Raw genomic sequence first — 72,089 nt, 5'->3', positions numbered from 1 at the left:
TTACCGTGGTTACGTTTGATGGCATGGCGGTTGAACACCGAATCCTAGCTGGGAAAGGTATTCCGGAAGAAGTCATCCCTACGCTGATAAAGGCTAGGAAGGAGTTGACGGCGAAACATTATCACCGTATCTGGAGGAAGTATGTATCTTGGTGTGAAGCCAAGAATGCTCCTACGGAAGATTTCCATCTGGGACGTTTTCTCCACTTTCTACAGACAGGAGTGGATATGGGCCTGAAGTTAGGCTCCATTAAGGTACAGATTTCGGTCCTATCTATTTTCTTTCAGAAGGAATTGGCTTCTCTCACAGAAGTCCAGACTTTTGTCAAGGGAGTGCTGCACATCCAGCCTCCTTTTGTGCCCCCAGTGGCACCATGGGACCTTAACGTGGTGTTACGGTTCCTAAACTCTCATTGGTTTGAACCGCTTCAGACGGTTGAATTAAAATTTCTCACTTGGAAGGTGGTCATGTTGTTGGCCTTGGCATCTGCGAGGCGGGTGTCCGAATTGGCAGCCTTGTCTCACAAGAGCCCCTATCTGATTTTCCATATAGATAGAGCGGAGTTGAGGACTCGTCCTCAATTTTTGCCCAAGGTGGTTTCATCATTTCATATGAACCAGCCTATTGTGGTGCCTGTGGCTACGGGTGACTTGGAGGACTCCAAGTCCCTGGATGTAGTCAAGGCCTTAAAAATCTATGTAGCCAGGACGGCTCGGGTTAGGAAAACAGAGGCACTGTTTGTCCTGTATGCAGCCAACAAACTTGGTGCTCCTGCTTCAAAGCAGACTATTGCTCGCTGGATCTATAACACGATTCAGCAGGCGCATTCTACGGCTGGATTGCCGTTACCAAATTCGGTAAAGGCCCATTCCACTCTTCCTTGGGCGGCTGCCCGAGGCGTCTCGGCTTTACAGCTTTGCCGAGCAGCTACCTGGTCGGGTTCAAACACTTTTGCAAAGTTCCATAAGTTTGATACCCTGGCTGATGAGGACCTTGCGTTTGCTCAGTCGGTGCTGCAGAGTCGTCCGCACTCTCCCTCCCGGTCTGGAGCTTTGGTATAAACCCCATGGTCCTTACGGAGTCCCCAGCATCCTCTAGGACGTAAGAGAAAATAAGATTTTAAACCTACCGGTAAATCTTTTTCTCCTAGTCCGTAGAGGATGCTGGGCGCCCATCCCAGTGCGGACTATTTTCTGCAAGGCTTGTATATAGTTATTGCTTACATAAGGGTTATGTTACATTTGAAATCAGTCTTTGCCTGATACTGTTTTGTTCATACTGTTAACTGGTTGCGTATATTCCAGGTTATACGGTGTGGATGGTGTGGGCTGGTATGAATCTTGCCCTTGGATTAACAAAAATCCTTTCCTCGTACTGTCCGTCTCCTCTGGGCACAGTTCTCTAACTGAGGTCTTGAGGAGGGGCATAGAGGGAGGAGCCAGTGCACACCCATTCTAAAGTTTCTTTATAGTGCCCATGTCTCCTGCGGAGCCCGTCTATACCCCACGGTCCTTACGGAGTCCCCAGCATCCTCTACGGACTAGGAGAAAAAGATTTACCGGTAGATTTAAAATCTTATTATAAGGCGGATTGGGCTGTACGAAAAGGCAAGGCGTTGTAACAGTCACTGAAAATATGTAAAAAGCACAAAGCAAAATAAAACACGAAGGAATCATAGATATAAGTGATATTAGGGTTAATATAAAGGAAGAAAAAGTACAATGGTGACAAGAAATTTTGAGTGGGATTAAAGTTTCTGCCAAAGATTAAAACATTTAGAAGAGGTCTGTGGGAGAGCTGAATTACGCACAGCATCGCTGCCTTCCTCGCCGCCAGCAGCTAAGGCAGGAATAGCAACTTGTGAATTGAGAGGAAAGCCCCAAGTGCACGAACACAGCAGATGTTTTTTTCAAGGAACTTTTATTGGGAACATTTTGTTTTCTCCACGCCGCAGGAATAAGCTACATAACGGCAGGCTAATTCAGAGTCTTGTGTCAGTAGCTTTATTGTCTCTTAGAACAGTTATGTAACTTTCATGGCCAAAACGATTTTTTTTTAAATCATTTTGCAGATGAGAAAATGATCACTACGAAGCAAGGGAATGTTGGAAAATAAATGTTCTTTACTTATATATAGAGATGCGTGGATCCCCGTGTTTTGTTTTTGTTTTCCGGATTTGCCAAAATCACCCTCACGTGTTTTGTTTTTGGTTTTGGATCTGTTTTTTTTTTTTATTATTGATAAAAACAGCTAAAATCATGTAATTGTAATTTTGTTCCTACATTATTATTAACTTCAATAATTCTACAATGAGTTATAGACTGTATATGTTAGAGATGAGCGGGTTCGGTTCTCAGAGAACCGAACCCACCTGAACATTGAGATCCGAGCCGGGATCCGAGTACCGCTCGTGACTTCCCGCCTTACTCGGATCCCAAAACGAGGCAGAACATCATCTTCCCGCTGACGGATTCTTGCGGGTTTTGGATTCTATATAAGTCCCTGTGCATCGGTGCCATCTTCACTCCAGCTGTGGAGAGTGTACTGGACAGACGTGTCCGTCTCAGTACTCTGTTGCCTGGTGTGGGGAGGGTGCTATGTCTGCTGTATCTGAAAGGGGTATGCTCTATCTGCTGTATCAGTCCAGGGGTGCCCTGTCTGCTAGATTAGTCCAGGGGTGCCCTGTCTGCTGTATCAGTCCAGGGGTGCTCTGCCTGCTGTATCTGAAAAAGGGATGCTCTGTCTGCTGTATCTGAAAGGTGTGGTCTTTCCATCCATCCAGGGGCTCTGCCCCAGTGTAAAATTACATCAATAAAATCTAAAAACAAAAAGCCTAAAATTTTAATTATAAAAAAATATATATAATTTTTTGTTTGTTTGTGTTGTACCCCAGTGTACCATACAATTTTATTTTATTTTCATAAGTACTTTGACACTGCCAGTCAAACCGCAGTATATTATTTCCTACTCATACACGTATTATGCGACGCTGTTGGTGAAGGTCAACCGCAGTGTTCGACCACCATTTCTAACTCATACACGTATTGTGCGACGCTGTTGGTGAAGCTAAACCGCAGTTTGTAATAATACATATTTCTGACTCATTTGTGCGACACTGTCGATGAAGCTAAACCACAGTGTGTAAAAATATATATTTCTGACTCATATGTGCGACACTGTAACCGCCGGTGTGTGATATAAAAAATAATAATACATATTTCGGACTTCTTTGTGCAACACTGTCGGTGAAGCTAAACTGCAGTGTGTAAAAATATATATTTCTGACTCATTTGTGCGACACTGTTGCTGTACCCCACTTTGTGTTGATAGAAATGGAGGACAAACAATTGTAAGATCAGGAACCATTTACTACTACTAGTGCTGAAACTGCTGACACTAGTCATGACAATGCAAGTCCGTCAACGTCATCTGCTAAGGCCGATGCTCAATGGCGTATAGGGCATGTAAAATCAAAGAAGCAATATTTTTTGTGGTGATAAATAAAATAAAAAGTAAAGTTAGCTAATGAGAAACGTAAAATAGCCCATTTACTACATGAAGTGGCAAGGAAAGGCTAAGGCCTTGGCTTATGTTTATGACTGGTGGTTCTGCATCTCTTAATGATAATGTAAGCCATCCTCCCTGTAAAAGAGATAAAAAAAATTAAACTTTTTAAGGCACAGGAACCAACTGTGTGTTCAGAAATATCCCCAATCCCCAAGGAGAGTTCAAGCGTGTCCGCAGTTGCGATGCATAAGCCCGACCTTTCCAATACTGTACGGGAAGAGGAGGCACCTTCCTCCATTTGCATGCCCTCTGCAAGTGTTGGGAAGAGCAGCGCCAGTCTGTCACTGTAGAAGTACACCAGGATGAGGAGGATATGAGGATGTTGACAATAAGGATTTTGATGATGGGGATGTGGTTTGTTTAAATAAGGCACCAGTGGAGACAGTTGTGGCCCATGGCATGAAAAAGCCCATTGTCATGCCTGGGCAAAAGACCAAAAAATCCACCTTTTCTGTGTGGAATTATTTCTTCACAAACCCGGACAATAACTATCTAGCCATCTGTAGCCTTTGTAAAGCCATTGTAAGTAGAGGTAGGGACTGTAACCATCTAGGAACCTACTCGCTCTTATGCCACTTGCAGCGCATCCATCACAAGTTGTTGACACATTCAGAAACTTCGGCTAAGAATATAACCAGTCCAGCACCACCTAGCTCCCTTTTCTCTGTTGGATCCAAGTACCTGCAAACCCCACCACCGACACCCTAATCGTCAATTTCCTACTCAATCAGGATCGAAAGTACTATAGCCCTGTATCCAATTTCATAGGCAGGAGTGACTCCTTTCCTATCCAGGATTCCTCCGGAGGATACTTGAGTGCTACGCCTACTGCTGCTGCTGTTGCTGCTGGAAGTCGATCTTCATCCCAGAAGGGGACCAGCAAGACTACTTGTAGATTAAAAACAATTGACTGTTTAACAATCCTTTGCAAGGAGGATTAAATATGACAGCAGTCACCCAGTTGCAAAGTGGATTACTGAGGCCATAACAACTATGCTGGTGTTAGACGTGCGTCCAGTTCCGCCATTAATACAGTGGGATTTAGACAGTTGATTGAGGTAGTGTGTCCCCGGTTCCAAATCCCATCTAGATTTCACTTCACTAGACAAGCAATTCCCAGACTGTACAAGGACATTAAAAAAAGTGTTATTAGTGTCCTCAGAAATGCTGTTGTACCCACTGTCCACTTAACCACGGATATGTGGAACAAGGGCAAACTAAAGACTATATGACTGTGGCAGCCCACTGGGTAGATGTATTGCCTTATGCAGCACCAACAGCAGCAGCAGCATCTCACAAACGCCAACTCATTCAGAGGCAGGCTACCAGTAAGAGGCACACCACTGAGGAAAAACTCAGGGAAATCATTGCACAATGACTTGCCCCAGTTGGACTCTCCTCAGGATTTGTGATATCTGACAATGCCACCAATATTGTGAGAGCATTACATCTGGGCAAATTCCAACATGTCACATGTTTTGCTCACACAAATAATTTGGTGGTACAGATTTTTTCTTTTAAATGACAGGGGCATGCAGGAGATGCTGCTGGTGGGCCAAAAAATGTCGGGACATTTTTGACATTCGGCAACTGCATGTCAAAGACTGAAGCACCAGCAAACACTTTTGAATTTGCCCTGCCATCTTCTGTAGCGAGAGGTAGTAACGAGGTGGAATTCTACCCTTTATATGCTTCAGCGGATGAAGGAGCAGCAAAAGGCCATTCAAGCCTACACATCCACCTATGACATAGGGAATTGAGCCGGAATCCACCCGAGTCAAGCGCAGTGGAGAATAATTTCCGTGTTGTGCAAGGTTCTCAAACCCTTTGAAGGTGCCACATGTGAAGTTGGTTTAGACACTTCCAGCTTGAGTCAGGTCATTCCCCTCATCAGGCTTTTGCAAAAGCAGCTGGAGAAAGTGAAGGAGTAGCTGAAACGGAGCGATTCCGCTAAGTATGTCGGACTTGTAGATAAAGCCCTTCATTCACTTTGCCAGGATTCAGGGGATGTCAATCTCTTGAAATCAGATCACTATATTTTGGCAGCCGTACTTGATCCTAGGTTTAAGTCATACGTTGAGTCTTTCTTTCCAACGGGCACAAATCTGCAAAGATGCAAAGAGCTGTTGGTGAGAAAATTGTCAGCTCAAGCTGAACATGACACGGCAACATCTCCTTCAATTTCTCTGACAACTGCTGCTGCGAGGAAATAACCACATTTTCTAAAGATACACGCTGGTCGTGATGGAGATCAATCAGGAACAAGTTTTGAAATCTGGTCCGGAGTGAAGGAGCTGCCTACAATTACTAAAATGTCTACTGTCACTGCGTATGATGCTGTCACCATTGAAAGAATGGTTGATGATTATTTCAGTGATAGCATCCAAATAGACATGTCAGACAGTCCGTTTCAATACTGGCAGGAAAAAGAGGCAATTTGGAGGCCCTTGCACAAACTGGCTTTGTATTACTTAAGTTGCCCCCCCTCCAGTGTGTACTCAGAAAGAGTTTTTAGCGCAGCCAGGAACCTTGTCAGTGATCGGCGTAGGAGTTTACTTACCCAAAATGTGGAAAAGATGATGTTCATCGAAATGAATAACAAATTCCATGAGGAAGACCTTTACCAGCCATTACCTCCAAAAAGTACACAGGGACCTGTGATGGTGGATTCCAGTGGGGAAGAATTAATACTCTGTGAGGATAAGGATGTACACACTGATGGGGGTGAGGAATCAGATGCTGATAACGACATCGTTCCTATTTAAAGTACTAAAGCCAGTTTGTGCATTGCCCATTGCCAGCTTGTGTTGTGGGGGTCCAAACAAACCAATCATTTCAGCAACAAGTGACAGTCCCCGTTGCTGAAATTATTGGTTTGTTGAACTTTGCATGTCCTGTTAATATGGGTGGGTGGGTGGGTGGGTACAAGAACAATTCCATCTTGCATCTCTTTTCTTTGCATTATGTGATCTTTGGAGCATTTTTTGGGCATAGTGTATAAAACTGCCATCCTGTCTGCCACTGCAGTGCCACGCCTAGATGTGCCACATTTGTGCCGCCGACGTCTGTCACTTAGCTTAGTCATCCAACAACCTCGGTACAACCTAAACTGGATGAAAACAATATTGTGAGGTGTTCAGAATAGACTGGAAATGAGTGGAAATGAATGTTATTGAGGTTAATAATACCGTAGGAACAAAAACACCCCCAAATTCTGTGATTTTAGCTGTTTTGATTTTTTTTTTTTTTTTAATCCAGATGCAAAACCAAAACCAAAACCTGCAAGGGTGGTTTTGGCAAAACCAATACAGATACAAAACACTAAGGATATACAGATCCAAAACCAAAACCCGAAAAATGGCCCGGTGCACACCCTAGTATATGTTTGCAGGATTGATTTACACACATTCTTTGCCTTATGCCATCTAGATTGACTAAGCCTTAATAATTCATAATAAGCTTTTCTTTAATTTCTCAGGTTCTTGATTTATTTAAATATTAATACAGTTTTACAACAGACACCCATCACACATTTATGACAATATGCTTTAGAAAAACACTCCCCCGAGTCATTGGAGAGAGATAAAGTACCAACCAATCAGCTACTAACTGCCATGTTAGAGGCTGCGTTTGAAAAATACATAGTAACATAGTATCTAAGGTTGAAAAAAAGACAATTGCCCATCGGGTTCAACCTATTTGTGCTCTCCTATGCATGATTATTTTGTATAAAATTTTGACTGAAGTTGCTGACTGCCGTTCCGATTAACCTCTCTTTTTTATAATAACCGTAGTGCGTGACTATGCCCCGTAACCCTGGATATCCTTATCCATTAGGAATTTATCTAACCCATTCTTAAAGGTGTTGACAGATTCCGCCATTACAACTCCCTCAGGCAGGGAATTCCAAACACGTATCGTCCTTACCGTAAAAAAGCCTTTACGCCGTATTGTGCGGAATCTCCTCTCCTCTAACCTGAGCGAGTGTCCACGAGTTCTCTGTGATGATCTAACCAAAAACAGGTCCTGTGCAAGATCTGTATATTGTCCCCTTATATATTTGTAAATGTTGATCATGTCCCCTCTTAATCTCCTCTTTTCCAGTGTAAACATGCCTAGTCTTGCAAGCCTTTCCTCGTATTCCAGCGTCTCCATACCCTTAATTAGTTTGGTCGCCCGCCTTTGAACCTTTTCTAGCTCCAGGATATCCTTTTTGTAGTAAGGTGCCCAGAATTGTACACAGTATTCAAGGTGTGGCCTCACAAGGGATTTATATAATGGGAGTATAATACTCTCGTCCCTAGCATCAATACCCCGTTTTATGCATGCTAATATCTTATTAGCCTTCTTTGCTGCAGTCCTACTTTGGGAACTACTGCTTAGTTTGCTATCTATGAGGACACCTAAGTCCTTTTCCAGTACAGAATCCCCTAATTTTACCCCATTTAGTAGGTAGGTGTTATTTTTGTTCTTGTTACCACAGTGCATTACCTTACACTTGTCTGTATTGAAGTGCATTCTCCATTTCGCTGCCCAAGCTTCTAATTTAACTAAGTAATTCTGAAGCGACTCAGCATCCCCCTCCGCATTTATAACTTTACACAATTTGGTATCATCTGCAAAAATTGACACCATGCTCTCTAGACGTTGTGTTAGGTCGTTAATGAAAATATTGAACAATAGCGGTCCTAATACTGAGCCTTGCGGCACACCACTTAGCATTTCAGTCCAAGTTGAAAAAGATCCATTAACCACAACGCGCTGCTCCCTATTATCTAACCAGTTTTTGAGCCAAGTGCATATTGTGCTTCCTAGCCCTGATTCTTGTAGCTTGTAGATAAGTCTCATGTGTGGTACAGTGTCGAACGCTTTGGCAAAATCTAAAAAGATTACATCCACCTCTTTACCCTGATCTAGGTTTGCGCTTACTGTTTCATAAAAGCCAAGTAAGTTGGTTTGACAGGATCTGTCCTTCATAAACCCATGTTGATTCCTTTTAATTACCTTATTGACTTCAAGGAACTTCTGAATACTATCTCTTAGAATACCTTCCAATACTTTCCCCACTATAGATGTAAGACTAACTGGTCTATAATTACCTGGTTCAGCTTTACTTCCCTTTTTGAATATAGGCACTACTTCCGCTATACGCCAGTCTTTGGGAACCATACCTGATATTACTGAATCCTTAAAGATCAAAAATAGCGGTTTTGCAAGTTCAGAGTGAAGCTCCATTAGAACCCTTGGGTGAATACCATCGGGACCTGGTGACTTATTAATCTTTAAATGTTTTAATCGGTCACAGACTACTTCCTCGCTTAAATAAGTACCTATCAGTGGGATATTCTCATTATTGAGATTATGTGTTAGTCCCTGAATTGGGTCCTCTCTAGTAAATACTGTTGAAAAAAACTCATTTAGTGTGTCCGCTATGTCATTATCATTTTTGCTTAAGACTCCCAACTTGTCTTTTAAAGGGCCTATACTCTCCTTCTTTAATCTCTTGCTATTAATATATTTAAAGAATTTTTTGGGATTCGCTTTGCTTTCCTTTGCTACTAGTTTTTCAGTTTCTACTTTAGCCGCTCTTATTTCCTTTTTGCATATTTTGTTACATTCTTTATAGTGCTGAAATGACTCTACTTCCCCGTCAGATTTGTATTTTTTAAATGCTCGCCTTTTCTTGCCCATAAGTTCCTTTATCTTTTTGTTAAGCCACATCGGTTTATGATTTTTATTCCTTTTTTCTGCTGCTCGTAGGAATAAATTTGAGTGTATTTTTAGCTAGCAGGAATTTTAGTACCTCCCATTTCTCCGTAGTATTTTTTCCTAAAAACAAACCTTCCCATTCAATATCCCTGAAAAATACCCTCAGCTTTTCAAAATTTGCTTTGCTAAAGTTTAGAGTCCTAGTTGAGCCAGTATAGGGCTGTTTATGGAAACTGATATTGAATGTGACCATATTGTGGTCGCTGTTTCCTATGGGTTCCCCTACTATAATACCTGATACCAAATCCCCATTGTTTGTTAATACCAGGTCTAAGATTTCATTGTACCTAGTTGGTTCCTCAATTAGTTGAACTAAGTAGTTATCATTAAGTGTGTTTAAAAACATATTGCCCCTAGCAGTATCATATGAATCATTTTTCCAGTTTATCTCTGGATAGTTAAAATCTCCCATCACTACTATCTCTGCTACTCCTGCTGCTCTTTCAATTTGCTTTAGTAACAATTCCTCATCAGATACGTTGATACCAGGCGGCCTATAGCATACACCCAATACTAACTTTTTTGTTCCTTTTTCCCAGCATGCAATTTCTACCCATAATGTCTCGACAGTGTCTACAGTCCCCTCCTGAATATCTTCCCGTATATCAGGTTTTAAAAACGGCTTGACGTAAAGACACACCCCTCCACCCTTTTTATTTAGTCTGTCTCTCCTAAACAGTGTATAGCCCTCTAGAGTGACTGTCCAATCATGAGATTCGTCCCACCAAGTTTCAGTAATGCCTATAATATCATACTGTTTGCTTGCTGCAAGTATTTCTAGTTCACCCTTTTTACCAGTAATGCTTCTGGCGTTTACATACATACAACTAAGATAAGTATTTTCCTTTGCGTTAGGGTCATCTTTCACCTTATGTAACAATGATGACCTGTAATCGTCATTGGTTAGTGCTTTGGTAAAATCTCTTTTAGTACCCATGTTAGTAACCTTACCGCCTGCTCTTACCCTCCCCCCAACTTCTCCCCCATTTCGTTTACTACCGCCATCCCCACTATTCTCACTGCATGACCCGTAGTTTATAGCTAAACCCTCCCCCCAGGCTCCTAGTTTAAGATCTCCTCCAACCTTCTAACCATCCTTCCCCCCAGCACCGCTGCCCCTCCTCAGTCAGGTGCAATCCGTCATGACAAAAGAGATGGCGTCTGACTAAGAAGTAGAGATGAGCGGGTTCGGTTCCTCGGAATCCGAACCCGCCCGAACTTCAGCTTTTTTTACACGGATCCGAGCGACTCGGATCTTCCCGCCTTGCTCGGTTAACCCGAGCGCGCCCGAACGTCATCATGATGCTGTCGGATTCTCGCGAGACTCGGATTCTATATAAGGAGCCGCGCGTCGCCGCCATTTTACACGTGCATTGAGATTCATAGGGAGAGGACGTGGCTGGCGTCCTCTCCGTTTAGAGAAGAAATAGATAGGAGAGTGAGAGTGAGACAGTGACACTTCATTTACTGGAGCTTAGGAGGAGTACTCAGACAGAGAGTGCAGAATTTTGCTGATAGTATTAGTTAGTTATACTAGTGACAGAGTGAGACAGTGACACTTCATTTACTGGAGCTTAGGAGGAGTACTCAGACAGAGAGTGCAGAATTTTGCTGATAGTATTAGTTAGTTATACTAGTGACTGACCAGTGACCACCAGTGCAGTTTTATATTATTTAATATAATCCGTTCTCTGCCTGAAAAAACGATACACAGTGACTCAGTCACATACCATATCTGTGCTCAGCCCAGTGTGCTGCTGCATCATCTATGTATAATATCTGACTGTGCTCACACAGCTTAATTGTGGGGGAGACTGGGGAGCAGTTAGGTTATAGCAGGAGCCAGGAGTACATATTAAAATTAAACAGTGCACACTTTTTTTCTGCAGGAGTGCCACTGCCAGTGTGACTGACCAGTGACCTGACCACCAGTATATAGTATACTATATTGTATTGTGAATGTCTGCCTGTAAAAGTTAAACACACGTCGTGTGACTTGTGTGGCGTTTTTTTATTCTATAAAATAAAAAACTCATTCTGCTGACAGACAGTGTCCAGCAGGTCCGTCATTATATAATATATACCTGTCCGGCTGCAGTAGTGATATATATATATTTTTTATATCATTATTTATCATCCAGTCGCAGCAGACACAGTACGGTAGTTCACGGCTGTAGCTACCTCTGTGTCGGCACTCGGCAGTCCATCCATAATTGTATACCACCTACCCGTGGTTTTTTTTTTCTTTCTTCTTTATACATACTACATCTCATTATCATCCAGTCTATATTAGCAGCAGACACAGTACAGTACGGTAGTCCACGGCTGTAGCTACCTCTGTGTCGGCACTCGGCAGTCCGTCCATAATTGTATACCACCTACCCGTGGTTTTTTTTTTCTTCTTTATACATACTACATCTCATTATCAACCAGTCTATATTAGCAGCAGACACAGTACGGTAGTCCACGGCTGTAGCTACCTCTGTGTCGGCACTCGGCAGTCCATCCATAATTGTATACCACCTACCCGTGGTTTTTTTTTCTTTCTTCTTTATACATACTACATCTCATTATCATCCAGTCTATATTAGCAGCAGACACAGTACAGTACGGTAGTCCACGGCTGTAGCTACCTCTGTGTCGGCACTCGGCAGTCCGTCCATAATTGTATACCACCTACCCGTGGTTTTTTTTTTCTTTCTTCTTTATACATACTACATCTCATTATCATCCAGTCTATATTAGCAGCAGACACAGTACGGTAGTCCACGGCTGTAGCTACCTCTGTGTCGGCACTCGGCAGTCCATCCATAATTGTATACCACCTACCCGTGGTTTTTTTTTCTTTCTTCTTTATACATACTACATCTCATTATCATCCAGTCTATATTAGCAGCAGACACAGTACAGTACGGTAGTCCACGGCTGTAGCTACCTCTGTGTCGGCACTCGGCAGTCCATCCATAATTGTATACCACCTACCCGTGGTTTTTTTTTCTTTCTTCTTTATACATACTACATCTCATTATCATCCAGTCTATATTAGCAGCAGACACAGTACAGTACGGTAGTCCACGGCTGTAGCTACCTCTGTGTCGGCACTCGGCAGTCCGTCCATAATTGTATACCACCTACCCGTGGTTTTTTTTTTCTTTCTTCTTTATACATACTACATCTCATTATCATCCAGTCTATATTAGCAGCAGACACAGTACGGTAGTCCACGGCTGTAGCTACCTCTGTGTCGGCACTCGGCAGTCCATCCATAATTGTATACCACCTACCCGTGGTTTTTTCTTTCTTTCTTCTTTATACATACTACATCTCATTATCATCCAGTCTATATTAGCAGCAGACACAGTACAGTACGGTAGTCCACGGCTGTAGCTACCTCTGTGTCGGCACTCGGCAGTCCTTCCATAATTGTATACCACCTACCCGTGGTTTTTTTTTCTTTCTTCTTTATACATACTACATCTCATTATCATCCAGTCTATATTAGCAGCAGACACAGTACGGTAGTCCACGGCTGTAGCTACCTCTGTGTCGACACTCGGCAGTCCATCCATAATTGTATACCACCTACCAGTGGGTTTTTTTCTTTCTTCTTTATACATACTACATCTCATTATCATCCAGTCTATATTAGCAGCAGACACAGTACAGTACGGTAGTCCACGGCTGTAGCTACCTCTGTGTCGGCACTCGGCAGTCCATCCATAATTGTATACCACCTACCCGTGGTTTTTTTTTCTTTCTTCTTTATACATACATACTACATCTCATTATCATCCAGTCTATATTAGCAGCAGACACAGTACAGTACAATAGTCCACGGCTGTAGCTACCTCTGTGTCGGCACTCGGCAGTCCATCCATAATTGTATACTAGTATCCATCCATCTCCATTGTTTACCTGAGGTGCCTTTTAGTTGTGCCTATTAAAATATGGAGAACAAAAATGTTGAGGTTCCAAAATTAGGGAAAGATCAAGATCCACTTCCACCTCGTGCTGAAGCTGCTGCCACTAGTCATGGCCGAGACGATGAAATGCCAGCAACGTTGTCTGCCAAGGCCGATGCCCAATGTCATAGTACAGAGCATGTCAAATCCAAAACACCAAATATCAGTAAAAAAAGGACTCCAAAACCTAAAATAAAATTGTCGGAGGAGAAGCGTAAACTTGCCAATATGCCATTTACCACACGGAGTGGCAAGGAACGGCTGAGGCCCTGGCCTATGTTCATGGCTAGTGGTTCAGCTTCACATGAGGATGGAAGCACTCAGCCTCTCGCTAGAAAACTGAAAAGACTCAAGCTGGCAAAAGCACCGCAAAGAACTGTGCGTTCTTCGAAATCCCAAATCCACAAGGAGAGTCCAATTGTGTCGGTTGCGATGCCTGACCTTCCCAACACTGGACGTGAAGAGCATGCGCCTTCCACCATTTGCACGCCCCCTGCAAGTGCTGGAAGGAGCACCCGCAGTCCAGTTCCTGATAGTCAGATTGAAGATGTCAGTGTTGAAGTACACCAGGATGAGGAGGATATGGGTGTTGCTGGCGCTGGGGAGGAAATTGACCAGGAGGATTCTGATGGTGAGGTGGTTTGTTTAAGTCAGGCACCCGGGGAGACACCTGTTGTCCGTGGGAGGAATATGGCCGTTGACATGCCTGGTGAAAATACCAAAAAAATCAGCTCTTCGGTGTGGAAGTATTTCACCAGAAATGCGGACAACATTTGTCAAGCCGTGTGTTCCCTTTGTCAAGCTGTAATAAGTAGGGGTAAGGACGTTAACCACCTCGGAACATCCTCCCTTATACGTCACCTGCAGCGCATTCATAATAAGTCAGTGACAAGTTCAAAAACTTTGTGCGACAGCGGAAGCAGTCCACTGACCAGTAAATCCCTTCCTCTTGTAACCAAGCTCACGCAAACCACCCCACCAACTCCCTCAGTGTCAATTTCCTCCTTCCCCAGGAATGCCAATAGTCCTGCAGGCCATGTCACTGGCAATTCTGACGAGTCCTCTCCTGCCTGGGATTCCTCCGATGCATCCTTGCGTGTAACGCCTACTGCTGCTGGCGCTGCTGTTGTTGCTGCTGGGAGTCGATGGTCATCCCAGAGGGGAAGTCGTAAGCCCACTTGTACTACTTCCAGTAAGCAATTGACTGTCCAACAGTCCTTTGCGAGGAAGATGAAATATCACAGCAGTCATCCTGCTGCAAAGCGGATAACTGAGGCCTTGACAACTATGTTGGTGTTAGACGTGCGTCCGGTATCCGCCGTTAGTTCACAGGGAACTAGACAATTTATTGAGGCAGTGTGCCCCCGTTACCAAATACCATCTAGGTTCCACTTCTGTAGGCAGGCGATACCGAGAATGTACACGGACGTCAGAAAAAGACTCACCAGTGTCCTAAAAAATGCAGTTGTACCCAATGTCCACTTAACCACGGACATGTGGACAAGTGGAGCAGGGCAGGGTCAGGACTATATGACTGTGACAGCCCACTGGGTAGATGTATGGACTCCCGCCGCAAGAACAGCAGCGGCGGCACCAGTAGCAACATCTCGCAAACGCCAACCTAGTAGCTTTCCTAGGCAGGCTACGCTTTGTATCACCGCTTTCCAGAATACGCACACAGCTAAAAACCTCTTACGGCAACTGAGGAAGATCATCGCAGAATGGCTTACCCCAATTGGACTCTCCTGTGGATTTGTGGCATCGGACAACGCCAGCAATATTGTGTGTGCATTAAATATGGGCAAATTCCAGCACGTCCCATGTTTTGCACATACCTTGAATTTGGTGGTGCAGAATTTTTTTAAAAACGACAGGGGCGTGCAAGAGATGCTGTCGGTGGCCAGAAGAATTGCGGGACACTTTCGGCGTACAGGCACCACGTACAGAAGACTGGAGCACCACCAAAAACTACTGAACCTGCCCTGCCATCATCTGAAGCAAGAAGTGGTAACGAGGTGGAATTCAACCCTCTATATGCTTCAGAGGTTGGAGGAGCAGCAAAAGGCCATTCAAGCCTATACAATTGAGCACGATATAGGAGGTGGAATGCACCTGTCTCAAGTGCAGTGGAGAATGATTTCAACGTTGTGCAAGGTTCTGATGCCCTTTGAACTTGCCACACGTGAAGTCAGTTCAGACACTGCCAGCCTGAGTCAGGTCATTCCCCTCATCAGGCTTTTGCAGAAGAAGCTGGAGGCATTGAAGAAGGAGCTAAAAGGGAGCGATTCCGCTAGGCATGTGGGACTTGTGGATGCAGCCCTTAATTCGCTTAACAAGGATTCACGGGTGGTCAATCTGTTGAAATCAGAGCACTACATTTTGGCCACCGTGCTCGATCCTAGATTTAAAACCTACCTTGGATCTCTCTTTCCGGCAGACACAAGTCTGCTGGGGTGCAAAGACCTGCTGGTGACAAAATTGTCAAGTCAAGCGGAACGCGACCTGTCAACATCTCCTCCTTCACATTCTCCCGCAACTGGGGGTGCGAGGAAAAGGCTCAGAATTCCGAGCCCACCCGCTGGCGGTGATGCAGGGCAGTCTGGAGCGACTGCTGATGCTGACATCTGGTCCGGACTGAAGGACCTGACAACGATTACGGACATGTCGTCTACTGTCACTGCATATGATTCTCTCAACATTGAAAGAATGGTGGAGGATTATATGAGTGACCGCATCCAAGTAGGCACGTCACACAGTCCGTACTTATACTGGCAGGAAAAAGAGGCAATTTGGAGGCCCTTGCACAAACTGGCTTTATTCTACCTAAGTTGCCCTCCCACAAGTGTGTACTCCGAAAGAGTGTTTAGTGCCGCCGCTCACCTTGTCAGCAATCGGCGTACGAGGTTACATCCAGAAAATGTGGAGAAGATGATGTTCATTAAAATGAATTATAATCAATTCCTCCGCGGAGACATTGACCAGCAGCAATTGCCTCCACAAAGTACACAGGGAGCTGAGATGGTGGATTCCAGTGGGGACGAATTGATAATCTGTGAGGAGGGGGACGTACACGGTGATATATCGGAGGATGATGATGAGGTGGACATCTTGCCTCTGTAGAGCCAGTTTGTGCAAGGAGAGATTAATTGCTTCTTTTTTGGGGGGGGTCCAAACCAACCCGTCATATCAGTCACAGTCGTGTGGCAGACCCTGTCACTGAAATGATGGGTTGGTTAAAGTGTGCATGTTCTGTTTATACAACATAAGGGTGGGTGGGAGGGCCCAAGGACAATTCCATCTTGCACCTCTTTTTTCTTTTATTTTTCTTTGCGTCATGTGCTGTTTGGGGAGGGTTTTTTGGAAGGGCCATCCTGCGTGACACTGCAGTGCCACTCCTAGATGGGCCCGGTGTTTGTGTCGGCCACTAGGGTCGCTTATCTTACTCACACAGTCAGCTACCTCATTGCGCCTCTTTTTTTCTTTGCGTCATGTGCTGTTTGGGGAGGGTTTTTTGGAAGGGACATCCTGCGTGACACTGCAGTGCCACTCCTAGATGGGCCCGGTGTTTGTGTCGGCCACTAGGGTCGCTTATCTTACTCACACAGTCAGCTACCTCATTGCGCCTCTTTTTTTCTTTGCGTCATGTGCTGTTTGGGGAGGGTTTTTTGGAAGGGCCATCCTGCGTGACACTGCAGTGCCACTCCTAGATGGGCCCGGTGTTTGTGTCGGCCACTAGGGTCGCTTATCTTACTCACACAGTCAGCTACCTCATTGCGCCTCTTTTTTTCTTTGCGTCATGTGCTGTTTGGGGAGGGTTTTTTGGAAGGGACATCCTGCGTGACACTGCAGTGCCACTCCTAGATGGGCCCGGTGTTTGTGTCGGCCACTAGGGTCGCTTATCTTACTCACACAGCTACCTCATTGCGCCTCTTTTTTTCTTTGCGTCATGTGCTGTTTGGGGAGGGTTTTTTGGAAGGGACATCCTGCGTGACACTGCAGTGCCACTCCTAGATGGGCCCGGTGTTTGTGTCGGCCACTAGGGTCGCTTATCTTACTCACACAGCGACCTCGGTGCAAATTTTAGGACTAAAAATAATATTGTGAGGTGTGAGGTATTCAGAATAGACTGAAAATGAGTGGAAATTATGGTTTTTGAGGTTAATAATACTTTGGGATCAAAATGACCCCCAAATTCTATGATTTAAGCTGTTTTTTAGGGTTTTTTGAAAAAAACACCCGAATCCAAAACACACCCGAATCCAACAAAAAAATTCGGTGAGGTTTTGCCAAAACGCGGTCGAACCCAAAACACGGCCGCGGAACCGAACCCAAAACCAAAACACAAAACCCGAAAAATTTCCGGCGCTCATCTCTACTAAGAAGTCCGCCCAGTGTTGCAGGAACACAAACCCCTCTTTCCTGCACCAATCCCTAAGCCACACATTTACCGCCCTAATCTCCCTCTGCCTCCCTGGACTAGCGCGTGGCACGGGTAATAAATCAGAGAAGATTACCTTAGATGTCCTTGCCTTAAGTTTCTTTCCTAAATCCCTATAGTCTTTCTTAAGGGCATCCCACCTTCCGCTAACTTTGTCATTGGTGCCAACGTACACCAAGACCGCCGGGTCTTTCCCAGCCCCTCCCAACAATCTATCTACCCGGTCCGCGATGTGCCGTACCCGAGCACCCGGGAGACAACAGACTGTACGGCGATCACGGTCCCGGTAGCAAATTGCCCTATCTGCCTTCCTGATGATAGAATCCCCTACCACCACCATCTGACTAGGTACCTCACTATCTTTTATCCCAACCGCGCCAGAGGGACCGCTCCTCTGGATGCTAGAGGGAGCAGTCTCCTCCGGCACCGTCATTTCTTCATTATCATCCTCCGATTCCTCGTCCAGTCGGGCAAATTTGTTCGGGTTTGATAGTTCGGAGATGTCGAGCCTCCCCCTCTTTTTCTTCCTTCTAACTGTGACCCAGCTGGCTACCTGATCATCATCCTCTTCTACCAGTGACCCCTCCCGCAACTCCTCCACCGTTCTGTCTAAACTACGCTCGAGATTGTGAATCTCCCTCAGTCGCGTAACGGTTTGATCTACATCAGTTACCTGGGCTTCCAGGGCAACCGTTCGCACACACCTCGTGCAGATGTAATCACACTGGGCCGGTAGCTCCAGGTGTGCATACATCTTGCACGACATGCACTGAGTGAGGTCCCCAATCACAGCCCCTCCCATATTGTTTGTAAGGTCTAACTCCCTCTCAAAGAAAAAGCAGCAAAAATAAAAAGTAGAAGACAAACAATCTCACTTGTACAATAATTAAGCTGGCTTATACTTATCTATCTTTGTGTGGTTCTTGGTCCTTCACTTTTATGCAGCCGTAGTACTCTCTCCTGCGGCACCTATACTCCACTTAGCAGTTGCAGTTGTTCCAGCTCACTGCACCTCCTTTTCACTCGGCTTCCAGCTCCTGCTTTTGCTGTTACCAACTCACATACACTGACAAATTCAAGCAGCACTTTAAAATACAAGCCCTTACAATGAGCAGTTATTATTATTTATCCTTTATCCTTTATTTATATGGCGCCGACAAGGAATCTGCAGAGCCCAGTTACAGAGTACCTAAACAATTGAGCAAAACAATAATAAAGTGACTAACAGTTCAAGACAATATAGGACAAGTACAGGGTTTCTAAACATACAAGTAGCTGCATCAGTAGACGACACTGAAATAAGAATTAGGGTGGTAAAAAACTTTGGGATCTGGTGCCGTTGAAGGGAGTATTGAGTAGAAGATGGTTTAAGTAAGAGAAGGATAAGCACATGAGGGAAGAGGGCCCTGCTCGTGAGAGCTTACATTCTAAAGGGAAGAGGCAAACAGACAGGGGGTGACATAGATGGGATAGACCGAGTGTGGGACAGAGGGTTAGGATGAGATTTGGCTGGGTTTGGTGAAGAAGTGGGTCTTAAGAGCCCGTTTGAAGTTTTGTAGAGAGGTGCAGAGCCTGAGGGGGAGAGGTAGAGAATTCCAGAGAAAGAGAGCAGCACATGAAAAATCTTGAAGGTAGGAGTGAGAGGAAGTAATCAGTAGACAGGAGAGTCGGCGTGCATTAGCAGAGCAAAGAGGATGAGTGGAAGAGTAAAGGGAGATAAGGTCAGAGATGTAAATGGGAGAGGAGTGGGTGAGGGCTTTGTAATTGAGTGTGAGAAGCTTGAATTGGATTCTAGAAGGGAAGGGGAGCCAGTGAAGGGCTTGTAGGAGAGGGGAGGTGGACGTAGTGTGTTTGGTGAGGAAGATGAAGAGGGCAGCAGCAATGAGGATAGATTGGAGTGGAGAGAGGCATTTGTCGGGGGTGCTAGATAGGGAAGATTATAGTAGTCCAGTCTGGAAATGACCAGTGAGTGGATAAGGGTCTTAGTGGCATCCAGGGTCAGAAAGGGTCTGATCCTGGAAATATTTTTGACATGAAAACAGCAGGACTGTCAGAGGTGCTGAATGTGTGGTTTGAAGAAGAGGGATTACTCCAAGACAGGACACTTGGGGGCTAGAAGAGATAGTAGTGCTATTAATAGATAATGAAATAGTGGAAGTTGATTGGTTGGTTCTGGATATAATCTCTCGATATTTTATCTCTCTCCAAATATTGATACATCTCCTTCTGGAACTCTTTTGAATAGATCTTCTAGGTCAACTGTTGCCTTGGTACTGCAAACAGAGATGGAAGAGGGAAGACCACTCCAGGCTCTGACCACCACTGTTGGGAACATCCTGCTGCTGTGGAACGGAGATCTGACTTAATACCAATAGCTGGTATCATATGGCAGACCGAGGTGAGCTGAGCTGCTTTCAGGCAGAACAGAAGGGAGCTTTTAGAAAACCACAGAGCCATATGTGAGGGGGAGTAGCCCCAGCCTGCAAACACTCCTCTTTTTATAAGGTGTTGCAGGGTTGAGCACCCCTGATCCATCTGAGGTCCTCAATCTGTCTTCGGCTACTGGAGGCCCAGTAATCTGCCATTGGCAAATGCTTTCCTGATAAGTGCCACCCTTACATTCAGCAGAGAGACACCCCCCCCCCATCCCCCCCCGGCTATGGTACTAGTTCGCACTATCAAAGTCAAATTGCATATTTCGACATTTAGAATGCGCTATGGCCTGCGTCGATATGGTAAGGCGCGAATGACCATAACGGCAAGTTACTGTGCGCATTACGGTAGAAGATGCATGTGTTAATAAATATCATACTGTCACAAAATAGCAAATCTCTCTTACACACACTCAAATGTGGTATCTCCAGGAATACAAATACTCATAGGATTTCTTTGTTGGGAAAGCAAATACCTTATGTGTGCCTGACTGTAACCACGAACAATTGAGAGTTGTGTATTGAGTCAATAGATACTGGACTGTCATTGTTACACTAGAGGTCAGAACAAACAAGAACACAATATAACATACACAAACACAAGCCAGAACCTTGTTTGATTAAAACCTTTAATGATCTAAACAAGACCACCAAAAGGTGACATTCAATGTAGTACAGAGTAGACATTGATGTATGATATATCAAATGTATGATATATTATATTCTCCTACACATAGTTTTAAACACATCTAACCCACGGTTTATATATATTTCATAACGTAATTGTAATAGCAGGAAACGATATATATATATATATATATATATATATATATAGGTATTGTTCCATCAAATATCAAGGACTCCGTGGGGTAAATTTACTAAGATGGGAGTTCTATTTAAGATGGGATGTTGCCCATAGCAACCAATCAGATTCCAGGTATTATCTTCTAGAAGATGCTAGATAAATGAGAAGTAGAAGCTGATTGGTTGCTATGGGCAACATCCCATCTTAAATAGAACTCCCATCTTAATAAATTTACCCCCAGGTAAGGATACCGTGTGTGGGATCAAATTGTTCAGGGTCACATAAGTAATAATTCGGTGGTTGCGAGGATATTGTCACATATTGCGGCAACAAGTTATTAGCAATACCGGATTCATGTACATTACTGTATGATAATGTGGTGGGTTTGACTGGTCTTGGGGCGGGAACTCAGAGGTAAACAACAGTAATCACATCTCAGGACTTAAGCATCACCCACCGTTTGAGCCGACCAATGATCCCCAGTGTACTAGATATGCCCCACCCCCGGACCAATTGAAGAAGAGCATACATTCCCTATTGTACTACATTTTGAACTATTGTATAAAAGAGCACACTCCTGTCCCAGAGGGAAAACTCACTTTTCTCAGAGGTCATCTTGTAAGACGACTGGAGGCCTGCATCCAGGAGCGCTCGCGATTTAAACGTATGTATTATTGGTTGTAGCTCTTCTCTGTATATTGTTGGACCTTTCACCTGTATATTCTCAAGTAAATACTGTTGATGCATTGGACCACAACATTACATTTAACTACTGGTGTCGTATTCCATTCCTGTTTGGGGTAAAGGCTATTCAGCCACACGCATCGCTATATTGTGCGCATAACGTGTCGGCGTGTATACGCAACTTATATATACAGTACCACAATGTGCATATGTATTGCTTTCTCTTGTGATTTAATCGAACTTAACAGCACATAGGCTAAATTCACTGAGGACGTGGCGACGGGATTGCAGGCTAAGCAGAATTATGCATAATTTCTCCTGTTTACAGACATACATTATTTACAGCAAGGATACGGGTGGTGCCTGTGTGCAGTATATATATAGGGGAATTACAGCCGCAGAGATGCATGCAGTTCTGCATATGAGTGATATACGCAATTAGTTCCATGCACGTAATACGAGTACACTTGCTTTGGCCCCTTAAAGTCAAAGTAAACGTACACACACACACACACACACAAAGTTGCACTAACTTATTATTACATGTCATTTACTTTCATTTACTTTCAAACTTTCTTAAAAAGGTGGCATTGTGCACTGAGCAACTTATTATTAATAACCTCAGTAAACATGAAAACTCTTATATTCAGGGAATGGCAAGTCAGTCTGCTTCACATGCTACACATCAACACATTACTCACAAGTTTGTTTGCTGTTTAATAATCTTGCACCGAGAATATATCCATTTTAATGACTGTTCAAGAAAAGAATAATTTACGGGATGCCGACATCTGTTAATTCCCATAGATCTTAGACCGAAATAATCTTATTGTATAAAGATCATATAATGGCAAGCGCAGGAATGTAGAGGGGAGATTCCGAATACAAAACATGCACTGAAATAAAATCTCTACTATCATTATTACTAGTATTAATAATATTTGAATAGTGCCAATATATAAAGCAGCGCTGTACAATAGGGGGTTGTCAGGGGTAACAGCTCTGCATCATAATCACTAGGAATCTATGGCATCACTAAGAACACAGACTATTCATCACCATGAATAAATGGTGCCACTGAGGATGCCGTTCGGTGTTGGCATATTCAGTATGAGGATGCCGCTGTTGGTCATGTGACCGCCGGCATCCCAACCACCGCTATTACATACCAAATCCTTAATTACGATGTAAATGTAATAATGAACAACACATGCAGGAAAGAAGTGCCCGGCTGTCTGGACACATGCTTCTCATTTGTGTATCTGTGATGTCACCCCGAGTGTAGCACTGTACTTATAATGCGATTGGCTGAACTCACGCCACGGGTGTACCGATAGTTTAAATGTGTTCCCGAGCACATGGAAAATTCCATAAATCTCCTTTGAATTTTAATTGGTTACATCATGTCAGTATTACAATGATCTGAGTCCCCAGCGAGATGTCTCTCATGTACTTTTCCACTTTGCGGCTTAATAAGTCATACCCGGTGACACAGCAAAGGTCTTCTTTGGTTTCTTATATTTATATAGACTTAGACGGTATGAATTGGAAACTTCTGCGCTGCATTTCCATGAGGCTCCCGGATCTAGAAAGCCCCTTTTTCCCTGACATTCTCATCAGCCAAATAAAATGTTCTCAGTCAGAAAGAATGTCTGCAAGGAGCAAAGTTTATTATGCTCAGCCCTATCTGAAGTTATGTTTCCGGAAGAATACTGCAAAGAATACGGCTACTAAGTCAGAAAATGTAAGGTATACAGCACATCAGGCCAGTAACGCACACCAGGCCAATTACGTAAACCTAGACGGTTGCTATGGGGATATAACATTTGTTGCTACAGAACCAGTATTCTGCTCTGATTCCACAAGTTATCGGATCTCCCAGCGTATGTGTTTTAGATTACTGTGAAAGAACACATTTATGGTACATGCATTAATGGCATAAGCACAACATGAGCAGGAAACGGGAGGACAGGTCAGCTATATATATGTCTGATGTGGCGCTGAATGTAACAAGTGATTTATATTTTTAGAGATCAGATTTTGCCGTATCTAAACCCCCCCCCCCCCCCACTACGCCCATCCCCCTGCGCGAACTTCCGGTAAGCAAGTAAATGTAAATACAAGCCCTGGCTCAGGTTTTCCCACCAGGCTCGGATTCCAATTCGTGGTGGAATGTCATTATCCGCCGGTTTTGGATTTTAGATACGGACCCCACGGCAGTGAATCTTCACCATTTGACTCCATTCACGCTGCTGTATGCTGTGCTCTGCTGTATCCATCCACAAGTGCTGTGCTCTGCTGTATCCATCCACAAGTGCTGTGCTCTGCTGTATCCATCCACAAGTGCCTGCTGTGTCCATCAAGCGCCTGCTGTGTCCATCAAGTGGCTGTGCTGTGTCCAGTCCCATTAGTCTAATACTGTCACACAGTGGTGCTGCTATACCCCACTGTGTTCACATATAAGCACTGCAGCAGTGTGACTCTGCAGTGTCAGTTGCAAAAAAAGTTTAAAAGAAAGGTAATAAAAAGTTTTAAAAAATAAATAAATAAATGTCTTTTAAGTTTGTATAACCTGTGTGCACTGTAGCCCAGTGAAACTTTGTTCACAGCTCACGTATATAGAAAAGCCCTTTGAATTCCTGCAGTGTGAACTCAGCTGCAAATGTAAAAATATGTATATTGTTCTACTATAATTTGTACTGTTTTGTGCACTGTACCCCAGTGAGTCTTTATTCACATATAGAGAATAGCCCTTTGAATCCCCTCAGTGTGAGCTGAGCTGCGTATTAATTAAAAAAAAAAAAATACTGTTTGTACTGTTCTGTGGCCCTCATTCCGAGTTGTTCGCTCGGTAAAAATCTTCGCATCGCAGCGATTTTCCGCTTAATGCGCATGCGCAATGTCCGCACTGCGACTGCGCAGAGTAAATTTGCTATGCACTTAGTAATTTTACTCACGGCTTTTTCATCGTTCTGGCGATCGTAATGTGATTGACAGGAAATGGGTGTTACTGGTCGGAAACAGGCCGTTTTATGGGCGTGTGGGGAAAAACGCTACCGTTTCCGGAAAAAACGCAGGAGTGGCCGGAGAAACGGGGGAGTGTCTGGGCGAACGCTGGGTGTGTTTGTGACGTCAAACCAGGAACGACAAGCACTGAAATGATCGCAGATGCCGAGTAAGTCTGGAGCTACTCAGAAACTGCTACGAGGTGTGTAATCGCAATATTGCGAATACATCGTTCGAAATTTTAAGATGCTAAGATTCACTCCCAGTAGGCGGCGGCTTAGCATGAGCAAATCTGCTAAAATCCGCTTGCGAGCGAACAACTCGGAATGACCCCCATAGAAAAGCCCTTTGAATCCACTCAGGTTGAGCTGAGCTGCGAATTTAAAAATGGATAACAATCAGTTTAGAGAAGAGCAGGAGCAGCAAGCAAACACTATCGCTGCAGTTGCTGCCGCCTGCCATGACGATACTATTCCTTCAACGTCATTTACTAAAGCCGATGCTCAAGGGCATCTGAAATAGAAAAGCAATATTTTACAGTGGTGGGAAAAAACAACCTCTATTAAAGGAAAATTTTAGTGCAGAAAAACATAAAATTGCCAATTTGTCTTTCACCACACGCAGTCGCAAGCAAAGGCTCAGGCCTTACCCTTTATTTGTGAGTGGTGGTTCTGCAACTGTTAGTGAGGCATCTTCTTCACCTTAACCTTGACCTTTTCACTCAGAGTCTACAAGAAGTGTCAAAAAGAAGAAACCCACTAAGGCAGTAGAACGCACTGTGGGGTATATTTACTAAAATTCGTATTAGTACCGATTTGGAGTGAGATTCATCACGAATGACATCGAATGTGTAATTGTGCAACTTTTTGAATTTATTACGACTAATTTACTAAGCTGTCGTATTTTTCTTTTTCGCGTTTTCCGATGTTGATGTCATTCGTAGTTTTGTAAGGTAGAATGCGGCCGATTTAGTGGTTTTGTGGCCGTGTTATGTGGTTTTTTTACGACTGCGTCACATTTTGGTTACGGCAGTGTTTGTCCGTTCACGGCCGTGTTTTTTTCTAAGTTTCGTTTTTGTCACTCGTCCGTGATTGGTTTGATTCGTGATGGAGGAGTGTCTGTGCACATTACTATAAAAACGCCCCAAACCGTCAGCACCTCGTGGGTTTAGCTAGTGGAGAGGTGAGAGGAAGGTGTGTTAGGAGTTGGAGAGTTGTTTGGAGTTTGTGGAGGATTTGAGGAGCTTTTTTGCGATTGTTGAGTGCTGTACTGTGTGTGTAAGTAGTCTTGTCATACTTGTTGTGTAGTTATTTAAAAGTTTGTTTACTTTTTTGTCATAGTTTTTTATTTAACGTCTATTGTCATTGTGAGTGAGTGAGTGAGTGAGTGAGTGAGTGAGTGAGTGAGTGAGTGAGTATGTGTGTGTGTTTGGTGTGTGGTGTGTGGTGTGTAGTGGTAGTGGAGGAGTGTGTTTATTGTTTTTTTTCTCAGTGTTATTTGTTGTTTGTCCTGATTATGTCCCAGTCAGAGGTGAGTGAGGTGGAGGAGGTGAGTGAGAGGGAGGAGGTGAGTGAGGTGGAGGAGGTGAGTGAGAGGGAGGAGGTTAGTGAGGTGGAGGAGGTTAGTGAGGTGGAGGAGGTTAGTGAGGAGGAGGGGGTGGCTGCTGCTGCGGCCTCCAGTGATAGTGATGGTGTTGTGGCTCCGCAGCCACGCACCACTACAAAGACTGGCCGCAATGTCAAATTTAGCTATGCTGAAAATATGGCTTTGGTGCGGGAGCTGATGAGGCATCATCGGCAGTTGTTTGGCCATGATGCTGCAAAGGTGTCGTCACGCAGGAAGAGTGTTCTGTGGGGGAAGGTCATTGCGGCTGTGAATAGTGAGGGTGTGGTGAGGCGGACCGAGGACACGTGCCGTAAGCGTTTTTACGACATAAAGCGCCGTGTCAAGGCGAAGATGGCCAAGGAGGCTAAATCGGGCCGCCAAACCGGGGGTGGACCCCCCTTCCATGCATCTTACCGCGATTGGGAGGAGCCTGTGCGTGCACTCATTCCGCAAGAAGTGGTTGGTGCCACTTATGTCCGGGATTCGGATCGGCCAAGGCAGGATGGTGAGTTATTTGTGTTTTTTTTATAAACAATTTAAGCATGTGTGCTTTGTCCTTAGTTGTCTGAAATGTCTTCTAGCTAATTGTGGTTGTCAGTTTGTTCATTCTTCTAATGTGTTGGTGATGTAGTGCAGGCCTGGCCAACCTGTGGCTCTCCAGCTGTTGTGAAACTACAAGTCCCATCATGCCTTGTCACAGTTTTGCTATTAGGGAATGCTAAAACTGTGGCAGGGCATGCTGGGATGTGTAGTTTCACTACATCTGGAGAGCCACAGGTTGGCCAGGCCTGATGTACTGTTTTTTTTATTTATTTTTTTAAATTATTACTGGTTGCCTTTGAGTTTTTCTGGTGTAAGTCAAAAGTAAATGTTTGTAGGTGTGTTTTCATGCTTTTACATTTTTAATTTTTAAACAAAGGTATTTGTAAATCCATTTCATATCATTTATGAATATTGTGTGTTGTTATGGGTTGCCCTTTGTGTGCTTGATGTGTTTAATATTGCATATTTGGTTGTTATGTTTCCAATTTTTCCAAGATATTTTTGACTAGTGTTTTATTATTATTATCCAAAATTGGGACCTTAGCGTGCAATATTGTGGTTGTGTCAAGCTACGACGTTTTGTTTTTAAGTAGTATTATTGTTTGCATTATGCGCCTTTGTGTATTGTATTTTTTGCATAATTTATGCTAATTTAAAGATTACGCACCCAATGACGTCAGGCAGAAATGCATAAGCATCGTTTAGTTTAATTATCATCAGGTACCACATATGTTTACATCACAATAATGAATTTGCATAAACATATCACCAAAATAGTATGTTCATAAGGACATTCTTCATATTTCTACAGTACGCCAGAGAAGCAGCACAGCCAGGCCACAGCCAACACTGCCGAGAGATGCAGATGGTGGCAATGCCGGTAAGATTTAACTGTATACACATATTCTGCAAACACATAGAAACACAAAATTTTAATGATTATCTTATCACACAGGTTCTTCTTCGGCAAATCCACCGACACTAAGGCGCCCATCACAGGCCTCGGTTACTGTGGCAACGAGGCCACCCAAGAGACGCCGTCTTGAGTCTGCTGCTCCAGCACCAGCATCACCACCCCAATGGCGCATCTCCGCAGTGTCGGCCGTGCCACCACTAGCTCTATTGGCCAGCCCCCAAAGTGAGGATCCACAATCCCCTCAGTTGTCTGGTGAGTAAACATAACAATTACGTGTAAATAAGTAAACAAACAGTGTTGTTGATTTATTTACCTGGAGAAGGCATAAGGAAGTGAAAAAACACTGATATGTGCAAGGTGATAAAGGCAGCAGTACAAAATAAACACAACTGTTAATGTACATATTGGATCTGTTTGCCTTGTGCCTTTCTCACCTTGCCCATATCACTGGTTTTTCACTTCCTTATGCCTTCTCCAGGTTTATACATCTGCCCCACTGTTAGTACATCGAAAATTATAATACACTAATGACCAGTCATCCTTGCAATAATCAACAACAACAAGCAGATGGTGTTAAGGTATTTTTAGATGGATAATTGTCAGATGGGATGTAGGCCATATCAACACATTTTTGACACATAATTGTTGAAGTAAAAAAACAACATAAATGTTAAGTCTCATCCAATTGTTTTGCATGGCCAACAACACCACTTGTAAACATAGGGCACCTTAATACTTTTTCATCTATTGTTAATGTGTACATTTTAGGCCACTATATTTGTTTACGTTTTTGCCAGACCACTGACTGCCTTGAACAATTTATTTTATTTATTTATTAGCAGTTTCTTATATAGCGCAGCATAATCCGTTGCGCTTTACAATTAGAACAACAATTATAGAACAAAACTGGGCAAAGACAGACAGACAGACAGAGGTAGGAAGGCCCTGCTCGCAAGCTTACAATCTATAGGGAAATAGGCATTGATACACAAGGATAGATGCTACCTGTCACATAATGGTTCCCCAGGTTGCTAGGTTCTTAATGGGTTGTATATGATATGATCACCCAGCAAGGTTGGACGACAAAATGTGAGTTTATGTGGACTGTACAGAGGGGATGTAACTTGATAGGGAAGCTGTGAAGGTTATGTGTATGGGTCTGAAATTTGGTAGGCTTGTCTGAAGAGATGAGTTTTCAGAGAACGTTTAAAGGTTTGGAGACTAGAGGAGAGTCTTATTGTGCGTGGGAGTGCATTCCACAGAGTGGGTGAAGCCCGGGTAAAGTCCTGTAATTTTGAGTGGGAACAGGTAATACATGTGGATGAGAGATGCAGATCTTGTGCAGAGCGGAGAGGTCTGGGAGATATTTTGAGATGAGTGAGGAGATGTATGATGGTGCAGTTTGGTTAATAGCCTTGTATGTCAGTAAAAGTATTTTATATTTGACACGGTAGAATACTGGTAACCAATGGAGGGACTAACAGAGCGGATCAGCAGATGAAGAACGTCTGGCGAGGAAGATTAGCCTCGCAGCTGCATTTAAAATGGATTGAAGTGGTGATAGCCTATGTTTGGGAAGACCAGTAAGGAGACTATTACAATAATCAATGCGGGAGATGATGAGTGCATGGATTAGAGTTTTTGCAGTGTCTTGTGTAAGATAAGGGCGTATTTTGGATATGTTTTTAAGGTGCATGTAACATGATTTAGAGACAGATTGAATGTGTGGAACAAAGGACAGTTCAGAGTCAAGGGTGACACCTAGGCAATGAGCTTGTGGGGTGGGGTGGATAGTTGCATTGTCAACAGTTATAGAGATATCAGGTTGGTAACTACTCTTAGCTGGTGGGAAAATAATTAATTCGGTTTTGGAAATGTTGAGTTTGAGATGGCGAGATGACATCCAAGATGAAATGGCAGACAGGCATCCAGTGACACGAGCCAATACTGGTGGTGACAAATCTGGGGAGGATAGGTAGATTTGAGTATCATCAGCATACATAGGTAGATTTGAGTATCATCAGCATACAAATGATACTGAAATCCAAAGGAGCTGATTAGTTTACCAAGAGAGGAGGTATAGATTGAGAAAAGCAGAGGACCTAAGACTGAGCCTTGCGGTACTTCAACTGATAGAGGTAGAGAAGAGGAGGTAGAATCAGAGAAGTTAACACTGAAAGAGCGATTAGATAGGTAGGATGAGAACCAAGAAAGGGCTGTGTCCTGAAGACCTAGGGATTGTAGTGTTTACTGTTTGTATGAGAAGAGAGTGGTCAACAGTGTCAAAAGCAGCAGAGAGATCTAGAAGAATAAGTAGTGTGTAATGGCCTTTTGATCTAGCAGTGACTAGATCATTCACTACTTTGGTCAGTGCCGTCTCTGTGGAGTGTTGGGCACGAAAGCCTGACTGAAGTGGATCCAATAAGTTGTGCGAGTTAAGAAAGTGTGTAAGGCGAGTGTAGGCAAGCCTCTCAAGTAGCTTGGAGGGACTGGGTAGCTGAGAAATGGGACGGTAGTTAGAGAGTGTGTTTGGGTCAGAGTTGTGTTTTTTTAGAATGGGAGTAATGACTGCATGTTTAAACAGAGAGGGAAAGCTACCAGTAGAGAGAGAGAGAGAGATTATAGATTTTAGTTAAGGTTGGGATAAGCACAGGAGACAAAGTTTTACTGACCTGTGAGGGTATAGGATCAAGAGGAGAGGTAGTGAAGTAGGAGGATGAAAAGAGTGTTGATACTTCATCTTCACTTGTGGGATCAAATGAAGAGAAAGTGCCAGAGGGTTCAGGTAGGGAATTGAGCAGGTCACTGGCTGAGTTAGAGCATACCATTTCATCTCGGATTTTATCAATCTTATCCTTGAAGTAGGAAGCAAGTTCTTGTGCACGGATAGTAGCTAGTGGGGGAGGTGAGGGAGGGTAAAGAAGTGATTTAAATGTATTAAAAAGTCGCTTGGGGTTGTTGGCATGATAAGAGATGAGAGATTGGAAATATGTTTGTTTGGCAGTGTCCAGGGCCTGACGATAGGAGTGGTAGGTAGTCTTATATGTGAGAAAGTCACTTGGATTCTGAGATTTCCGCCACTGACGTTCTACTTTACGTGACAGTTTTTGTAGGTGTCTTGTTGATTTAGAGTGCCATGGTTGGCATCTAAGCCTACGTGGAGTGTGATGGGTAGCTGGAGCCACTTCATCAAGGGCACTCTCTAGGGTCTGGTGCAGGTGTGATACAGCAGTGTCAGGTGTAGTAAATGTAGAGATTGGTGAGAGCAGTTGTTGCAGAGAAGTGGAAAGTTGTTGAAAATGTATATTGTTAGTATTTCTGCGGGTTAGAGGAGGCTTGCTTGGTTTTAGTGTATTTGAATTTAAAGTAATAGAAGAGATTGTGAAGGTGATCAGGTTGTGATCAGAGAGAGGGAAAGGAGTGTTAGTGAATTCGGAAACTGAGCAGAGCCTGGTGAACACAAGATCAAGGCAGTGGCCCTCATGGTGAGTAGAGGAGTCGGACCATTGGGTTAGGCCAAGAGAGGAGGTTAGAGAGAGGAGTTTGGATGCATGAACAGATTGTGGACTGTCAAGAGCTATATTGAAATCACCCATAATGATGGTGGAGATGTCAGAGGATAAGAAGTGTGGGAGCCAGGCAGAGAAATCTTCTAGAAATTGTTGTTTTGGTTGCCCAGGAGGGCGATAGATAGCTGCAACACGCAGAGAGAAGGGGGTGAAAATCCTGATAGAGTGAACTTCAAATGAGGTGAATGTGAGTGATGGAACCTGAGGTAGAACAGTGTATGTGAAAAACTGTGACAGTAAGATTCCGACCCCACCACCTTTACTATTATTAGGCCTAGATGTGTGTGAGAAGTGGAAACCACCATGTGACAGTGCTGCAGGGGAGGCAGTGTCTGATTGTGTGAGCCATGTTTCTGTTATAGCCAGCAGATTAAAGGTGTGAGATATGAAAAGGTCATGGATGGATGTTAATTTGTTACAAACAGAGCGTGCATTCAATAAGGCACATTTTAGTGATTTTGAGGGGGATGGGAGACACGTGATATTTATGAGGTTAGATGGATTTCTATGTTGTTTTGAGACAGCAGAGTGTGAGAGGGAAAGGTGGTTGGGGCCTGGATTTGGTGATATGTCACCAGCTAATAAAAGCAGAAGAGTGAGATAAATCTTGGTGGATGTTTGCGAGTGTTTGTACTGGTGGCCAATTGCGGTTGTCAAAGTACTTGCAGAGAGGAAAGTATAAATCTCATGAGTGTTTAGAAGAGGGGAGTGGAGAATAGAAGCTGTAATGTGTACAGAGGGGTGAGTTTCAGGGTGAGTGTAGAATGTGTTAAATTTGGTGAGAATTCCATGATTTGAAATTAGACACAGTAGTTTGATGAACATGCTGAGGTTGTTTGTGTTTTATGGGTTAAGTGGAGTTAGAGTAAGTTGTTAAAGGAAGTTACCTTTTCTTGATGTTTTTCAATGTTTGTTCAACTGTTTTTTTTAACTGTTCGGATAACACACTTATTAATTCCACACTTAATAAATTCCAGCAAGCTACCCCCAGCAAGCTGACCCCTTAACTGACTCTAAGGAAATACTGACTCTGATTAGGAACAGGCCTACCTCTGAACATTTGGTCACCTGATTGAAATGCTAATTGATCATAGAACAAATTGCACAGGGTGGGTCAACAGACTAAAACTACTCTAGCTATTCTCAATAAATTCAAACACATACATAGGAAATGACAAGAAAAACATCACATACATTCAAATATAAGATGTAGTTTGTACGCAGCATGTGTGTCAGTCTGAGCCTGGTAGCATAGTAGCAATGAATTCACATACCTGAGAGATGAGAAGAAGAAAAAATAATGTATGAGTGTATTGGCCAACACATTTATTGTATTGTGTGTGTTGTTCCAAAGGAAGCTTCATACCCAATATGTAAATGCAGTACTTTGTATTTGTTAGAGTTCTTCGTGTTTAAACAGTAATTATGGCTCAGAATCCTTGTCATGCCTTCAGCATTTGCTTTGTGTAGATCTGATTACCTTTACTACAGAAAGTTGTATTATTGCCCCATCTGGTGGTCAGTCCCATCAATTAATTTGACCCTCATAGCCTCTTGTAGCCAGTCTTGCAATGCATTCTGGGATGAAGAAGCTGGGATCAGCCTTTCTACTTCCCTCATGGTCCCAGACAGTCATGCTTTACATGGGTCCAACTCTCATATAGCATTCGATGGTGAGTTTGTATATTAAATGTCTCATCTCAACCTGTTTAGCCAGTGAGTAATGTTAGCTGCACTGTAGTTTATACTTGCACATGTAATCACATGTTTGCACAGCCCATGTTATATGTACTTGTGTATATCCATTTTGCTTTTCACATGCATATCATAATTGCATATTCTTGTTTCATTAACAGTTTTACCTCATTATCACATATCATCATATCGTATTGTACATCAAATCAACGCATCATATCTGTGATCCCTTTACTGAATAATAAAACACCGTTCTACAAACACCTCTTCTGAACAGATTATTGAAAAGTAAAGGTGGTTATACTGTAGGCTTCAAATTTGCCAGAAAGGGCTTAGTGAGAGGCTGAACAGTAAAACATCGAATGCTACAAGCAGATGGACTCTCTTACACTGACTCCGTCAGTAAATCATTGCCTGTCAGCAGTGGGGACATATACTGACTTACAGAGCCGTTACACTGCCAGCCACAGCTATCTGCATATGACAGCCACACAGTTTCTATACAGTCTACCAACTATGGCAGCTCAGCAATAGGAGAACCGCCATTTGACTACACAGAAACCTGTACAAGTCAGTGCAGCCACGCTTATAAGGCAACACAACAGTCTCTTCACAGTCAAGCAGCTTCATAACAGTTCAAAGATACTGACTCCTCAGAGATCTGCGACACAGTCTGAACAGTTACTTGCAGACAGCATTACAGCAGTCTCTACACAATCAAACATCTCTACCAGATCACCATGTCACAGAAAACGATATCCTCATACAAAACAAGGTCCCAAGTCTCTGGTTCCTCCAAATCCTTGTCTGTCAGTAATGCAGCCATCATGGCACGTGCAAAAGCGGAAGCCGCAAAAGTAAGGGCTAACTTTGCCGAGCAGGAGATGCAATTAAAAATCGAGAGCAAACGCTTAGAAGCAATCGGCGAGAAGCTCGCTGCAGAGAAGGAGGCAGCGGCTGCCATAGCTGAAGCAGAAATCTTGGAGACTGCAGAACTCCCTGATATAAGAAGAACCAATGTACTTGACACAGAGAATGGATCTCAGGATTCACTGCAACGCACATCAGAATACGTACGTCAAGTCTCAAAAAGGAGTAGCAACCCTCCATCTTTACAAGGTACGCATTCAGACTTCATGCAAACAAATCAAGTACACTCTACAGCGCCACCACCAGTGGACAACAGACCACACATTTGCAAGCAAGAGAATCCTAGACACTGTGAACCTATGAGGGACAACTCTTCCCCACCTCAGATGTCTGAATCTGCAAACTCCAAGAAAGACACAGCCTACTTCACACAGAAGCGGTGTGATACCAACCGTCGGGAACCAGACAACACTAACAGGTATGACTACACACCATATACCTACCGTGTTAATGTACCGACATCTCCAAGAGCCAATCAGGACACATTAGACTTTGCTAAATTTCTCACCCGCCGTGAATTAGTCACGATTAGTATTTCAAAGTTCAATGATCGCCCTGAGAACTTCAGAGCCTGGCAGTCCTCTTTTCAAAATGCTATCAGAGGAATAGACCTTTCACATAGTGAAGAGATAGACCTCTTAATTAAATGGCTTGGGAATGAATCTGCAGAACATGCTAGAAGGATAAGAGTGATTAACATTAACCACCCTGAGAATGGATTTAGGATGATCTGGGATAGACTTAATGAGTGCTATGGCTCACCAGAGATAATAGAGAGTGCTCTGTTCAAAAGAATAGACGATTTCCCCAAGTTACCCAACAAAGGCTATCAGAGACTCAGAGAACTAAGTGACTTACTAAAAGAACTTCAAGTAGCTAAATGTGAGGGAGATTTACCAGGACTTGCCTTCCTTGACACAGCCAGAGGCGTTAACCCTATAGTGCAGAAACTACCGTATAATCTGCAGGAACAATGGATCAACCATGGCTCCAAATATAAGCGGCAGAACAAAGTGCAATTTCCACCATTCTCAGTTTTCGTGGACTTTGTACACCAGCAAGCTATGACCAGGAATGATCCTAGTTTTGCCTTTACCTTGACAAATACTGCACCTATGGTACCTAACCCCCGCAAAACATCAGTTGCAGTTCACAAGACTAATGTGCATTATTCAGATTCTTTCTGCAGGTCTACCAGCTTTAATCGCCAAGAGACCACAGACAAAGATCCAGCCAAGCAATGTCCTCTGCATCACAAACCGCATCCTCTCCTGAAATGCAGAACCTTCAGAGAAAAGTCCCTGGAGAACCGCAAAGCCTTCTTAAAGGAGAATAGGATCTGCTACAAGTGCTGTTCCTCCACATCACACCTCGCCAAGGACTGCAAGGTTAGTGCTAACTGCACAGAATGCCACAGCACAGACCACAATACCGCTCTACACCCTGGTCCTCCCCCATGGGCTTTGCAACACAGTTATACCGATACAGAGCATGGCGGGGAGCACAGTGTAGAACAAAAAGACACTGTTGCAGTCACACCAGAAATAACTTCACAATGTACCGAAGTCTGCAAAGATGCCATTAGCGGTAGATCCTGCTCCAAAATATGTTTAGTCAAAGTTTACCCCAAAGGCCATCCAGACAAAGCCGTTAAACTTTATGCAATCCTAGATGACCAAAGTAACAGGTCTCTAGCCAGATCAATCTTCTTTGAGACCTTTAATGTTAAAGGACCCAGCACTCCTTACTCCTTAAGATCCTGCGCAGGGAGTTTTGAGACAACAGGAAGGAGAGCAACTGGCTATCAAATTGAGTCCTTGGATGGGAAGACATGTCTCTCTTTACCAACTATCACAGAGTGTGACGAGATTCCAGACAATAGGAGTGAGATTCCTACACCAGATGTAGCTAAACACCATACACATTTGAAACGCATAGCACATCTGATACCAGAACTGGATCCACATGCCCAAATAAATCTACTCATTGGGAGGGATATCCTACAAGTCCACAAAGCCAGAAGTCAGATTAATGGTCCACATAACGCACCTTACGCTCAAAGACTGGATCTGGGATGGGTAATAATAGGAGAAGTATGTCTTGGAGATGTGCATAAACCAGATTCTGTCAACAGCATGCTTACCTGTACTTTAGAAAATGGACGCCCTTCTCTATTCCAGCCATGTCATAACCATTTCCTCATAAAGGAATTACCACACTGTACCTTCATAGACTCAACTAGTGACAACCATATCTGTGACAACTATCAAGATCATCTGGGACACGCAGTCTTCCAGAGAACAAAGAAGGATGACCAGGTGGCAATGTCCATAGAGGACAAACTATTCTTGGAAATAATGGAGAAAGGACTAGTCAAGGATGATGCCAACAGCTGGGTTGCTCCTCTACCCTTTAGAACACCCAGACAACGCCTTCCTAATGACAGAAAACAAGTACTCAAACGCTTCTCTTCACTTAAACACAACTTTCACAGGAAACCAGAGATGAAAGATCATTTCTTCTCCTTTATGGCTAAAATATTTGAGAATGGTCACGCCGAGATAGCTCCCATTCTTAAAGACACAGAAGAATGCTGGTACCTGCCAATGTTCGGAGTATATCACCCGAAGAAACCAGGTCAGATAAGAGTGGTGTTCGATTCCAGTGCCCAGTTTGAAGGTGTTTCTTTAAATGACGTACTCCTGACAGGACCAGACCTCAACAACAAACTCCTAGGGGTACTCATCCGTTTCCGAAAAGACTCTATTGCCTTCACAGCTGACATTCAACAAATGTTTCATTGCTTTCTTGTGAGAGAAAAAGACAGGAATTTCCTAAGATTCTTCTGGTTCAGAGACAATGACCCCTCAAAAGACATCACGGAGTATCGCATGAAGGTACACATCTTTGGTAACAGCCCTTCACCTGCAGTTGCCATCTATGGACTCAGACGTTCAGCTCAAGAGGGTGAGCTAGAGTATGGTTCTGATGTTAGACAACTTGTAGATAAAGACTTCTACGTAGATGACTGCCTAAAATCTATGCCAACAGCCGAGACAGCAATCAGCCTCCTCAAAAGAGCTCAGGAAATGCTTGCTTGTTCAAACCTGAGGCTTCACAAAATAGCTTCCAACAGCAAAGTAGTGATGGAAGCCTTCCCTTCCCAAGATCATACCAGCGATTTAAGAGACTTGGATTTAGGAACCGATTCCCCACCAGCTCAACGTAGCCTTGGACTCTTGTGGGACTTAAAATCTGACACCTTTACCTTCCAAGTAAACAGCGAAGAAAGACCCTTCACTCGCAGAGGTGTTCTCTCTACTCTAAACAGCTTGTACGACCCCTTAGGATTTGCAGCTCCTGTCACTATCCAAGGTAAAGCTTTGCTCAGAGACCTAACCTGTGAGTCAATTGACTGGGATGCCCCACTGCCTCCCCAGAAAAGAAACTTGTGGCAAGAGTGGAAAGATTCTCTATCTACCTTAACCAACCTCCGCATTACACGTCCATATGCCCCCGTGCCTTCTACAGCAGTACAAAACCAGAGACTATGTGTATTCTCTGATGCCTCAACCCAAGCAATTGCTGCAGTTGCATATCTTAAGACCATGGACATCAAGGGACAATGTCATATTGGATTTGTCATGGGCAAAGCAAAGTTAGCTCCACGTCCAGAACACACAGTGCCCAGACTTGAACTTTGTGCTGCAGTACTAGCTGTAGAATTAGCTGAGCTCATTTCATCTGAGTTACCAATTGGACTCTCTGAAGCAGATTTCTACACAGACAGTAAGGTAGTATTAGGCTACATATGCAACGAGACCAGACGGTTCCATGTTTATGTCAGCAATCGTGTGCTAAGAATCAGAAGATCCACCAATCCAAAACAGTGGCACTATGTATCTACTGCTCACAATCCAGCAGATCACGCTACAAGAGCTGTCCCAGCAAGTATCCTCAAAGACACTACATGGCTCAGAGGACCTGAATTCCTGTACAAGGCAGATTCGAACAATCCTGAAAGTAGCATATTCAAGCTAGTAGACGCAGACTCAGATGTTGAAATTCGTCCACAAATAACTACAATCCATACCGTAACTTCAGATTGTCAACTTCAGCCTCACAGATTCCAAAGATTTTCAACTTGGAAATCACTTGTCAGAACCATTACCTGCTTAACTCACATAGTCCATTCATTTAAACGCAACGCATCTGTAAGTGTGAATGGATGTAAAGGTTGGCACCACTGTCAAAATGTTTACGCACCAGAAGAAACACAACGATCCAAGAACCTTATCATCCGTGTTGTGCAGCACCAAATCTTTTCCGGAGAGATCGACTGCATTAACAGTGGAAATCCTATTCCCAAAGACAGCACCTTAAAAAAGCTAGACCCTTTTCTTGATGAAAATCATTTATTGAGAGTAGGAGGCCGTCTTCAAGAAGCAAACTTGGAGACAAATGAGAAAAATCCTTTAATCATTCCTGGGAGTCACCACATAGCTTCTTTAATTGTGCAACACTATCACAACGAAGTCAAACACCAAGGACGATTGTTTACCGAAGGAGCTCTACGATCAGCTGGGTTCTGGATTATTGGAGCGAAAAGGTATGTAAGCAGCACAATCTTCAAATGTATCATTTGCCGTAGACTTCGTGGTACTTCCCAAACTCAGAAGATGGCTAATCTTCCAACAGACAGACTTAGTACAGACCCTCCTTTCTCCAATGTTGGTCTTGATGTATTTGGTCCATGGACTGTCATCACACGACATACTAGAGGTGTGAATGCGAACAGCAAGCGCTGGGCGGTTGTATTCACTTGTATGAGCATCAGAGCTGTTCACATCGAAGTTATAGAATCAATGGACACTTCAAGCTTCATCAATGCCTTTAGACGCTTCATTGCTATCCGTGGCCCAGTAAAACACATCCGGTCCGACAGAGGTACCAACTTCATTGGAGCAGCCAAAGAATTACAAATTAATTCGAACATTGACACTAAAAGCATAGAGAGATATCTCAGTGAGCAAGGTTGTACATGGACCTTCAACCCGCCTTATTCTTCTCATATGGGAGGTGCCTGGGAAAGGATGATCGGCATGATACGCAGAATCCTTGATTCCATATTCTTGCAACTGGGAACTGCAAGACTTACTCACGAGAGCTTAACAACCTTCATGGCTGAAGTCTCAGCTATTGTCAACGGAAGACCATTGACTTCAGTGTCTAATGACCCAGAAGACCCACTTCTACTTACTCCGGCCACTCTTCTTACACAGAAGACCGGGATTACCTATGCTCCTCCTGGAGAATTCAATACCAAAGACCTGTTCAAACGTCAATGGAGACAAGTTCAAAGCCTTGCAAACACCTTTTGGGACAGATGGAAAAGACAATACCTTTCTACCCTGCAGTCAAGGAGCAAGTGGCAAGTTGCCAAACCCAACTTAAAACCAGGTGACATTGTGCTCGTCAGAGATTGCCAGTCACAACGCAACGAATGGTCTTTAAGTCTTGTCACCAAGACGTTCCCAAGCAAGGATGGGAAGGTTCGTAAGGTTGAGGTCAAGATCTGTAAGCGAGGAGAGACTAAGTTGTTCCTCAGACCAGTGACTGAACTATTCTTATTGTTATCTGTTTAGAGTTTAAAATATGGTACCAGTGATACCAGACGGGGAGTGTCATGCCTTCAGCATTTGCTTTGTGTAGATCTGATTACCTTTACTACAGAAAGTTGTATTATTGCCCCATCTGGTGGTCAGTCCCATCAATTAATTTGACCCTCATAGCCTCTTGTAGCCAGTCTTGCAATGCATTCTGGGATGAAGAAGCTGGGATCAGCCTTTCTACTTCCCTCATGGTCCCAGACAGTCATGCTTTACATGGGTCCAACTCTCATATAGCATTCGATGGTGAGTTTGTATATTAAATGTCTCATCTCAACCTGTTTAGCCAGTGAGTAATGTTAGCTGCACTGTAGTTTATACTTGCACATGTAATCACATGTTTGCACAGCCCATGTTATATGTACTTGTGTATATCCATTTTGCTTTTCACATGCATATCATAATTGCATATTCTTGTTTCATTAACAGTTTTACCTCATTATCACATATCATCATATCGTATTGTACATCAAATCAACGCATCATATCTGTGATCCCTTTACTGAATAATAAAACACCGTTCTACAAACACCTCTTCTGAACAGATTATTGAAAAGTAAAGGTGGTTATACTGTAGGCTTCAAATTTGCCAGAAAGGGCTTAGTGAGAGGCTGAACAGTAAAACATCGAATGCTACAAGCAGATGGACTCTCTTACACTGACTCCGTCAGTAAATCATTGCCTGTCAGCAGTGGGGACATATACTGACTTACAGAGCCGTTACACTGCCAGCCACAGCTATCTGCATATGACAGCCACACAGTTTCTATACAGTCTACCAACTATGGCAGCTCAGCAATAGGAGAACCGCCATTTGACTACACAGAAACCTGTACAAGTCAGTGCAGCCACGCTTATAAGGCAACACAACAGTCTCTTCACAGTCAAGCAGCTTCATAACAGTTCAAAGATACTGACTCCTCAGAGATCTGCGACACAGTCTGAACAGTTACTTGCAGACAGCATTACAGCAGTCTCTACACAATCAAACATCTCTACCAGATCACCATGTCACAGAAAACGATATCCTCATACAAAACAAGGTCCCAAGTCTCTGGTTCCTCCAAATCCTTGTCTGTCAGTAATGCAGCCATCATGGCACGTGCAAAAGCGGAAGCCGCAAAAGTAAGGGCTAACTTTGCCGAGCAGGAGATGCAATTAAAAATCGAGAGCAAACGCTTAGAAGCAATCGGCGAGAAGCTCGCTGCAGAGAAGGAGGCAGCGGCTGCCATAGCTGAAGCAGAAATCTTGGAGACTGCAGAACTCCCTGATATAAGAAGAACCAATGTACTTGACACAGAGAATGGATCTCAGGATTCACTGCAACGCACATCAGAATACGTACGTCAAGTCTCAAAAAGGAGTAGCAACCCTCCATCTTTACAAGGTACGCATTCAGACTTCATGCAAACAAATCAAGTACACTCTACAGCGCCACCACCAGTGGACAACAGACCACACATTTGCAAGCAAGAGAATCCTAGACACTGTGAACCTATGAGGGACAACTCTTCCCCACCTCAGATGTCTGAATCTGCAAACTCCAAGAAAGACACAGCCTACTTCACACAGAAGCGGTGTGATACCAACCGTCGGGAACCAGACAACACTAACAGGTATGACTACACACCATATACCTACCGTGTTAATGTACCGACATCTCCAAGAGCCAATCAGGACACATTAGACTTTGCTAAATTTCTCACCCGCCGTGAATTAGTCACGATTAGTATTTCAAAGTTCAATGATCGCCCTGAGAACTTCAGAGCCTGGCAGTCCTCTTTTCAAAATGCTATCAGAGGAATAGACCTTTCACATAGTGAAGAGATAGACCTCTTAATTAAATGGCTTGGGAATGAATCTGCAGAACATGCTAGAAGGATAAGAGTGATTAACATTAACCACCCTGAGAATGGACTTAGGATGATCTGGGATAGACTTAATGAGTGCTATGGCTCACCAGAGATAATAGAGAGTGCTCTGTTCAAAAGAATAGACGATTTCCCCAAGTTACCCAACAAAGGCTATCAGAGACTCAGAGAACTAAGTGACTTACTAAAAGAACTTCAAGTAGCTAAATGTGAGGGAGATTTACCAGGACTTGCCTTCCTTGACACAGCCAGAGGCGTTAACCCTATAGTGCAGAAACTACCGTATAATCTGCAGGAACAATGGATCAACCATGGCTCCAAATATAAGCGGCAGAACAAAGTGCAATTTCCACCATTCTCAGTTTTCGTGGACTTTGTACACCAGCAAGCTATGACCAGGAATGATCCTAGTTTTGCCTTTACCTTGACAAATACTGCACCTATGGTACCTAACCCCCGCAAAACATCAGTTGCAGTTCACAAGACTAATGTGCATTATTCAGATTCTTTCCGCAGGTCTACCAGCTTTAATCGCCAAGAGACCACAGACAAAGATCCAGCCAAGCAATGTCCTCTGCATCACAAACCGCATCCTCTCCTGAAATGCAGAACCTTCAGAGAAAAGTCCCTGGAGAACCGCAAAGCCTTCTTAAAGGAGAATAGGATCTGCTACAAGTGCTGTTCCTCCACATCACACCTCGCCAAGGACTGCAAGGTTAGTGCTAACTGCACAGAATGCCACAGCACAGACCACAATACCGCTCTACACCCTGGTCCTCCCCCATGGGCTTTGCAACACAGTTATACCGATACAGAGCATGGCGGGGAGCACAGTGTAGAACAAAAAGACACTGTTGCAGTCACACCAGAAATAACTTCACAATGTACCGAAGTCTGCAAAGATGCCATTAGCGGTAGATCCTGCTCCAAAATATGTTTAGTCAAAGTTTACCCCAAAGGCCATCCAGACAAAGCCGTTAAACTTTATGCAATCCTAGATGACCAAAGTAACAGGTCTCTAGCCAGATCAATCTTCTTTGAGACCTTTAATGTTAAAGGACCCAGCACTCCTTACTCCTTAAGATCCTGCGCAGGGAGTTTTGAGACAACAGGAAGGAGAGCAACTGGCTATCAAATTGAGTCCTTGGATGGGAAGACATGTCTCTCTTTACCAACTATCACAGAGTGTGACGAGATTCCAGACAATAGGAGTGAGATTCCTACACCAGATGTAGCTAAACACCATACACATTTGAAACGCATAGCACATCTGATACCAGAACTGGATCCACATGCCCAAATAAATCTACTCATTGGGAGGGATATCCTACAAGTCCACAAAGCCAGAAGTCAGATTAATGGTCCACATAACGCACCTTACGCTCAAAGACTGGATCTGGGATGGGTAATAATAGGAGAAGTATGTCTTGGAGATGTGCATAAACCAGATTCTGTCAACAGCATGCTTACCTGTACTTTAGAAAATGGACGCCCTTCTCTATTCCAGCCATGTCATAACCATTTCCTCATAAAGGAATTACCACACTGTACCTTCATAGACTCAACTAGTGACAACCATATCTGTGACAACTATCAAGATCATCTGGGACACGCAGTCTTCCAGAGAACAAAGAAGGATGACCAGGTGGCAATGTCCATAGAGGACAAACTATTCTTGGAAATAATGGAGAAAGGACTAGTCAAGGATGATGCCAACAGCTGGGTTGCTCCTCTACCCTTTAGAACACCCAGACAACGCCTTCCTAATGACAGAGAACAAGTACTCAAACGCTTCTCTTCACTTAAACACAACTTTCACAGGAAACCAGAGATGAAAGATCATTTCTTCTCCTTTATGGCTAAAATATTTGAGAATGGTCACGCCGAGATAGCTCCCATTCTTAAAGACACAGAAGAATGCTGGTACCTGCCAATGTTCGGAGTATATCACCCGAAGAAACCAGGTCAGATAAGAGTGGTGTTCGATTCCAGTGCCCAGTTTGAAGGTGTTTCTTTAAATGACGTACTCCTGACAGGACCAGACCTCAACAACAAACTCCTAGGGGTACTCATCCGTTTCCGAAAAGACTCTATTGCCTTCACAGCTGACATTCAACAAATGTTTCATTGCTTTCTTGTGAGAGAAAAAGACAGGAATTTCCTAAGATTCTTCTGGTTCAGAGACAATGACCCCTCAAAAGACATCACGGAGTATCGCATGAAGGTACACATCTTTGGTAACAGCCCTTCACCTGCAGTTGCCATCTATGGACTCAGACGTTCAGCTCAAGAGGGTGAGCTAGAGTATGGTTCTGATGTTAGACAACTTGTAGATAAAGACTTCTACGTAGATGACTGCCTAAAATCTATGCCAACAGCCGAGACAGCAATCAGCCTCCTCAAAAGAGCTCAGGAAATGCTTGCTTGTTCAAACCTGAGGCTTCACAAAATAGCTTCCAACAGCAAAGTAGTGATGGAAGCCTTCCCTTCCCAAGATCATACCAGCGATTTAAGAGACTTGGATTTAGGAACCGATTCCCCACCAGCTCAACGTAGCCTTGGACTCTTGTGGGACTTAAAATCTGACACCTTTACCTTCCAAGTAAACAGCGAAGAAAGACCCTTCACTCGCAGAGGTGTTCTCTCTACTCTAAACAGCTTGTACGACCCCTTAGGATTTGCAGCTCCTGTCACTATCCAAGGTAAAGCTTTGCTCAGAGACCTAACCTGTGAGTCAATTGACTGGGATGCCCCACTGCCTCCCCAGAAAAGAAACTTGTGGCAAGAGTGGAAAGATTCTCTATCTACCTTAACCAACCTCCGCATTACACGTCCATATGCCCCCGTGCCTTCTACAGCAGTACAAAACCAGAGACTATGTGTATTCTCTGATGCCTCAACCCAAGCAATTGCTGCAGTTGCATATCTTAAGACCATGGACATCAAGGGACAATGTCATATTGGATTTGTCATGGGCAAAGCAAAGTTAGCTCCACGTCCAGAACACACAGTGCCCAGACTTGAACTTTGTGCTGCAGTACTAGCTGTAGAATTAGCTGAGCTCATTTCATCTGAGTTACCAATTGGACTCTCTGAAGCAGATTTCTACACAGACAGTAAGGTAGTATTAGGCTACATATGCAACGAGACCAGACGGTTCCATGTTTATGTCAGCAATCGTGTGCTAAGAATCAGAAGATCCACCAATCCAAAACAGTGGCACTATGTATCTACTGCTCACAATCCAGCAGATCACGCTACAAGAGCTGTCCCAGCCAGTATCCTCAAAGACACTACATGGCTCAGAGGACCTGAATTCCTGTACAAGGCAGATTCGAACAATCCTGAAAGTAGCATATTCAAGCTAGTAGACGCAGACTCAGATGTTGAAATTCGTCCACAAATAACTACAATCCATACCGTAACTTCAGATTGTCAACTTCAGCCTCACAGATTCCAAAGATTTTCAACTTGGAAATCACTTGTCAGAACCATTACCTGCTTAACTCACATAGTCCATTCATTTAAACGCAACGCATCTGTAAGTGTGAATGGATGTAAAGGTTGGCACCACTGTCAAAATGTTTACGCACCAGAAGAAACACAACGATCCAAGAACCTTATCATCCGTGTTGTGCAGCACCAAATCTTTTCCGGAGAGATCGACTGCATTAACAGTGGAAATCCTATTCCCAAAGACAGCACCTTAAAAAAGCTAGACCCTTTTCTTGATGAAAATCATTTATTGAGAGTAGGAGGCCGTCTTCAAGAAGCAAACTTGGAGACAAATGAGAAAAATCCTTTAATCATTCCTGGGAGTCACCACATAGCTTCTTTAATTGTGCAACACTATCACAACGAAGTCAAACACCAAGGACGATTGTTTACCGAAGGAGCTCTACGATCAGCTGGGTTCTGGATTATTGGAGCGAAAAGGTATGTAAGCAGCACAATCTTCAAATGTATCATTTGCCGTAGACTTCGTGGTACTTCCCAAACTCAGAAGATGGCTAATCTTCCAACAGACAGACTTAGTACAGACCCTCCTTTCTCCAATGTTGGTCTTGATGTATTTGGTCCATGGACTGTCATCACACGACATACTAGAGGTGTGAATGCGAACAGCAAGCGCTGGGCGGTTGTATTCACTTGTATGAGCATCAGAGCTGTTCACATCGAAGTTATAGAATCAATGGACACTTCAAGCTTCATCAATGCCTTTAGACGCTTCATTGCTATCCGTGGCCCAGTAAAACACATCCGGTCCGACAGAGGTACCAACTTCATTGGAGCAGCCAAAGAATTACAAATTAATTCGAACATTGACACTAAAAGCATAGAGAGATATCTCAGTGAGCAAGGTTGTACATGGACCTTCAACCCGCCTCATTCTTCTCATATGGGAGGTGCCTGGGAAAGGATGATCGGCATGATACGCAGAATCCTTGATTCCATATTCTTGCAACTGGGAACTGCAAGACTTACTCACGAGAGCTTAACAACCTTCATGGCTGAAGTCTCAGCTATTGTCAACGGAAGACCATTGACTTCAGTGTCTAATGACCCAGAAGACCCACTTCTACTTACTCCGGCCACTCTTCTTACACAGAAGACCGGGATTACCTATGCTCCTCCTGGAGAATTCAATACCAAAGACCTGTTCAAACGTCAATGGAGACAAGTTCAAAGCCTTGCAAACACCTTTTGGGACAGATGGAAAAGACAATACCTTTCTACCCTGCAGTCAAGGAGCAAGTGGCAAGTTGCCAAACCCAACTTAAAACCAGGTGACATTGTGCTCGTCAGAGATTGCCAGTCACAACGCAACGAATGGTCTTTAAGTCTTGTCACCAAGACGTTCCCAAGCAAGGATGGGAAGGTTCGTAAGGTTGAGGTCAAGATCTGTAAGCGAGGAGAGACTAAGTTGTTCCTCAGACCAGTGACTGAACTATTCTTATTGTTATCTGTTTAGAGTTTAAAATATGGTACCAGTGATACCAGACGGGGAGTGTCATGCCTTCAGCATTTGCTTTGTGTAGATCTGATTACCTTTACTACAGAAAGTTGTATTATTGCCCCATCTGGTGGTCAGTCCCATCAATTAATTTGACCCTCATAGCCTCTTGTAGCCAGTCTTGCAATGCATTCTGGGATGAAGAAGCTGGGATCAGCCTTTCTACTTCCCTCATGGTCCCAGACAGTCATGCTTTACATGGGTCCAACTCTCATATAGCATTCGATGGTGAGTTTGTATATTAAATGTCTCATCTCAACCTGTTTAGCCAGTGAGTAATGTTAGCTGCACTGTAGTTTATACTTGCACATGTAATCACATGTTTGCACAGCCCATGTTATATGTACTTGTGTATATCCATTTTGCTTTTCACATGCATATCATAATTGCATATTCTTGTTTCATTAACAGTTTTACCTCATTATCACATATCATCATATCGTATTGTACATCAAATCAACGCATCATATCTGTGATCCCTTTACTGAATAATAAAACACCGTTCTACAAACACCTCTTCTGAACAGATTATTGAAAAGTAAAGGTGGTTATACTGTAGGCTTCAAATTTGCCAGAAAGGGCTTAGTGAGAGGCTGAACAATCCTACTATTCCACCAAAAAAACAAATGAGTAGTGAACGTTAGAAGCCACATATTTTTAAAAAAAGGTGAGCATCATAGTTAAGTTTATGCCACAATCTATTTAGCAATTACAACATTAATAATATTAAGAAGTAATGCATGTTGAGGTAAAGCTATAGTAAGACCAATGCTACATATTTACTAAATAGTGGCTATCTTCAACCCCATACAGACCCAGGCATCATCACCGAGGATGCCCAGCAGGAACGTGACCAGGAGACCTTCACACTCCACCTGCAGCCCATCGATCCGACTCAGCCAACCACGCCGCAGGACATACCCCAACCACCCCAAACATCACACAGCCCCCAATTGAGCACAACACAAGTTGACACACAAATGGGCCCAGAGTTTTGGAGCCATTGGTCGTCACAACAGGTGCAATACTGCGCAAGCCTCAACACCCACAGCCAATACCTGTCAAGTCTGCCCCATCATTTGCCTAGACTGAGTCGCAACTCAGGCAGACTTATAGTGCAGGTGGGCCGAATCGCTAACTCCATGGAACAGATGAGGGCAGACAACACCCAAATGCAGTCAAACCTCCAACGCATCTTGGATGATCAGCAGCGGCAGCAACAATCACTTATACAGATCATACAACACAACCAAATGATCAACGACAACCTCTCACGCATGATAGCTAACAACACTGCCGCTAACACTCAGCTCACAGCAAGCTTGAACAATCTAAGCCAAAGCCTTAGTGTGTTGGCATCACACCATGCCACATCTAGTTCTGGGACAATGACACCAAGCCACACCCCAGTTCATTCCCCAGTCCGACGCTCAAGTCGAACCCGCACCAACGAGCCAGCACATTCCTCGGCACCCAGCACACACAAAAAAAAACATTAATAATGTTCGGTCAGAATATATTGACCATTACAGTGTTTTTTCTTTTAGATTGGTCTCAAAAAGTTGTGTGTTTAAATTAATAAATTGTGAACACGCAATATGTGTATTGTTTAATTAGCTCCACAAACCACATGCACATTAGTGTCTTGGGCCAGATGTGGATTGTTAGAAATATATTGCCTGCCCCTAGGTGTCCTCAACTCAACATGTGTCTAAGCTATGTCACCCAGCACATTGTCCATGGCCGCGAGATCAGATAAAGCTACCCTGACTGCATACCACTGCGACTCCTGGGTAGGGAAGCAGAGAGAGGCATCTATGTAGCCATCCAAGACATCCAAAACCTGAGTGGCCCTTCAAAAATTAAAGGTGAGTGTCATGACCTGTAATCAATACAATACTGTTTTCTCTTACATTACAGAAGCACCACTTAGACATAGACGTGTATGTATGTTTTAACTCACCTGAACTAAATATTTTTAAAAGGTGGCCTGTGAGATACTAATTACATTGCCAGTCACAGGCTGGAAGCTGCCGGTAGCCATAAAGTGCAACACAGGCAGGAGTTTGTGCAGGCCTGAGACAGAGCGAGAGCGTACTGTCTCAGGGTCTAGGGTCAGTTTGACAAGGTCATACAGAGGGAAAAAAATAATTACATTTAGTCTGAGCATCTGTATAACATGGTCATCAGCAAATTTGATATCGTTTAAAGTCCCAATAAAAAAACAAGCCATGGCAGGCCTACGGGGAACATGTACAACCTGCTTACCCTGTTGATTTTCCTGGCCAGGGTTTATTGTAGCCTCATGGAGCAGTGTCAGGTATCACCCAGCAAACAAGACAGCAGTACTACACACAGTAGCAGCTATTTCAGATTGAGAGTGGTGAAAAATGTGCTTGGGCCCCTTTTAAAGGTCCAAAAAGTCAGGTGTGACTAATGTAGAATTGACAACACATGTAAACACGCTTCTCAAAAGCAGGTCTACTTTTTTTTAGGCTTTTTGTACGATTAGTAATTTTTTCCGGCCGCAAATCCATTTTCACGGTAGAGATTTCAAATACGAATGCTTAGTAAATGACCGAGTTCTAGATCTAAACAGCCGCGTTTGACCGATGGTGTATTCATTCGTATTTTTACTACACAGCCGTAATAAAAATACGAATGCCCTCATCACTGCCGTGATTTGAGTTTAGTAAATTCCCGAGATGACACTTTGAAGAAAAACACCATCTCGGTCAAAATCGGGAGCTTTGTAAATTTCCCCATGTGTGTTTAGAAACAGAAATGACACAAATCCCTGAGGAGAGTCTAAGTGCGTCCACGAGTGCTATGTGCGAGCCTGACCTTTCTGATACTGTACTCATAGAAGAGCCTCCTTCCTCTTCCATTTCTGCACCCTCTGCAAATGTGGGTATGAGCAGCAAAAGTCAGCATGCTAAAATAGAAATTGAGGATGCTACTGTGGAAGTGCAAGAGAACGAGGGGGATGTGTGTGTAGCTGACACTGGCGCTAATGAGGATGTTGTTTGTGTAAGTCAGGCACCAGTGGAAGCAGTTCTTGCTCGTGATAAAAGGAAAGCCATAGTGATTGCGGAGCATAAAACCAAAAAAGCCACCTCTTGGGTATGGGATTATTTTTGCCCAAATTCTGACAACGTTTTTGAAGGCATCGGCTTGGGACGTTAAACATCTAGGCACCTCCTCCATGTTACATCATTTTGGGCGAGTTCATGAAATTTATTTTACAAAATTATAATAATTTGTTGTAATTAATACCCTCATCATCAACCACCTCATTAGTGATTGAAGGTAGTCCTTCCAAGAAATTGTTTGTGTGGGCCCAAAAAACCCATGCACTTCAACCATAAAAGTGGCAGTTCCTATAGCTGAATTGGATGGATTGTAAAACATGTGCAGGTTCTTTTTAATATCCAACTAGACGATGGGTGGGAGAGCCCAAGGACAATTACATCTTGCACCACTTTTTTGTTTTCATCTGCTTTAGGCCAAGGCTGCAGCGAGTTGACTGGTTACTAAGGGACAGAGCAGCGGCACAAACACACAGCAGTTTATAGCACATATACTGTATGAAACCTTGCCACACAGCAGTGACATAAAAGAAAAGTGGTGCAAGATGTAATTGTCCTTGGGCTCTCCCACCCATCCTCTAGTTTATGTCACTGCTGTGTGGCAAGGTTTCATATATGTGCTATAAACTGCTGTGTGTTTGTGCCGCTGCTCTGTCGCTTAGTAACCAGTCAACTCGCTGCAGCCTTTAGCCTAAAGGGGATGAAAACAATATTGTGAGCTGTGAGGTGGTCAAACTTGACTGGAAATGATGGGAAATTACTGTAAATCAATGTTATTGAGGTCAAAATTCTGTAGGACAGGCATTCCCAACCATGGTCCTCAAGGCACACTAACAGTGCAGGTTTTAGTGATATCCAGGCTGCAGCACAGATGGTTAAATCAAAATAACTGAGGTGTTAATTAAGTCACCTGTGCTCAAGCCTGGATAGCACTAAAACCAGGACTGTTAGTGTGCCTTGAGGACCGTGGTTGGAAATGCCTGCTGTAGGAACAAAAAAAGGACCAATTTCTGCAATTTTAGCTTTTTTTAATCAGTTTTTGAAGAAAAAATAATCAGATCCAATCCAAAACCAGTGAGGCCATTTTTGAAAAACCAAAACCCAGTGATGACTTATAATCAAACCAGCAAAAATGATAAAAAATATTGCCTGCTATGTAGGATGCCTCTGTTCTCTTTGCCCAGCACCCTTCGTTTTTACCTACTCATATTTCCTACATCCCCGATAGTCATGAGACGTTCTGTGTGGAACTGTGTGAATAATTCTGTCCATAACCTGTGTTGTTCCTGGCAGGGTTATAAGAGAGTAAGGTCGTTGTGTGATCAGTCACGTATCAGATACACTGCATCCTACACGCTGGAACAGAATGAACCATTTTCATGACAGGCGCTGGCTAGCAATAATTCACGTCCATTACCAAGAAAACAGTTAGGTGTCACGTAACGGCATTGTTTCTGGTACATTCTGTAGTGGAAGACGGTGGATTAAATGTCCTGTAATACAATGAAGGGAGTATAAAAGTGATGGGGATGACAGCATGATCAATATGGAGCAGCCGGAGTATGCAATGACTCACCCGGCGGAACTGGGAGCACTTTCCATGGCGTGATAAACAAACACAAAAAAATCTGAAAGTAATAACATATAAATATACAGATAAAAAGATATACATACATACTGTACATACAGTATATACAGTGAACCCCCATTTGGGATCAAGGCCCAGCATGGCGGGACTCTCCCCCAAAGTTTGCTATGAGGCACAGCCACTGCTATGCTCCACCATGACTTGGCCATTTTGGAAATCTACAGGTGGTGACCGATGTCTCCAGTAAGTTGCCGCATCTTGTGATGTTTTACATGTGTGTTCATAGTCACGTTTAACCCACTATGCTGAGTTGCACATATCCCGGTCTATTCATGAAGCAGTGAAAAGTGTGGAGAAGTGAGCCAGTGGAGAAGTTGCCTACGACAACCAATCAGCATTGAAGTACCATTTATAATTTGCATACTATACAGTTGTACCGAGCAGCTGATTGGTTGCCATGGGCAACTTCTCTACAGGCTCGCTTCTCCACTCTAGATGGCTCCATATTTACTACATGCATTTTATGGATAAATGCGTCCAACATTAAATGCTCTAATATGGTCATTAGTTCATGTCACATAAGGTCAAACTCTCACAAAGGCCGCATGCCTATTTAATAATCTAGGATGGCAATCTGCCCTCAGTTGCGATCGTGTACTTAAAGAAACATGGTGCCAGTGTCACTACTGCCGCGGCCAGTCTGCGTAGCCATAGGGCAACCCTAGCAGTCAATGTTCCTCGTTCTTGCGTATAGTCTGCATATGTGCATGCAGTTGCGAATAAGTTTGCCATGGCTCCGGTAGGCGTCTGTCATCTTTTTTGGGCAAAAGCTTCACTTGCTAAGATTAGCAGCTCCGAAGCCATCAGACCAGACCCCGGGTAATTTGTACCCCCCTCTCTCGGCACCACTGCACATGGTGTGCCAGAGACTTTGCGCTGTCATGCGCCAACTTCCAAAAATATAATCTGAAAAATGGCCACCAGCAGCAGGTATAGGGGGGCACATGGTAACCCCACGGGCGTTAATACCCCTCTGTGACCTCTGTTGTCAGTATGCTATGTTTTTCAAACTCCATGGGGCAGTGGTGCACCTAGCACCTTACAAATCTACGATAATTAAAATAAGAGTAAATAAACCTGCATGACTACATAAATGAACAGTCAACATGGGATATTTATTTATTTTATTATTTATTTATTAACAGTTTCTTATATAGCGCAGCATATTCTGTTGCGCTTTACAATTAGAACAGCAGTAATAGAACAAAACTAGATAGATAGATAGATAGATAGATAGATAGATAGATAGATAGATAGATAGATAGATAGATAGATAGACATAGAGATAGGAAGGCCCTGCTCGCAAGCTTACAATCTATAGGGAAATAGGCATTGATACACAAGGATAGATGCTATCTATTGCATAATGGTCCACCAGATTGCTAGGTTCTTTATGGGTTATATGATATGATCACCCAGCAATGTTGGCAAAGTGTCAGGAGGGTGTGAGAGTAAAGAAGACAAGATATGTTATGTTATGTTATGTATACTGTACAGAGAGGATGTAATTAGATAGGGAAGCATTGAAGGTTATGTGGGTGGGTCTGGAATTTGATGGGCTTGTCTGAAGAGGTGAGTTTTCAGGGAACATTTAAAGGTTTGGAGACTAGAGGTGAGTCTTATTGTGCATGGGAGGGCATTCCACAGAGTGGGTGAAGCCCGGATAAAGTCCTGCAATTTTGAGTGTGAACAAGTAATGCGTGTGGATGAGAGACGTAGATCTTGTGCAGAGCGGAGAGGTCGGGTAGGGAGATATTTTGAGATGAGTGAAGAGATGTACGTTGGTGCAGTTTGGTTAATAGCCTTGTATGTCAGTAAAAGTATTTTATATTTAATACGGTAGAATAATGGTAACCAATGGAGGGACTGACAGAGCGGATCTGCAGATGATGAATGTCTAGCGAGGAAGATTAGCCTCGCAGCTGCATTCAAAATGGATTGTAGTGGTGAGAGCCTATGTTTGGGAAGACCAGTCAGGAGATTATTACAATAATCAATGCGGGAGATAATGAGAGCGTGGATTAGAGTTTTTGCTGTGTCTTGTGTAAGATATGGTCGTATTTTGGATATGTTTCTTAGATGTATGTAACATGATCTTGAGACAGATTGAATGTGGGGAACAAAGGACAGATCAGAGAAAAGAATGACACCTAGGCAGCGAGCTTGTGGGGTAGGGATGATTGCCGAGTTCTCAACAGTGATAGAGATATTAGGTTGGAAACTACTATTGGCCGGTGGAAATATAATTAATTCTGTTTTGGAAATATTAAGTTTGAGGTGGCAATCTGGGATATTTACCCAGATTTGAAGATAATTGATTAAGGTGGAGTTAACAGTTTGTTTCAGCTACTGATAAAGTCACCCCTATAAACATTTCAGTCTTCCTAAGCGCTAACATGATCGTGGAAATCAAACCGTTATCTGAAGACGGAGAGAGATATTAATTAAAATTTCTGATGTGGGCGAGACCTCTGGGAAAATGAACTGCTGTCTGCTCTGCTGAAGAGTTTTTCATTTCTACTTAAAGTAATGGAAAAAGTCAAAGAAACAATAATATTCACTTTGAAGGTATTTGTTATCCCTGGCATGCAATGCGAGGCTCATGGGAAGGATGACTGAATTTGCTCAGGGAAACAGCACTGTGCATGGGACAAGTATGTATGACATCAGTCATCGTGGAATGCTGACTAACACTGGCAAAGCTTTCTCCTGCTAGATTTTCAAAGCAAAATTCGGAACTTAGTACAAATTACAAATGAATAATTAATGTACATGACACACCTAAAAGCTAAGCTAAATAGTCTGCAAGCAAGGATGCCGGGAATTATGTACAATATGGCATAGCCAATGCAGTGTGGTAAATTCAAATTATTGCTGAGAAATACCACAAAATCCTGAAAATACATGGATCGGATACTGTAGCTGACAAGAAGTAACAGGGAGTGGATTCCTGGCAGCCTTTAGGGGCCAATGAGTTGAGTTTCAAATGCATAATAATGATAATTAGTCCGATTTACTCTTTTCAGCAATCATAGTGGTGTATGTGGTGAATAATAATGTAACTGATGCAAGAGCCTGATTACTTCTCTAACAGTGATATAATGGTCATCAGATTATGGGGCTCTAAACTGTATGCTGGTCAACAGGTGACAAGTCTTTGATGGTGTACTGGTCATTAGGTGATAGAGCGCTGTATTGTAGTCAGATGTGGCTGCACTGTGCAATCCACAGAAGGAGCTGTTCTGTACATAAATATAACATGGTAGCTGGCACAGCTGAAGGCATGTGACTGATCAGAACAGAGCAGCTGTAAAGCACTTCCTTATGAAGGCAGGGTGGGTGCCTGCCAGTCTGGGAGCAGGAGGAGGACTCTAAGGTATATGTCAGGGCCATTTATCTCTATGAACGATGCTGGGAAAGCTGTTCGATGGCTAGCGAGTAGATATCTGTTAGCTAGTTACAGGGTCATGAACATTTACTGTGTATTGGTTACTGGACTGCGGACATCCTGATTAAATATATAGTGGAGAAGTCCAGAGTTAGTAAGTGTTTCCACCACACAGCTTCTTTATCACAAGTGGTGTCAGTGCATGGGATGCTAAGGGAAGCTAGTGTAGATGTGTAACAACAAACTCAGGATGACACAGCATCAGTGTAATACGTGTCTTTACTCAGCATGAGTCAGACACCAAGTGGAAGTAATAGGAGACAAACAGGAAGTGAGTCACCTCGGCATGACATAATTTCCCATGATGCACAGCATGCATTTAAATCCCCCATTTCAAACTGGAAGGATGCAGAACATAGATGAAACAAATACATCAATGTGACAATGTTAGACATGAACAAAAGAAAAGACATTATACAATAAAGTCTTGGAACTTTGAGTTGGGTTTGGACACACGGCCCGGTCTGGTAATGGTACACTGGGAACCTATAGGCATGTCCCCTGTGACACCAGAGGGCTCTATTACTTCAGAAGTGGTCTCTGAGGAAGGACTGTCCATGCAATGCGAATCATCACTAACACTGGTTGCAGGTGTGGTAGAAACTGATGAGTCAGGCTGTGTAGAGCTTTCTTCAGGTACATTTAACAGATGGCAGCGGTTGCGTTCATAGAGGGCATTATCAGACTGTACCACGTAGCTATTTGGACGACCTGCAGGATGCTGAACCATTGCCATTCTGTCAAATCCTTGCTCGGTTTGCATGCGGACAGGCTGGCCTGGAGACAGTGGTGACAGGTGGTGCGCTGATCTGTCATAAGAAGCTTTGGCAGCTATTCTGCGCTTGCTGATGTTCTCCCGTACCTGTGGCTCTACACTGGGTTGCAGGAGCTGCTTTGCCATTGGGATACCTGTGCGGGTGCGCCGTGCTAAAAGGCACTGTGCAGGGGATGGAAGTCCATCTCAGGGCGTGTTTCTCAAGTTTAACACTGCCAAGTATATGTCCGATCCATCTCGTGCACACTTCGCCATTAGGTGCTTTTCAGAGCGGACTGCACGCTCTGCCAATCCATTTGACTGTGGGTAGTGTGGACTACTCGTGATGTGCTGGAAGTCCCATGTATTCACAAAGTCCTTGAACTCTCTACTCTTGAATTGTATGGCATTATCAGTGATCAGCTGCTGTGGGGTGCCATGTGTGGCAAAGTGTCTCTTCAGCTTTGCAATGACCATTTGACTTGTGGTGCTGGGCAAGTAGTTTATCTCGAACCATCCTGGATAGGAGTCAACTAGTACCAGGTACTCCTTCCCCCTCCATTTGAATAAATCAGCCGCAAGAATGGACCATGGAAGATCAGGAATGTCATGGAGCAGCATGGGCTCCCATGGCAGGTGTGGACTCAAGGCATTGCCGGATGCACAAAACAAGACAGCATGGTCAATGTCACCGTACATGGAGGGCCAGACTGCGGTTTCACGGGCCCTACGCTTGGTAGCCTCCAGGCCGGCATGGCTCTGGTGCATCTGCTGGGTGTAGAACATCTGAAGGGCAGCCGGAATCACGAAACGATGACCCCATAGGATGACACCATCAGACACGGTGAGCTCATCTCTCATACAGTAGAAGGGGCGAAGGCAGTGCGGCAGTTCCTTGGAAGAGGATGGCGAGCTGTTGATAATCACAGCAGAGAGACGCTGGCAAAGATCATCCGCAAGTGTAGCAGCATGTAGCTCTTCCAGCCACTTGGTAGCGAGCACTTCCACAGCCATGACCTCATAGCCATCCTCAGCAGCGTTCATGTCAGTAGTCGGTAGGAAGGCTCGAGACAGAGCATCAGCAACGTACATTTCTTCTACCTCGCTTATATACAACATCCAGGTTGTACCGCTGCAGCTTGAGCATCATGCCCTAAATACGGGAAGAAGCAGAGTGGATGGGCTTCTTAAGTATGGTGATAAGAGGCTGATGGTCGGTTTCCACCGTAACAGGACAGCCATAGATGAAGTCATGGAAGCAGTTGCAGGCGAACACTAGCGCCAACAGTTCTTTCTCAATTTGTGAAAACCTGGTTTCAGTGTCAGTGAGGGCCCTGAAAGCAAAAGCCACCGGTCTGCAGTGTTAGAGGCACACAGCCCCGAGACCACTCTGTGAAGCGTCGTCAGAGAGGAGTACCGGATCACGCATGTTGAAGTATTGCAGGACCGGTGGATTGGTTAGCATGGTCTTTAATCAACAGCAGCTGTGTGTGTGTCCAGCCAGCACCATTCTGAGTCCTGGTGGAGTAGCTGCCGCAAAGGTGCCATGGTTTCACTGTATTGCGGAACAAATCTAGACAGGTAGTTAGTCATCCCCAGGAAACGTTGCAGTGCCTGTTGGTCAGCCGGAGGCGGCATTTGCTGGATGGCAGTGATTTTATTCGGGTCCAGTGTGACGCCTTGACTAGTGAGCATGTGGCCCACGTACGCCACTTCGGTGACTCTAAACTTACATTTGTCTGGGTTGAGCTTGAGGTTCAAAGCACAGTCCCGATCAAGTACCTGGTGCAGCCGCTTGTCGTGTTCTTCCTTGGTGCGGCCCCACTCGAAGATGTAATCGACGATGATTTAACAGGGATAGCCTGCAAACAGTTGCTCCATGTAGCGCTGGAAGACCTCACTGCCCGTAGTGATTCCATAGGGCATGCGAAGGAAGACATACTGCCCTATCGGGGTCATGAATGCGGTGAGCAGGGAAGAAGCTCTGTCCAAAGGGTGTCACGATCCAGGTAATTCCTAAATCAGTATTTACCTTCCAAATGCCTCCTGAGACTGTCCCAGTGTTCCAAGCCTGGATTCCATCTGCACTGTCTGCATGCAGCACGCTGCATCTCATTGTCTCTAATCTCTTTACTGTGATTCTGGCAGCTTCATGGTTAAAGCTCACATGCAAGTTACAAACAATCTTTCCCTCCAAAAGCTAACATGGGCGCAGCCATGTTTTCCTCGTCACATGTTACCTTTCAGCATATCAGCTGCACTCTGGTTTCAGCCTGATTACCCAGCAGCTGCACTCTAGACTCTGCTTAATTGCCCAGCCAATCCCTGCTTCCCAGCAGGTATAAATATCCTGTTCCTGGGGTGGAAAGATGTGAGTGCTTCAATTGTCTTCAGAGATTCCAGTGTGCTGTCCTTCCATGGACTTTCTCTGCAGTACAGCCATCGATCTCCAGTAACCATCGGTGTTCCGCCATCGATTTCCAAGTCACCATCGGTGTTCCGTCATCGATCCCAAGTATTCCTCTGAACTGTGTTTCCTATTACCAGTACCAAGTCATCAGTATTCCTCTGAACTGTGTTTAATAAAACCTTTGAACTTTCCTTTGTTGTCTTGGTCACGCCTTCGGGCATTTGTTCTAAAGGTTCCCTGCATGTCCAAGAACCCTGTACTGCCTCCCAGGTACACATATACCTCAGTCCCTACAACTGAGGCTTCCCCCTGGTCAGCACCAGCCCTCAGTTGTGACAGTAAGCACTGACCATCTTCACAGCCTAAGGAGGGGCGTCTGTGTCTACAGCCTAAGGAGGGGCATCTGTGTCTACAGCCCAAGGAGGGGCGTCTGTGTCTACAGCCCAAGGAGGGGCGTCTGTGTCTACAGCCCAAGGAGGGGCGTCTGTGTCTACAGCCCAAGGAGGGGCGTCTGTGTCTACAGCCCAAAGAGGGGCGTCTGTGTCTACAGCCCAAGGAGGGGCGTCTGTGTCTACAGCCCAAGGAGGGGCGTCTGTGTCTACAGCCCAAGGAGGGGCGTCTGTCTCTACAGCACAAGGAGGGGCATCTGTGTCTACAGCACAAGGAGGGGCGTCTGTGTCTACAGCCCAAGGAGGGGCGTCTGTGTCTACAGCCCAAGGAGGGGCGTCTGTGTCTACAGCCCAAGGAGGGGCGTCTGTGTCAACAGCCCAAGGAGGGGCGTCTGTGTCTACAGCCCAAGGAGGGGCGTCTGTGTCTACAGCCCAAGGAGGGGCGTCTGTGTCTACAGCCCAAGGAGGGGCATCTGTGTCTACAGCCCAAGGAGGGGCGTCTGTGTCTACAGCCCAAGGAGGGGCGTCTGTGTCTACAGCCCAAGGAGGGGCGTCCGTGTCTACAGCCCAAGGAGGGGCGTCCGTGTCTACAGCCCAAGGAGGGGTATCCAATGTTTAAGCTCTAGTAGGGGCATATGAGTCTTCTCAAAAAGGAGTTTCTGATCTGTCAACCCCACGAGGGGTGCTGGAGAAAACAACCCTGAGAGAGGTGTCTGATTCGTCAACCCCAGGAGGGGTCACCGGAATTTCAGCCCCAAGGGAAGTATCTAGAGCCAAGTTCCCAGATGGAAATTTTTGTGCTACAGATGCAGTTATGAACTCCCGTTTGCCGTCTTCAGAGAGCACCACCCTGTTGGCATCCAGCATGGACCAGATCCAGGATGGTCTAACTCAGGGGTGGGGAACCTTTTTTCTACCAAGGGCCATTTGGATATTTATAAAATCCTTCGAGGGCCATACAAAAATGATCAACTTAAAAATTAGCCTGCTATATTTGGTAAAAAATTTAATTAACTCACCCTTAATGTGATGGTTGGAACTGCTTCTCTTTGTTCAGGCTTTTGATGTTAGCTGGTACTGATGATGCTGCTACTCGCAACTGGTTTTCCAGGTTTGCGTCGGTCAGTCTGGAGCGCAGTCGACTCTTTGCAATGGTAAGTTTTGAAAAGAACTGCTCACAGCAGTAAGTTGTTCCAAACAGAGATGCATATTTCAATGCATGTCTCCTCAAAGTGGGAAATTCATCATTGCTTATGTAACGTTTATAGAACTCAAGCAGTGGGAAGTTGTTGTACCTAGCCTTCAGCTCATCATCGCTTTGTAGCTGAATGATTTCGTGTTGTAGGTTATCAGGCACATCAGCTGGTTCCACATTGAATGGTGTAGCGAAGATGTTCAATTCCATTTGTTTACTTTTCACATCCTTGAATCTTTTATTAAATGCCTCAATTAAATTTGCACATTCTTCAGCATTTTCAAGTGTCGTACAAGGCTTTTGTCCTTCCAGAGTGGAGAAATGCACTGTGTTATTCCTTTCCAGTTGGACTTTCCACAGCCTTAATTTAACTTCAAATGATTTCACGTTTGAAAGCAAGGAGCTGAGAAGCTGGTTGGGGCCCTGCAGCTTGACGTTCAGCTCAGAAAGGTACTTGGTAATGTCCACCATGAATGCTAGATCACACAGCCATTTGCTATCATCAAGTTCCCTCACAGGTTTTCCCTTCATCTCCATGAACTGCTGGCAGAGCCGGCCCTAACCAATATGATGCCCTAGGCAAGATTTTGGCTGGTGCCCCCTAGCACCACCACTGGTACCGCCTCTGACCTTGCACCTCTTTCCCAGCATCATCACCCCTCACCCATAGCAGTCCTTATTTTGGTGTTTGTATCCCCTATATTTTAAATAGGAACAGTTTGCACATTTGGCGCACAGCCCAAAAAGGGGGGTGTTTTTGCTGGCAAGGGGCATGGCCACACAATAGTAACCCCAATTCCAATTACGCCACACAGTACTGCAACTTTATTCACATTTGATCATGCGATAGTGTCCATAATTCATATTACATCCCACAGTAGTATCACTTTACCTTATAAACGTTACTCCTCACAGTAGAGCCCCTTATTCACATTACATCACACTGAATTGCTCCTTATTCACATTACACCACACCCTATTGCTCTTTATTCACATTAGACGACACAGTAGTGCCCTTTTTGTATGCAACGCCACATAGTAGAGCACCTTATACACATAATGCCACAAATTAGTAATGCATTTATACACAATTCCACACAGTAATGCCCCTTACACATATGAGACACATTATTAATGTCCTTATAAACATAATGCGCCTTACACATTATGACAACCTTTATTAATGCCCTTTTACACATAATGTCCCTTACACATATGCCGCACATTATTAATGCCCTTATACACATAATGACACACATAGTACCCCCTACACATTTGCTGCACATTATTAGTGCCCCTATACACATAATGACACACATACAGTAGTACCCTGTTACACATATGCCGCACATTATTAATGCCCTTATACACATAATGACACACATAGTGCCCCTTTACACATATGTTGCACATTATTAATGCATTTTTACATGACACACATAATGCTCCTTACACATATTCCAAACACTACTGCACAACCAACCCACTCACATGCACACAGCACTCACACTGCCACTAACACTGTGACCTCTGCCTCTGCTTGGATACAGATGTGTCCTCATAAATCTTGCCTCAATGCTAATGTCGGGCACCTTTTTTTAATGAAAATGCATCTTATTTGCATTGCAATGTAGCTAGGATGCACAAGCAGCTTCTGCTGATTAAAATGATATGCAGCATGCCTATCTTCTGTGTGTGACTGCGGCTGTATCTGCATACGAAATGCTACACACAGAATAAAGGCATGCTGCATATCATTTTAATCAGCAGAAGCTGCTGATGCCCCTAGGCATATCAAATGCCCTAGGCAACTGCCTAGTTTGCCTATGCCTATGGCCGGCTCAGAGTGCTGGACTTCATCCCGCAGTTCGTAAAAAACCTCATAAGCATGTTCCCGTGACTCAGCCAGCGCACTTCACAGTGATAAACAAGATCACCGTACTCAGAGTCAAGGTCATTCAGTAACTCCTTAAACTGGCGGCTGTTAAGCCCTCTGCTTTTGACAAAATTTATGCATGACACTACTGTTGACATCACATTGTTGAGCCGCAGAGACTGTGCGCAGAGACTTTCTTGGTGTATGATGCAGTGGCATATAATTAAATCACTTGGATCAAGACTGAGACGAATCAGTTCTTTCTTGATAAATGCAATTAATACTTTTTGTGAACCAACCATGGCTGGAGCTCCATCTGTAGTAAGGCCACTTAACTTTTCAAATGTTAGCTCAAGTTTTTTCATTGATGAAACAAGTCTCTCAAATAAGTCCTCACCTCTTGTAGTGCCATGCATGGCTTCCAGTGACAGTAGTTCCTCTCGCATATCAAACTCTGCAGTGATCCCACGAACGAAAATGGCCAGTTGGGCAGTATTTGTTATGTCCGTTATCTCGTCACAAGCCAGAGAGAAAAATTGGAAATCTACCGCAGAATGTTTCAGTGCTTTTTCAATATCTTGTGCTAAATCAGTAATCCGATCGGAGACGGTTCTCCGGGACAAACTAACAGTCTGAAACAATTTTACTTTGTCTGGTGCTAACAACTCTGCTGCAGCCACCATGCACTCTTTCACAAAATCTCCCTCTACATGAGGCCTCAGCCTCTTTGCGATTACCTCGCTCACTACATAACTTGTCTGAATGACGTTGTCTTTGTCACAACGAGGCCTACTGAAAGTGGCTTGTTGTGATTCCAAACTCCGCTGAAGAGCATTGATTTTATCCAGACGCATTTGGCCACTCACTTTACTGAGTTTAGCATGTTTTGAGCTGTAATGACGCTCCAGATTGGCTTTTTTCATTACTGCTAATGCATCGCCACAAACCAGGCACACAGGTTTCCCTTTGACTTCAAGAAAAAAATATTCATTTGTCCATTTTTCTTGGGAAGATCGACACTCTGCATCAACTTTTCTTTTCTGTGTAGTCGCCATTTATGTTGCTACAAAGTAGACAGAGGGATAATATAATAAGTGGCCGGTACTGAGTATGAGCTGACATTCACATTGCGCCACACAGTATGAGCCAAATTCACATTACCCCACACATTAAGAGCCGAAATGTACATTACCCCACACCATATGAGCCAAATTTACATTGCGCCACACAGCATGGCCGAAATTCACATTGCGCCACACAGTATGAGCCAACTTCACATTGCGCACACAGTATAAGCCGAATTCACATTACCTCAGACCCCACAAGCTCCGTCCCAGTCTTCAGGCAGCAGGACAGGGGATGAATAGCTTCCGATGGTCACTTTTTGGGCCTGGATGGGTCCACTTCACGTCAGTCTGTGTGCTGGCAGTGTGGCTCACTCTGTGCTGGCAGCGTGTCTCAGTCTTTTTATATTGTAGCAAAATAATAAAGGGATAATATAATAAGTGGCCGGTACGCCACACAGTATGAGCCAAATTCACATTACGCCACATAGTATGAGCCGAAATTCACATTGCGCCACACAGTATGAGCCGAAATTCACATTACGCCACACAGTATGAGCCGAAATCCACATTGCGCCACACAGTATGAGCCGAAATTCACATTACGCCACACAGTATGAGCCGAAATTCAGAATGCGCCACACAGTATGAGCCAAAATCCACATTGCGCCACACAGTATGAGACGAAATCCACATTGCGCCACACAGTATGAGACGAAATCCACATTGCGCCACACAGTATGAGCCGAAATTCAGATTGCGCCACACAGTATGAGCCGAAATTCACATTGCGCCACACAGTATGAGCCAACTTCACATTGCGCACACAGTATAAGCCGAATTCACATTACCTCAGACCCCACAAGCTCCGTCCCAGTCTTCAGGCAGCAGGACAGGGGATGAATAGCTTCCGATGGTCACTTTTTGGGCCTGGATGGGTCCACTTCACGTCAGTCTGTGTGCTGGCAGTGTGGCTCACTCTGTGCTGGCAGCGTGTCTCAGTCTTTTTATATTGCAGCAAAATAATAAAGGGATAATATAATAAGTGGCCGGTACGCCACACAGTATGAGCCAAATTCACATTACGCCACATAGTATGAGCCGAAATTCACATTGCGCCACACAGTATGAGCCGAAATCCACATTGCGCCACACAGTATGAGCCGAAATTCAGATTGCGCCACACAGTATGAGCCGAAATTCAGAATGCGCCACACAGTATGAGCCGAAATCCACATTGCGCCACACAGTACGAGCCGAAATCCACATTGCACCACACAGTATGAGCCGAAATTCAGATTGCGCCACACAGTATGAGCTGAAATTCAGATTGCGCCACACAGTACGAGCCGAAATCCACATTGCACCACACAGTATGAGCTGAAATCCACATTGCGCCACACAGTATGAGCCGAAATCCACATTGCGCCACACAGTATGAGCTGAAATTCACATTGCGCCACACAGTATGAGCCAAAATTCAGATTGCGCCACACAGTATGAGCCGAAATCCACATTGCGCCACACAGTATGAGCTGAAATTCACATTGCGCCACACAGTATGAGCCGAAATTCAGATTGCGCCACACAGTATGAGCCGAAATTCAGAATGCGCCACACAGTATGAGCCGAAATCCACATTGCGCCACACAGTACGAGCCGAAATCCACATTGCGCCACACAGTATGAGCCGAAATTCAGATTGCGCCACACAGTATGAGCTGAAATTTACATTGCGCCACACAGTATGAGCCGAAATTCAGAATGCGCCACACAGTATGAGCCGAAATCCACATTGCGCCACACAGTATGAGCTGAAATTCACATTGCGCCACACAGTATGAGCCGAAATTCAGATTGCGCCACACAGTATGAGCCGAAATTCAGAATGCGCCATACAGTATGAGCCGAAATCCACATTGCGCCACACAGTACGAGCCGAAATCCACATTGCGCCACACAGTATGAGCCGAAATTCAGATTGCGCCACACAGTATGAGCCGAAATTCACATTGCGCCACACAGTATGAGCCAAAATCCACATAGCGCCACACAGTATGAGCCGAAATTCACATTGCGCCACACAGTATGAGCCGAAATCCACATAGCGCCACACAGTATGAGCCGAAATTCAGATTGCGTCACACAGTATGAGCTGAAATTCACATTGCGCCACACAGTATGAGCCGAAATCCACATTGCGCCACACAGTACGAGCCGAAATCCACATTGCGCCACACAGTATGAGCCGAAATTCACATTGCGCCACACAGTATGAGCCGAAATCCACATAGCGCCACACAGTATGAGCTGAAATTCAGATTGCGCCACACAGTATGAGCCGAAATCCACATTGCGCCACACAGTATGAGCTGAAATTCACATTGCGCCACACAGTATGAGCCGAAATTCAGATTGCGCCACACAGTATGAGCCGAAATTCAGATTGCGCCACACAGTATGAGCCGAAATCCACATTGTGCCACACAGTATGAGCCGAAATCCACATTGCGCCACACAGTATGAGCCGAAATTCAGATTGCGCCACACAGTATGAGCTGAAATTCACATTGCGCCACACAGTATGAGCCGAAATCCACATTGCGCCACACAGTATGAGCCGAAATCCACATTGCGCCACACAGTATGAGCCGAAATCCACATTGCGCCACACAGTATGAGCCGAAATTCAGATTGCGCCACACAGTATGAGCCGAAATTCACATTGCGCCACACAGTATGAGCCAACCTCATATTGCGCACACAGTATAAGCCGAATTCACATTACCTCAGACCCCACAAGCTCCGTCCCAGTCTTCAGGCCGCAGGACAGGGGATGAATAGCTTCCGATGGTCACTTTTTGGGCCTGGATGGGTCCACTTCACGTCAGTCTGTGTGCTGGCAGTGTGGCTCACTCTGTGCTGGCAGCGTGTCTCAGTCTTTTTATATTGCAGCAAAATAATAAAGGGATAATATAATAAGTGGCCGGTACGCCACACAGTATGAGCCAAATTCACATTACGCCACATAGTATGAGCCGAAATTCACATTGCGCCACACAGTATGAGCCGAAATTCACATTACGCCACACAGTATGAGCCGAAATCCACATTGCGCCACACAGTATGAGCCGAAATTCAGATTGCGCCACACAGTATGAGACGAAATTCAGAATGCGCCACACAGTATGAGCCGAAATCCACATTGCGCCACACAGTATGAGCCGAAAGCCACATTGCGCCACACAGTATGAGCCAAATTCACATTACGCCACATAGTATGAGCCGAAATTCACATTGCGCCACACAGTATGAGCCGAAATCCACATTGCGCCACACAGTATGAGCCGAAATTCAGATTGCGCCACACAGTATGAGCCGAAATTCAGAATGCGCCACACAGTATGAGCCGAAATCCACATTGCGCCACACAGTACGAGCCGAAATCCACATTGCGCCACACAGTATGAGCCGAAATTCAGATTGCGCCACACAGTATGAGCCGAAATTCAGAATGCGCCACACAGTATGAGCCGAAATCCACATTGCGCCACACAGTACGAGCCGAAATCCACATTGCGCCACACAGTATGAGCCGAAATTCAGATTGCGCCACACAGTATGAGCCGAAATCCACATAGCGCCACACAGTATGAGCCGAAATTCAGATTGCGCAACACAGTATGAGCCGAAATTCACATTGCGCCACACAGTATGAGCCGAAATCCACATTGCGCCACACAGTATGAGCCGAAATTCAGAATGCGCCATACAGTATGAGCCGAAATTCACATTGCGCCACACAGTATGAGCCGAAATTCACATAGCGCCACACAGTATGAGCCGAAATTCAGAATGCGCCACACAGTATGAGCCGAAATCCACATTGCGCCACACAGTACGAGCCGAAATCCACATTGCGCCACACAGTATGAGCCGAAATTCAGATTGCGCCACACAGTATGAGCCGAAATCCACATAGCGCCACACAGTATGAGCCGAAATTCAGATTGCGCCACACAGTATGAGCCGAAATTCACATTGCGCCACACAGTATGAGCCGAAATCCACATTGCGCCACACAGTATGAGCCGAAATTCAGAATGCGCCATACAGTATGAGCCAAAATCCACATTGCGCCACACAGTACGAGCCGAAATCCACATTGCGCCACACAGTATGAGCCGAAATTCAGATTGCGCCACACAGTATGAGCCGAAATTCACATTGCGCCACACAGTACGAGCCGAAATCCACATTGCGCCACACAGTATGAGCCGAAATTCAGATTGCGCCACACAGTATGAGCCGAAATTCACATTGCGCCACACAGTATGAGCCGAAATCCACATAGCGCCACACAGTATGAGCCGAAATCCACATAGCGCCACACAGTATGAGCCGAAATTCAGATTGCGCCACACAGTATGAGCTGAAATTCACATTGCGCCACACAGTATGAGCCGAAATCCACATTGCGCCACACAGTACGAGCCGAAATCCACATTGCGCCACACAGTATGAGCCGAAATTCAGATAGCGCCACACAGTATGAGCCGAAATTCACATTGCGCCACACAGTATGAGCCGAAATCCACATTGCGCCACACAGTATGAGCCGAAATTCAGATTGCGCCACACAGTATGAGCCGAAATCCACATAGCGCCACACAGTATGAGCCGAAATCCACATAGCGCCACACAGTATGAGCCGAAATTCAGATTGCGCCACACAGTATGAGCTGAAATTCACATTGCGCCACACAGTATGAGCCGAAATCCACATTGCGCCACACAGTACGAGCCGAAATCCACATTGCGCCACACAGTATGAGCCGAAATTCACATAGCGCCACACAGTATGAGCCGAAATTCAGAATGCGCCACACAGTATGAGCCGAAATCCACATTGCGCCACACAGTACGAGCCGAAATCCACATTGCGCCACACAGTATGAGCCGAAATTCAGATTGCGCCACACAGTATGAGCCGAAATCCACATAGCGCCACACAGTATGAGCCGAAATTCAGATTGCGCCACACAGTATGAGCCGAAATTCACATTGCGCCACACAGTATGAGCCGAAATCCACATTGCGCCACACAGTATGAGCCGAAATTCAGAATGCGCCATACAGTATGAGCCAAAATCCACATTGCGCCACACAGTACGAGCCGAAATCCACATTGCGCCACACAGTATGAGCCGAAATTCAGATTGCGCCACACAGTATGAGCCGAAATTCACATTGCGCCACACAGTACGAGCCGAAATCCACATTGCGCCACACAGTATGAGCCGAAATTCAGATTGCGCCACACAGTATGAGCCGAAATTCACATTGCGCCACACAGTATGAGCCGAAATCCACATAGCGCCACACAGTATGAGCCGAAATCCACATAGCGCCACACAGTATGAGCCGAAATTCAGATTGCGCCACACAGTATGAGCTGAAATTCACATTGCGCCACACAGTATGAGCCGAAATCCACATTGCGCCACACAGTACGAGCCGAAATCCACATTGCGCCACACAGTATGAGCCGAAATTCAGATAGCGCCACACAGTATGAGCCGAAATTCACATTGCGCCACACAGTATGAGCCGAAATCCACATTGCGCCACACAGTATGAGCCGAAATTCAGATTGCGCCACACAGTATGAGCCGAAATCCACATAGCGCCACACAGTATGAGCCGAAATCCACATAGCGCCACACAGTATGAGCCGAAATTCAGATTGCGCCACACAGTATGAGCTGAAATTCACATTGCGCCACACAGTATGAGCCGAAATCCACATTGCGCCACACAGTACGAGCCGAAATCCACATTGCGCCACACAGTATGAGCCGAAATTCAGATTGCGCCACACAGTATGAGCCGAAATCCACATTGCGCCACACAGTATGAGCCGAAATCCACATAGCGCCACACAGTATGAGCCGAAATTCAGATTGCGCCACACAGTATGAGCTGAAATTCACATTGCGCCACACAGTATGAGCCAAAATCCACATTGCGCCACACAGTACGAGCCGAAATCCACATTGCGCCACACAGTATGAGCCGAAATTCAGATTGCGCCACACAGTATGAGCCGAAATTCACATTGCGCCACACAGTATGAGCCGAAATCCACATTGCGCCACACAGTATGAGCCGAAATCCACATAGCGCCACACAGTATGAGCTGAAATTCACATTGCGCCACACAGTATGAGCTGAAATCCACATAGCGCCACACAGTATGAGCTGAAATTCACATTGCGCCACACAGTATGAGCTGAAATTCACATTGCGCCACACAGTATGAGCCGAAATTCAGATTGCGCCACACAGTATGAGCCGAAATTCACATTGCGCCACACAGTATGAGCCGAAATTCACATTGCGCCACACAGTATGAGCCGAAATTCAGATTGCGCCACACAGTATGAGCCGAAATTCACATTGCGCCACACAGTATGAGCCGAAATTCAGATTGCGCCACACAGTACGAGCCGAAATCCACATTGCGCCACACAGTATGAGCCGAAATTCAGATTGCGCCACACAGTATGAGCCGAAATCCACATTGCGCCACACAGTATGAGCCGAAATCCACATAGCGCCACACAGTATGAGCCGAAATTCAGATTGCGCCACACAGTATGAGCTGAAATTCACATTGCGCCACACAGTATGAGCCGAAATCCACATAGCGCCACACAGTATGAGCCGAAATTCAGATTGCGCCACACAGTATGAGCCGAAATCCACATAGCGCCACACAGTATGAGCTGAAATTCACATTGCGCCACACAGTATGAGCTGAAATCCACATAGCGCCACACAGTATGAGCTGAAATTCACATTGCGCCACACAGTATGAGCTGAAATTCACATTGCGCCACACAGTATGAGCCGAAATTCAGATTGCGCCACACAGTATGAGCCGAAATTCACATTGCGCCACACAGTATGAGCCGAAATTCACATTGCGCCACACAGTATGAGCCGAAATTCAGATTGCGCCACACAGTATGAGCTGAAATTCACATTGCGCCACACAGTATGAGCCGAAATCCACATAGCGCCACACAGTATGAGCCGAAATTCAGATTGCGCCACACAGTATGAGCCGAAATCCACATAGCGCCACACAGTATGAGCTGAAATTCACATTGCGCCACACAGTATGAGCTGAAATCCACATAGCGCCACACAGTATGAGCTGAAATTCACATTGCGCCACACAGTATGAGCTGAAATTCACATTGCGCCACACAGTATGAGCCGAAATTCAGATTGCGCCACACAGTATGAGCCGAAATTCACATTGCGCCACACAGTATGAGCCGAAATTCACATTGCGCCACACAGTATGAGCCGAAATTCAGATTGCGCCACACAGTATGAGCCGAAATTCACATTGCGCCACACAGTATGAGCCGAAATTCAGATTGCGCCACACAGTACGAGCCGAAATCCACATTGCGCCACACAGTATGAGCCGAAATTCAGATTGCGCCACACAGTATGAGCCGAAATCCACATTGCGCCACACAGTATGAGCCGAAATCCACATAGCGCCACACAGTATGAGCCGAAATTCAGATTGCGCCACACAGTATGAGCTGAAATTCACATTGCGCCACACAGTATGAGCCGAAATCCACATAGCGCCACACAGTATGAGCCGAAATTCAGATTGCGCCACACAGTATGAGCCGAAATCCACATTGCGCCACACAGTATGAGCCGAAATCCACATTGCGCCACACAGTATGAGCTGAAATCCACATAGCGCCACACAGTATGAGCTGAAATTCACATTGCGCCACACAGTATGAGCCGAAATCCACATAGCGCCACACAGTATGAGCCGAAATTCAGATTGCGCCACACAGTATGAGCCGAAATCCACATTGCGCCACACAGTATGAGCCGAAATCCACATTGCGCCACACAGTATGAGCTGAAATCCACATAGCGCCACACAGTATGAGCTGAAATTCACATTGCGCCACACAGTATGAGCCGAAATCCACATAGCGCCACACAGTATGAGCCGAAATTCAGATTGCGCCACACAGTATGAGCTGAAATTCACATTGCGCCACACAGTATGAGCCGAAATCCACATTGCGCCACACAGTACGAGCCGAAATCCACATTGCGCCACACAGTATGAGCCGAAATTCACATTGCGCCACACAGTATGAGCCGAAATCCACATTGCGCCACACAGTATGAGCCGAAATCCACATAGCGCCACACAGTATGAGCTGAAATTCACATTGCGCCACACAGTATGAGCTGAAATCCACATAGCGCCACACAGTATGAGCTGAAATTCACATTGCGCCACACAGTATGAGCTGAAATTCACATTGCGCCACACAGTATGAGCCGAAATTCAGATTGCGCCACACAGTATGAGCCGAAATTCACATTGCGCCACACAGTATGAGCCGAAATTCACATTGCGCCACACAGTATGAGCCGAAATTCACATTGCGCCACACAGTATGAGCCGAAATTCAGATTGCGCCACACAGTATGAGCCGAAATTCACATTGCGCCACACAGTATGAGCCGAAATTCAGATTGCGCCACACAGTACGAGCCGAAATCCACATTGCGCCACACAGTATGAGCCGAAATTCAGATTGCGCCACACAGTATGAGCCGAAATCCACATTGCGCCACACAGTATGAGCCGAAATCCACATAGCGCCACACAGTATGAGCCGAAATTCAGATTGCGCCACACAGTATGAGCTGAAATTCACATTGCGCCACACAGTATGAGCCGAAATCCACATTGCGCCACACAGTACGAGCCGAAATCCACATTGCGCCACACAGTATGAGCCGAAATTCAGATTGCGCCACACAGTATGAGCCGAAATTCACATTGCGCCACACAGTATGAGCCGAAATCCACATTGCGCCACACAGTATGAGCCGAAATCCACATTGCGCCACACAGTATGAGCTGAAATCCACATAGCGCCACACAGTATGAGCTGAAATTCACATTGCGCCACACAGTATGAGCTGAAATCCACATAGCGCCACACAGTATGAGCTGAAATTCACATTGCGCCACACAGTATGAGCCGAAATTCAGATTGCGCCACACAGTATGAGCCGAAATTCACATTGCGCCACACAGTATGAGCCGAAATTCACATTGCGCCACACAGTATGAGCCGAAATTCAGATTGCACCACACAGTATGAGCCGAAATTCACATTGCGCCACACAGTATGAGCCGAAATTCAGATTGCGCCACACAGTATGAGCCGAAATTCACATAGCGCCACACAGTATGAGCCGAAATCCACATTGCGCCACACAGTATGAGCCGAAATCCACATAGCGCCACACATTATGAGCCGAAATTCAGATTGCGCCACACAGTATGAGCTGAAATTCACATTGCGCCACACAGTATGAGCCGAAATCCACATAGCGCCACACAGTATGAGCCGAAATCCACATAGCGCCACACAGTATGAGCTGAAATTCACATTGCGCCACACAGTATGAGCCGAAATCCACATTGCGCCACACAGTATGAGCTGAAATCCACATAGCGCCACACAGTATGAGCTGAAATTCACATTGCGCCACACAGTATGAGCTGAAATCCACATAGCGCCACACAGTATGAGCTGAAATTCACATTGCGCCACACAGTATGAGCCGAAATTCAGATTGCGCCACACAGTATGAGCCGAAATT

The 72,089-nt window shown here is 44.6% G+C and overlaps 1 protein-coding gene across 1 annotated transcript; it reads left to right on the top strand.

Annotated features, from left to right (window-relative positions):
• The first annotated feature begins 46,209 nt into the window (after window positions 1-46,209).
• Window positions 46,210-48,037, top strand: LOC134929489 (uncharacterized). Its single transcript, XM_063925097.1, has 2 exons — window positions 46,210-46,703; window positions 47,289-48,037. Exons 1-2 carry the CDS (start codon window positions 46,475-46,477, stop codon window positions 47,972-47,974), a joined length of 915 nt encoding a protein of 304 aa, XP_063781167.1. The 5' UTR covers window positions 46,210-46,474; the 3' UTR covers window positions 47,975-48,037.
• Window positions 48,038-72,089: the final 24,052 nt, after the last annotated feature.

The sequence above is a fragment of the Pseudophryne corroboree genome, chromosome 5 (genome assembly GCF_028390025.1).
Source record: "Pseudophryne corroboree isolate aPseCor3 chromosome 5, aPseCor3.hap2, whole genome shotgun sequence".
Classification (NCBI taxonomy): domain Eukaryota; kingdom Metazoa; phylum Chordata; class Amphibia; order Anura; family Myobatrachidae; genus Pseudophryne; species Pseudophryne corroboree.
Note: the sequence above shows the minus strand (reverse complement) of the source record. Positions and strands in the feature narration are given on the sequence as shown.

Excerpts from the sequence above, each read along its gene's own strand:
- LOC134929489 (XM_063925097.1), top strand. The coding sequence starts at position 46,475 with ATGCCTTCAGCATTTGCTTTGTGTAGATCTGATTACCTTTACTACAGA. Across the intron at positions 46,704-47,288 it reads CTCTCATATAGCATTCGATG|ACCCAGGCATCATCACCGAG; the intron begins GTGAGTTTGTAT and ends AACCCCATACAG.